Source organism: Lissotriton helveticus, chromosome 5_1 (assembly GCF_964261635.1).
Source record: "Lissotriton helveticus chromosome 5_1, aLisHel1.1, whole genome shotgun sequence".
NCBI classification, from domain to species: Eukaryota; Metazoa; Chordata; class Amphibia; order Caudata; family Salamandridae; genus Lissotriton; species Lissotriton helveticus.
In genome coordinates this window covers 1,716,407,641-1,716,479,729 of record NC_136065.1, presented here as the reverse complement: position 1 = coordinate 1,716,479,729, position 72,089 = coordinate 1,716,407,641, and the positions used below count along the sequence as shown (strand labels likewise).

Below are 72,089 nucleotides of genomic sequence, written 5' to 3'. Positions count from 1 at the left end.
TGTACCTGCTCGCCAATAATCGACAAGTTATTATCATTACCTACGATGCTGGGCAACCTTTTGGATGAAATAAAACTAAACACCACAAAACACCCTCAAGCGGAAGCCAGGCTGGAGAAGCCCGACCTGAACCCAAACGCGACGAAGCCATCTCCAACAAAGGCAGGGCATCTAGGAAAGATTGTCGATATGCAAAAACGCAACTCGCCGGGGGGTCAAACCCAAATTGTCACCCCCACAGCAGAAAAGACCATTCAGAACACTTTCACAACAGGACAAACTAATGAACCAGGGAGCCCGCAGAACGCACGGGCTTGTCGTAAGCAAAAAAGGAAGGGGCGCAACAGAAAGGTCAACGAGGACTGTCAAGGAGAAAACCGGAATCCCACAGCACCGGAAGGCACGGGGCCACCAGTAACCGGCAAGCTTCAAAGGAAAGACAACCCCCTTTCACCGAAATCAGAAACCTCACTGCCCTCAATGGGAACGTCAACAGAAGGATTAGGAACCCACATCTCCAGCGTGGGTCCAATAAACCAACCAGTGAGAAAACAGACTGAAAGCAGAAACGAGTTAACACGCCGACACCAAATAGAGCCGGCATTAGGGCAACCGGATGGCCACTCAAGGGCAAAGAATATAAACTCGGAGGAAGAAAAAAAGGATCGGGATGAGCCAAATTCCACCAAAGACGATGTGACACTGAACAATTCTATAACATCGTGTACTTGCAAGAAGACGAAGACGACACCTAGCAAAGGAAACTTTCAGACTCCATGTATCGTAAACCCCGAAGATAAGCATTTTAGTGACCAATCTCAGCGGGATATTTCAAACTGCAAACCAAACGAACAGAACATCAAACTCTTAGAGGGATCACGTGCAACCGAGGAACAGCCCCAACAGAAAATGTTGCCCCCAAGGGAAATAGACACAGAAACAATCTTTTTCATTCCCGAATATAAATCTAAGGGAAGAGTAGACATTCTAAATAGGGGCAATATATTAAAGTTAATCAACTCAATAGACAAACTAAAACCTATAAAATCCTCTGACCTGCTCTTAATCGAATTCCACCCAGCAACACACCCACAAGGGAACGAGAAAACAAGGGCCACGTGGAAAACCAGGGAGGTAGCAAAAACAATCATGGAGGAAGCACCCACCTTCTCCCAGTGGGGAATCCAGCTTGAACCAGAAATAAAACCAGCTTATCCTACCCCGCTTCTCGAAGAAAGGAAGGAAGAACGACCTCGACTGGTCAAGTCAATACTTAAAGGAGCACGAAGCCACTCCCCAGGACGGGAAAAATACCCGGCGAAATCGCAAAATCTAATGTTTCAACAAACAGCTCCTTGTAAAGAAACAATAACTCGCACAATAACAGGAAGCGACACCAACTGACAAATAAAGTCAGTTTTAGCCACCAAAACTGTGGCTTCCCTCAAAAACAAAAACAAACTCAAAATTTGCAGTTGGAATATTAACGGACTAACCGACAAACTGGAGGACCCCGAAATATTGAACTACTTGCAATCCTTTGACTTGATTCTCCTCCAGGAAACACGGGAGCCTAACGACATAGCCTTACAAGGATATACAGCCTGGACACATCCGGCCCGCAAAGAATCACAGTACGGCCGCTGCTCTGGCGGCCTGGCAATTTTCGCGTCAATACCAGCTATAGGAGAAATCAAACCAACAAGCATAAATATTACCCCACCGAACGCAATACAGGCAATATCACTTACAATTGATAATAGCCAAGGAAGCCATCAGTTACACGTCGTAAACACATATATCTACCCTAAGAATAAGCTGTCTGGGTCAAACGAACTAGTTCAAGAGTTAACAAGACTCATGGAGGATGGGGAAACGGATAACATACTACTGGCTGGCGACTTCAATCTCCATCTATTTGGTGAACCGGCAACCGACGACATGACACAGGAAATGGACACAGTATGGAAAATCCCAACTCAAACAATCCCCTCCAGACACAAACATAGCAACAGTGCTTCACAGCTAGTAAAAGCTTTAGAGCAATTGAACCTGCGCGTTCTCAACGGACGATTCAAAGAGGACATTCCCCCAGTACCAACATACTACTCGTCAATCACCTCATCCTACCTAGATTTCATGCTAGTAACACTCCCGTTGTATGACAAACTACAATCATTTAAGATAGGAGACAGAGCGCAGAGCGACCACTTGCCGCTAGAAGCTCAGTTAGCGCTGACCTGTACGAACAAAGCAGCAGAAACAAGAAGCATGTGTACAGAATATACCGCTAACTACAAGCGATTACGATGTAAGATCACGGATATGGAAGCACTAGCAACCAGTGCAAAAACAATAATACAGGAAATATCCAATACAACCGACAATCCCCTCGTCCTTTGGGAAGACTTCACAGCGGTATTAGGAGAAAAACATGCCACAGGGAAGAAAACTCAAAAAGGGAATACCACAAGGTTCACGCTTGGCAAAGTAACAACTGCAGAAACAAAAAACATCAAGCTAGAAATAAAAAAGACCCTCAGGCAACTTCGCCAAGATCCAAATAACACGGAAATTCAACTGCAGCTTCACAGGTCAAAAGCATTGTTACAAAAGAAAACTTGGGAAAGGAAAAGGCAATTGAACGAAGAATTTTGGGTTAAAATTCTACATAATTCAAAGCAGAAGAACAGCTCTAGTTTTTGGAAGACCATCCACAGGCTCCAACAGCCAGACCACAACGGCATCAACTCTGAAATACCGGAATCCGACTGGGCTAACTATTTAACAATTCATTTTAACACAAGCGACCCTGCAATGAAGAAAGCCAAAGGGGTTGACTCGGAAGAGGGAGCTCTCCATCAAATGGACAAAACTGTCATACTCACCAAAAATGCAACCCAGGCGCTCAAAAAGGAAACAACTGGGTCCCACACCCCAACAGAGGACGAAGTCAGTCCAACGACAGCTAAGCCTAGAATAATCGAGAATGAACCATCAGATCAGGAAACAGCAGACACTATTCTTAAACAAATCACCAAGGGAAAACTTGAGGGGACTCCAGGACCAAACGGGATCCCTCCGATACTATATAAACAGGACCCAGCTTTTTGGAGCATCACCTTGACACCAGTATTCAACGAAGTAAGGGAAACAGGAAAAATACCAACATCTTGGAGCGGCTCGATAATAAGCCCGATATACAAAAAAGGCGCTAGGATCGACCCAAGCAGCTACCGTCTGATTGCCCTGATAGACGTAGAGGCAAAGTACTACGCAGGCTTCATCCTGAAGGATCTAATAACATGGGCAACAGAAAAGAACATCATCCCAGCTACACAGACGGGCTTCCGGAGGGGCCAGGGTACCCTAACAAACATCATGGCGTTAACCCTATTGTTCGACGCAGCAAAAACGGCAAAAAGCTCTCTGTTCGTGTGCTTCATTGATTACAGCGCCGCATTCGACCATGTAGATCAGCATAAACTATGGCGGAAGCTGAGCTCATGGGGAATCCCTGGACCCCTCCTACAGCAGTTGGTAATGTTACATACCGACACTTGGGTCCAAATAAAACTGGGATCAGGCACACATCTATCGAGAAAAATAAAGACCAGCAAAGGGCTAAAACAGGGCTGCGTCCTAGCCCCAACGTTGTTCAATCTCTTCCTCGCGGATCTTCCCGAAGAGCTAAAGACAGTTACATCACACGCACCTCGGTTAGGAAATATTACGCTCTCGAACCTGCTTTACGCAGACAACCTGGTCCTCATCAGCCGGTCTCCTATTGGCCTCCAAAACCTTCTGGACAGAACCAACGCATTTTCAAAAGCAAATTCGCTAACAATCAATTTGAACAAAACCAAAGTCATGCCAATGAACCATAACAAAAACCGGAAACCCGCATGGTTCCTGGACAATCAAAGATTAGAACTGGTGACCTCATATAAATACCTAGGAGTCATAATAGATGGCAATGGCTCCTTTAAACAACAACTAGAGGCCATTCGCCGGAAGGGCATGACTTTTCAACTATCAACAAGGCCCCTGCAGAAAGCTCTCCCTGACAGGACATTAGCGCCACTCTTACAGGTAATAAAAGCTCGCCTACAGCCCATGCTCTCCTACAGCAGCAAATACATGCGAGGTAAAGATGCAAGTACTCTAGATAATACAATCAGCCGTACATATAGGGCAATCTTCCATCTTCCTAAAAACTCTTCGCCCGCACAAATTCGTCTCGAATTTGGACTGCAGAAACAATCTGTGGAGAGGAAAGGCCAATATATAAAAAGCTGGCGCAAAATTAAATACGCGGAGCAAGGATCCTTAAACGCCAACCTATGGATTGAACTAACCGCCAAAGAAACTTCACCAGCAAGGGCCTACCTAACTAACACACTGGAGAGTCTAGGCCTAAAAACGCTCTGGGAAACAAGAACGGATTTTGGGACCTTTAAAAAAGCAGTGTCGAAAGTCATCAAATTGGTCTCCTCACTTGAGGATAGAGCCACCCTATCCAAGAGAGCGCATGGATGGGTTGTGCTCGAAGGGTACAGAACCACAAAGCCACAAGAGTACCTATCAACGGGTCTCACACAAAAAAGCAAACAATAAGTTCCTAAACATGCGCTTAGGCAACATACCCATAGCACGTCATTTGGCACCATGGAAAAGGCCTAATCCATCAAACGCATGCCGCCTTTGCCATTCTGCGAAGGAGGATCTTATACATATCATTTGTATCTGCGAAGCTCTTGTGGACGCAAGGCGGTCCATGCTTCGGCCCATATGGAACCAGAAGGGCGTAAAAACCTGCAGGCAAGCAGTGATGCTCTGTTTCAACCCTGAAGAGACCCAGTTAAACTGTAGAACAGTCAAATATTTGGACACAGTGGCCAAAAAATGAAAACAACACTTGGGTGGAATAACCCAATCGCATCAGGAGAATAGCAGACTTCCCTAATGGCCTTAAAAACTATAAGGCCTACAAGTACCAAAGCCACGGCAATCATAATAAAACATGAAATCACTCACAAGACTAAATGAAAAGACAGTTGGGAGCAACAATTAATTATAGCAGGAGAATAGCGACTTCTCCAACGGCCTTACAACCATAAGAACAACAAGTAAGCCCATGGCCAATAGGAAAAAGACTCACTAATTTACTATAGACTCTTTGTGATTTTACTAATGTGCAACACTCTTTTTAAAGACTTTTTATCTATTGCTTAATATTGTGAGTTTTTATTAACTGTACAATAAAAATAAATTCAAAAATTCAAATACTTCTTTTTAGGAGTAGTGAGAGTGTTTTTATTAAAGACCTTTTCAGGATTTTCTGTTAGTTGAGGTTTAACTGATTTCCTACCCAAACTATCTCTAGCTAGTTCTTCATAGGATTTTTCTATTATTCTGGCCAGTTCATAGGGTTTACATCAAGTTCTTTTAATTTTTGGTGGATCTCAATGGATGCTGCTTCGCCTTTAATATTAGCTAATATTCTAACTGAGACCTGTTTGAAATCTTTAAGTAATTTTATATCCAGATTTAAAGCAGGCTCTGCCCCGTATTCATTCTGAATCTGTTTCAGGACGAATGATATTACCGCCATAGACGGAACACCATTTGTTTTTGTGTAGAATGCAGCAAAGACTGTACCCCAAGTGTCGCAGTCCTCCAGGTGTGGTGTGATCCCCATTGGTAAACAGATTGTTAAAATTCTGTGTTTCTCATGAGGTGTACTATCAGGAAATACTGCCTATATTTGAGTATTTTTCTGAGCTATCCAGAATGGAATTTGTTCCCGTTTTGCGGGCAATATACCAATGACTGATTGTATAGTCTGTGGTGTAATTTTATTTATGTTGCCCTCTTAAGGGGTTTGTTGTGGAATCCTTATAGGAGTCCGCATGACATTTTGAACCAATTGTATTTTTATTACTTGTTTTAGTTGAACAAATAGTTCTGGACCAGACATTTCTTCAATGGCAGGATGTGGTGTATAGCTGGCTAGTACCGGCTATGTTGCTCCTGGTCTAACTAGTGGACCGAGCCTGGTAATTATGATTTTGATGTTGTAGGGCGCCTTTAAACCAGAGCTGATGCTCTTGGTAAGTTAGTGGAATTTCAATGTTCTCGAAAGAAACGTATTCCGTTAGATTATCCTCTACTTTGTAGAAGTGAAACACATGGAATACTGCATTTGCTTCAGAGAAGATTATCTATGAATAGAATACCTCTGTCTGCCGATATTCATGTGCCTCTATAACAAAAATTACCCTACCACCTCTTAATGATATGCCATGTTGTATAAGCTTCATAGCGATGGTTTTCCTTAGGTTTTCCGGGATGATTATAGCATCCGGGTCGGTTTCTTGGAAACCAGTAACATTAAAAAAACACGGTTGGGTAGTATTGCCTGTGGGTCCACCGTTCTTGTCGTGACTCATTTTGTTGACTGAAAGTTTGCAGAGCGAGATTCAAGAAACAAAGATAAGGTGCACAATATTTTGGAACACTGTATCCTTCAACGTTGAACAAACCAAAAATTATATTTATACATAAGATTTTTCGTCTTACTCAGTTATGGCAGATATTTTATCCTTTAACCCACTCCAGACATCTATTGGAGTATTTTACGGGAAAAAAGGGGTCTCTGTGAAAAGCACGACTGAGTTACTCTAGTATCTAGCGTTAAATTAGTGCCTTACCAAACATTGGGTGCCATGTAGTGTAGTTCCTATATTCCCAATCGGCTCTGCACATTGGAATAATATATCCCTTAGATTTGACATTGGACTTAGGTCGATTAGGTCTCTATCGAATATATTAGACTTAATTGTGAGTGTCAGCTAGCTCAGAGGTCACTAGAAACTTTCTCGAATACACAAGAAGGGATTAGTTTCTGACAACCGCATAAACATGACAACTTTGTTTCCCCCAAGATAAAACCTCTCTTCACAGTCGTGGAAACAATAGATAGATATTTCACTTATTCAATTGTGCATGCTTCATTTCACCAGAGGTGCAGAGAAATAGGTAGACGGGCATTTTCAATAAAATTATTTATTGAACAGTCTTCTTTCCAATGCAGAAGAAATGAACTGCTACAATCGTAATACTGGCAGTAAAATATAATACGTACAGAAAGAAGAGTATCATAAAATGATACTGTAAAAGCATGGTATGGTTTCGACGCTATAAGATCTATACATATATAACAAAGACTAAAAGTACTCAACTTGGAGTTTCTAAAATATGCCTACCCAGATGTACCTAACCTAAGTCTAGTACGAGGGAAGAGGTAAGTGCATAGGTTTAGTTTCTTTACCAAGAATCTATCCAAGATTTCTTTTAGGGTCTAATCCGCTCTGTACCTTGGTTTAGAATGAAGGAGGTCTGGTATCTCTGTCTCCGAACTCGATTTGCCAACACACCGCAAGGGGAGCTTGGAAACACTGGAGCTGGATTCTCAGCGAGAGAAAGGCAACCTCTATGTCAGTGCATCAGCTGGAGGGTCAGCTTCTTTCGGCACTTGATGTAGCGAGCTGCGTCAGGCAAGTAGATAGTCAAACTGCTCCAAACCACTGTGTGTTTGCTAGGGCAAGTGTGGGCATATTTATACCTTGAAGGTGCCTGGTTTGACGTAAAGTCGGACATAATAACGTCACCAAAGAACGGTAGTTCTTTGAAAACGCCATGATTTCTAGGACAAATCAATATTCAAGAAAGGGGATGTCCTTGACTGCTGAAGCCGAGTTTTCCAAGAAATCGTTGTGGCTTTTTGGAACTAGTGGAAGTAGCCATGCCTGTGTTAGGACGCATGGGCTATGTCTAAATATGGGTATGATTTCTATACCTATATAAGGGTAATGTGAATTATACCTATATAAGGGCATGAATTGGGAGAATTAGACTAGAGTCCTAAAACGCTATACAACAACTGCTGCAAAGCCTATCTCTACTACAGGTTGACATTGGGATTGCCTTATTACATTTTTGTAAATATTTTTCAATTGGGAAAATATAGATATTTCGATATTGGTGACTATCGACCTACAATTTAGAATCACAACTTATGATAATTTAGGAGTTTAATTTTCAAGTCTGGAAATGCCACTTTTAGAAATTTTTTGTATTGGGGGGTTGGGCCCTATTGCTACCAGCCAGAATAGACCCCTTCAAAATGATTATCTAACATAGAAATCTGGCTGTGACCGTTAGAAATAACGTATTTTGAAAGACCAAAGTCAAATAATTTTATTACCTTGGTCTGTATATATAATTTAATTAAGGTACCGTTCTATCGCTGGGCCTGTTCTCAAACATATGTGGGCTCGTACCGTGGGTTTCAAGAGCTCTTTAGCATCTCCTTCTAATTGCATTGTACACAAGAAATGTTTTTTAACCCACGACAGGTCCTTCTTCACCAGCTTGTTGCGGGAATAAATAAGGGGGCCGCCCTAATGTTTCTGTTAAGCTCTTGATGTACCTAACCAGGAAATGCTACTTGCTCTAGCTCGGGATAAGCAATACAGAGCTATCTTATGATTCAGCTCCAATTCAGGTTTGGTCCAGATCGTAATCCACTGCAAAAGCGGAGCCATACCAATTAAATGTGATACATTGCCAACAGCCAATTCCTGATGAATGATATAAGAAGGAGTTGATTACGGGATGGAAAGCAGATTTCTAAAACATTTATTCTCCACTATTTGGAGTTCTTTAGCCTTCCTTATATCCCCAAATTTCAGATCCATATTTAGCTCTGGCAATACATTTAGCCCTATTTATATTTACCATGGCTTGAATAATTATTGTGTGAGATTTGGAGAAATTAACACTTGGATCCAGCGAGCTCATAAAATTAGCAGAGGACAACAACCCAATACAAATATTTGGTACATAATCTCATTGATGAACACGAGATGACAATACTAGTCTAACTCATTTAGAAAGCCGGAGGAGTGGGTCACTTATGTAGAAATGTGGGTGACTCTCTTGGAACTGGCTTAGGGATCCTTGTAGTACTGATCAGGAGTGGAGTGGATGCTCTAATTGTGTATTCCACTTGCTTCCATGAAAGATCTTCGCTGCTGCCCTAGCCTTTGTCATCGATGCATTTGTACCCATGAGATTTGTGGGTTCTCTATAGGACCTAGATTGGACAGTGACTTAACTGATATCCGCTCACATTCGTGTTTAATCCAAAATTTGATTTAGCTCCAATTGTTCTTTCTTTGAAAAGCATGGAGATTTTTGTATCCCTTTGTTTTAGAGGGAACTATTAATTTCCAACCGACGTGAAAGCTTAATGTAATATAGTCACCATGTTAGACCTAGTGAATTCATATGAATTTTAACTGAAGCTGCCTTACAGTGGTAATTCACACCTCTATTCCATGTGTTATTGGAGATCGTTAAACTCCAATTCTTCTCACCCCTTCACCAGCAGTGATGAGAGAATGTCCTTGCTTTGAATTATCTGTAATATGCAAATAATATTGTTTGTAACTGACACGCAGGGACTAGTTTGCATAAAAGTTGAACATTGTAAATTACATTTGTCTTTGCTCAAAGATCTTTTGACGAATATTTGTGCAATTGAGTATGCACTATGCTCACTGGTGATTAGGTACAGGCGTTGTTGTGAATGTTTCTAAACAATGTTGCTACTACTTGTGTTGCAGATGAAAAAGTGACCGGGTAACATAATTATGTTTGTACCCAGGTCGGCATTGTAGTACTAATTAAAACAATCCAAAGTGTCACTTACTTTGAAGTTTCTGTGAGTGAAAAAACAGTTATCTTGACCAACCACTCCATCTTGAGTCAGGCAGTAATCTGTTCGTGCTCAGCTTTACTTGAAATGAGCTATTCAAGGCATGATGAATCACTCAAGATCTAATTGTGGAAATCACAGTGGAGCCTCATGGTACTTGTAGTTCTCAATGATGTAAAAGTGAAGCTTCTCGCAATACATGTGTTTTTCTGGCTATTGTAATCTATTAGTTTCAGACATCATATTAAGTCCTTAATTGACAGTATTGAGTTTTAAAATTAAATACGCTTCTTTTTGTGTTAATCTTGTTTCATCATCCCTCATCTAGGATTGAGCTGGATGGCAGATAGAACTGTCCATTTGAAACATTTTTCTGTCTTGTTCTCTTTAATGAAGAGGCTTACAAGTAGTGCTGCAAATATCTTTGTTTTAGTCCGGGATTCATGCTGGACAATCTGTTCTTCAATTCCTTGTTTTTTTTTCCAATATACATTTTCCCTCACGGGCAAATTATTGTGTATACCACATTTTTTGATCTGCCATTGGAAAATTCTCTATGTTTCCTCTGGATTTTATCTTTGATGAGCCTTCAATTGTTTGTGCGCAAGTAATGCAACTTTTAGAAAGTTGGCCTTTTCTTACTTAATCATTCTGTGACTCTCCCGTATTTCTAAATGCACGATTGGGGTGGGAGACAGTTGAGCATTTAACATCCTGATGGGTCATCTTGGGAAGTATGGGAGTAAGGAGCTGACACCTGAATGGGCAGAGCCTGTCCCCACACAAAGAGCTGCATAGCCTGCTGTAGTGAATCTGGACCCAGGGAAGGGACGTTGTCCATTTGAAAGGCCTCAAAGTCTCCACCACTTCAAAGCCACAACTGGGTATAAGTACTGGACCCCTGACACCACCAACTCAGTACACTTCTGGCCCTGAGGACGTTCTGCCTACAAGAAGAACCGCTTTGCTACCGAAAGGACTGCCACTCTGATGGACTTTGCTGGACTCCTGCTTTGCAGTGCCTACCCTGCTGCCTGATTTCCTCCTTGCCTGGAGTGAGAAGGACTGGACCTGCATCTTTATGTCCCCAGAACCATGATGACTCCAAGGGCTTGCTGACTTGCCTCCTGTCCTGACGTCTCAGTTTCATCAAAGACTTCCAGCTACCCTGCTACAACCACTAGACTCTTCAAACTGTGAGTCCTGCCCTGCCAAGCGATGCCACTCTACTCCTGGGCCTTTGTAGTAGCTTTACAGATTTTTTTTACTAAAATCCATGCAATTCCATTGTTGCCTCTGTAGGAACTGACACATCTCCCTTCAACGTCGACTCATACCCAAAGACATCTCATCACCGCTGCTCGGCTCGATTAAGATGCATTATAGCCAGCACTGTTCACCAACGACGCATCTCTGACTAGGCAGATCAAAAACGATGCACCGCCTGCATTCTAAGGGATCAACACAGATGGGTTCACTGACAAAATATCGACCTACAAAAATATTGAGACAAAAATATTGACTACCTATACGTAAAAAGGTCCAAACAAAAAGATCGAAAAAAATATTGTTCACAATAATATAGTTGTATTAAATATCAATTGGTAAATATATACAAATTAAATTATTTAAAAAAAAAATATTAACAACTAACATATATTTAATAGAAATATAATATATCTAATATATATTTTACACAATATTACAAATAAACTTACTTTCAGAAAAGTTAAACACATACATATATATTAACATACAACTATTTAAAAAAACAAGTTAACGAAATTGTTTACATTAAATATTCATTTTTTTAAAAGTAACATTAAAATATTATAACAAATAATGCACCAATATGCATTCATTCCCAGAAATGTAGATTCAAACTGAAATTAGGGTATCGTTACCGGGAGTTCATTACTCAAGATTGGTTGGTAATGAAGTAATTGAAGCACAGAATGTATAGCTGTACTACATAGAGGAAGCATATTGTATGCAGTGACAAGTTTTAGATCACAATTTGCTTATCCCGAACCGCCCTGACTCCCAGTCTTTCCCTGCTGGTGCATGCTATTACCATAAATCACACCCAAGTAGCGTATTTGGAACAGGGGTAACTCCGCAAGTTCCGTGTTGACCTGTGAATGTCAGGAGGCAAGCTTCGGAAGTATGAGTGAATGGGAGAATGAAAGAAAAGCTGCAGCATTATCATTATTTAATGAGGAGTTAGGCGCAGGACTGATTTCAACGACCAGCCACTCTGGAATAACTGGCACTGAACTCAAACAAAAGCTAATATTATTGGAAAGTTATCCAAAAGAGAGTTAAACGAATGGTGGGAAGTCACATCGTTGACCAACTACGTGGAAGTAGGAAGAGTACCAAGGGCCCTCAGAATTGCAATGGTACCAACGTATGAAAATCTGAATCAGAACTTACTGGCAGAATGGGCCAGCATATATGGCAAAAACATGTAAAGGGATGTTGGAAATGCTGATAAAATATGCACAAATTGATCTGGACACAAACAGAAAAGAACTAACTGCTCTTAGAATTGAATTGGAAAAAGTAAAAACAGAGAAAGTAGTCATTGATTTCATCAAGACATTACCCAACAAATTAAAAGAATACAAAGAAGCAATCAAAGCAAAAAAAACAACAGAAATTGCTGAGGGACAAGAAAGACTACACTGAAGGACGTATCCTAACGTATGCCAAATGTTTTGATTGGGCACAACAAGATCTTCAATCTTCCCTCATTCAGAGGCAGGAAGAGGTTCTTTCGACAGGATCAAGTTCCGATCTGAGCTCTGATTCCGAGGCCTGCTATGCAAGTGTACCTTTGGAGTGCGCCCTTTGGCATTCCTGCATGAGTTATAGTTGTTGAAACAGAAAAAGGAACAGGGATCATCGGACAAACCCCCAACAAGGGGCAGAGGTCCAAGAAGAGGAAAAGCCAAAGCAACAAAAAAAGACTCCGACTAACAAAAAGAAGGGGAGAAACACCAAATATAAAATACCCATAACAGACATCGACGCAAACGACAAATCCATTGTCAACTTGTTTTCCAGAGTATTAAAGCCCGAAGAAATATCACTGTTGCGCATGGGTCTCTCATTGATGTGAGGATTGATCTTTTTCTATATGTTAGGAAATTGAATTTTATGAAACTGTACAAGATGATGGTTGGACAAAAAAAACAACACCTACTTTTCGAATTGGGATGACAAGCTTCTCAGATCTCCAGGTGAGAGATATGGAACTAATACTGGATTTGCATGATTTAGAAACCAACAATGAACAAAGATAGCAAAGTGATATATAAATCCAATTCTGGAACATTTGGGCCTTTTATCCAATCAAACAATTCATAGTGGCCTCAAATTAAAATTGAGTAATATTCCCAATGTACCACACAACAATATAAAAGCCTACAGCTCTGCTATGGTCCATGAGTTGGGAAAAATGAGACATGAGAGTACCATGCCTATCTTGGATAATTTATCCAAAGAACAACGTGTGGCATTGAAGGATTTGGAAAATGATCCTAAAATTATAATCAAGCCCTCAGACAAGGGGGGCAACATTGTAGTTATGGATACTGAGCAAAATAGATCAGTAGCTTTGCGACAACTAGTGGAGTATACCTGTTATGAAGAAATTGGATGGGACTCATACAAAAGGGTAATCAGAAGTTACCATGCTCACCTGAGAGATTGAAATCAAACAGGATTGTTGGACAATGATGAATTCGAATTTTTGAAAATGGAGTGTCATGTTTGTATTTATTGCCAAAAATCCATAAAAATCCCACAAATCTACCAGGGCGGCCAATAGTCTCCTCTAATGGTGGCCTATTCGAAAATACATCCGTTTTCCTTGATTTGTTTCTTTCACCTTATATCCGAAATGTAAGATCCTATTGTAAGGACAACCCTGACTTTTTGAGATGCATCCATGATGTCCAGTGGGAAGAAAGCTATATAATGATAGCTCTTAATGTATGTTTGCTAAATACATGTATTGAACAGAAAAAAGGAGTAGAAGCTTGCATGTATTTTTTACGCAGTAGACACATCACACTCTGGGGTCACAACAAGATGTTGGAGGAAATGATGTTGTTTTGCCTGGAATAAAATGTGTTCCTCTTTGAAAAAACACTATATTGCCACTATACAGCACTAGGGATGTGTTTTGCCCCCAGCCTGGCCAATTTATTTCTAGGCTGGTGGGAGGAACAGACTGTGGGGACGGAAGCGATTGAAGTATACACAGATCATATTGAAATCTGGATCAGGTATATTGACAACCTTTTTTCTGATCTGTGATGGGCCAGAGCAGTTAGCAATGGAATGTATCCAAAGCTTAGGGGTCAATGATTTGAACCTGAGTTTTACCCACAAGATGAGCATTGATTATTGTGAATGTTTGGATGCAGAGGTGAGAATTGAAAATAAGCAAATAGGAACTAGCTTATTTGGAAAGGCTACGGCAGGGAATACTGTCCTACATGCCTCAACTAATCATCCTGTACCATTAGTCCAAAGTGAACCTTATGGGTCACTTTTGCGAGCACGTCGCAGTTGTAGCACCAATGATGGCTTCATTCAAGAACAGGCTAGAATGGAACAAAGGTTTAAACAAAGAGGATATAGCAGTAAAATACTGCTTGAGGTAAAGAATAAGGTGAAAGCTAAGAGTCAAAATGATATGCTCTTTAATCAAGTGTCCAGATCGAATTCCCAAAAAAATGAGGCCCCTAAAATGATCACAATTTACAGTAAAGGCGCATGGGCTTTACAAAAAGCAATGAAAGCCCATTGGAGTTTGTTAAAAACTGATTTGGTGATAGGCAAACATATAGGTAACTCACCTAACATCACATATAGACGTCCAAAATACTTGAAGGAATCCAACAAAAGGATTTACGGTATGTGGTGCTGGCAAAGCTTGTAAAAAGAACAGTCGCAAAACCTATGTAACATACTTAGGAACCACAAACTCTATATTGAAATCGATTACTTGTATCAGTGACTTTGTTGTCTATATATTGGAGTGTCCATGTGGGCTCAACTATGTTGGCAGCACCAAGTTACTGTTGAAATTGAGAATTTTTCAGCACTTAATCACTAATCTTGAGAAACTCATAATGGCTACGATTGGAAAACAATGACATATTACGGCATAGCTAGTGTACCTAAGCAAGAAAGAGGCAGAGACAGAACACTGAAATTGAGTCGTTTGGAATCTTGTCTAATAATACGATTCAGAACAAAACATCCTAAGGGTCTGAATGGGGATGAAGAGATACATGTATATCTATAATTGGGACAAGAACATAAATGGTCATGATAAATTAAACAGTCGAGAAGAAAACAATAAAGAAACTTAGATTGCTCACTCTGATAATGTTAATTACAATGAGTAACTCAAATTATGCGCGAACAATCACAAGTTATGACATTGCACTTAGCCAAATGTCTGAATAATGGGAAAAGCCATATGTTTAAGAGGAGGTCATGAAAGGCACTAAGCCTGATGAGCTTGTGATACAACTATAGATCAATGCAACACAGAACGATTATGTGTAATAAACTGTAGAAAGAGTAAAATATCTTAAGGTGAACATGTTTGTGATTACGGAACTAAGATCCAGCAATATCAGTGTCAATGAACTATGATATCACTTAGGGCCTGATTCTGATACGGTTAGGAAAGCATTCCCACCTAGTGCCCGATTATGATGCCGTTAGGAAGGCCTCCTAATGGCATTTGCTCCTTCCAAATCCCTTCGGGAATGTGTCTTCCCGACCGAGGGCCCAATTACCGTATGGTTAGGAATGAAGGCTTCCATTGAAGTCAATGGGAGTCCAACAAATCGTATCTGGAAGCATCCGGATGCAAGGTACTCGGTTGGTCGGACTCTCCCGTTCCGAGTGGGTCATAAACCATTTGCAAACCAATTCGGTCAGGAAGCTGCATCAGAATCGGGCCCTATGTGTTAACACAATTCCCATTAAAAATTATGAAATATTATTCTACTAAATACACAAAAACACAAATATAGAAATTAGAAAAATATAAAATAAATCATTAAAAACAACAATAAAAATGTGTATACTATTAATATATAAAATGTACTACTCCCATCTTTTACATCACACCAAAATAAAATGTACTACTCCAGTCAGTGCCAAAGTAGGGAAGGTGTTGGATTGTGGAGGGGTAAAATTTACTATTCCCGTCCCAATAAGTGCAACAGTAAGGAAACTGTTTGATTGCAGAGGGGTAAAATTTACTATTCCCATTCTAGTCAGTCAAACTGTAGGGAAAGGGATGGATTGCGGATGGGTATAATGTGGTATTCCCATTCAAGGAAGTGCAATTTACTACTACAACTACGTCACACAACACAACAGTAAAAAATGTGTTAAAATGCAATATTGCCGCTCAAGTCAGTGAAACAGTAGGGAAAGTGTTGGATTGTGAAAAGATAGACACTAATATTCCCATTGCAGTTTGGTCTACATTAAAAACAAACAAATATTCTATAAAGCAATAAAAAAACTTAAAAAACTAAATAACAAATTTAAATTTAAATATAAAAAAACGAATATATTTCATACAAACATTTTTTTAAATACATATATATTATATTTTAAATACTCTCCATAAAAAATTAAATCCCCAAATAATTGGCATATAAAAAAATATTTTTATTTGAAAGTTATTTCTTTACAAAAAATAAGGTATAACTTAACTTTTATTTTAGTTACTTCCTACTATATACACCTACAAAACGTAAAACCAACACATTAAACACTCAACTAATAAATCACTATTAACATAATTATTTATCAACAAATTATCAATAATTAAAGCTTAACTATAATTTAAATATATTTTTTCGTTTCCATAATATACCCTCACAAAATATACAACACTCTTCTAAAATGTAATAAAAAACTAATCACACCATTAACATAATTAGTTATAAATCAACTAATCCTTATTAAAAAATATATAAATGTTAATTATTTAAAATTAATTTATTTCCCACCCTGTACCACTAAAACCCCCACAACCCACACCTAAAATTTAAAAAATGTACTTACACAATTAACATAATTATCAATCAAATAATTGATATTAAATAACAATTAATTATTAATTAAGTAACATTACATTATTTCCCAACCTGACCTCATAAACTCCACAACCCAGATATAAAAAGTAAAAAAAAAAAACTTTATTAAAATAAGTATTCATCAATTCAATAATTAATATTAATTAAAAACTAATTATTAATTAATTAACTTCAGATTATTTCCCACCCTAAACCCCTTAGACTTCACAACCCACGCGTTAAATGTAAATAAATAAATATTAACTACACTATTAACATAATGAATTATTAATTAAATAAATAATATGAATGAAAATAATTTATTATAATTAGATTACTTCCCACCCTTTATCCACATAATCACACAACCCACTACTAAAAAATAACAAAAAGTACTTAAATTAAATTAACTAACTAGTAAAATTGTTACAAATACATTAAAAAACATAAACAATAAATGTACATATACATTTAAAATATATACCAAAATACATAACAGTAATTATAAATCGATGTTATAAGCATCTTTATGATTGTAATCAATATTACTAACCTCAATATTTTAAAAATTATTACTTACCTAAAAAATCGATATTCTTGACTATGATATTCTCGCAGATGATATTACAATGTCATGACATTTTTGATTTGATATTTGTGCAAGTCGATATTTACAACTCAATATTTTGGGGCCGATTATGATGTGGCCTGGAAAGGGTTCAACTGTTAGTTGGAGCTTTTCCGGACCGCGTGTCAGTTTAAATTCGGACTCCTGCATGACAATGCTGGCAGTTAGAAATTAAACTGGCCGGTCATTCCAAATGGCTTCTAACGAGCTCGAGGAGCCTGTTGGCCAGTTGAGGCCAGACCATACTCCCAAAGGGGGGCCTTTCTGCCTTTGGGATTGGCCTTTCTACCTTTGAGATTACGATACTCGGTCTCTGGCAGGCTTTCCATGTCAGGCTTTTCGACATGGAAAGTCTAGAGGAGAGAAAATATGGGGTCTAGCAGGGACCCCTTGCCTCTACGGTCTCCGGTTAGGGGCTGAAAGGGGCACCTAAGGTGCCCTTTCTGTTCATCCCGGCAACTAAGGGTGTCTGCCACATAATGCAGGGATGAACACAGACTCCCATTCCTCTATGGGAGCTGGTATTACGATCGGTTTACAGCCATAACACGAGCTCCCATAGACGAATGGGAGTATGCTACCGAACATTGTGGGTCATTACGATGGTGGACAGACCTAAGTCCGTCTGTCATCGTCACAGGGTTTGGGAACAGCCGCCTATATAGTGGTGGTTCTGCAAGTGTAATTACAATGCGACCTCTACTGTGGCAGTCACATTGTGCATGTTTATCATTGTGGCGGGTGCTGCTGAGTGCAGCATCCGCCACAATGGTAAAAATGCAAGTTTTGCATTTCCTTGCACTACATGGCAGGCACCACGCGGTGCCTGCCACATGGTTTAGGGAAATGTGCCCCCCAAGTGCAAAAGAAAAGTGCCCCTGGTTAAGGGGGGCCTGCAACGGGCACCCAAAGTACATCCCTGCCAGCCTGTGAATGGCGGTTAAACCGCCATACATAGGCTGGCGGGGATGCAGCATCCTAATCTGGTGGTCGGTGCCTGCTAGGCACCTCCACCATTTTGTGGATGCGGCATGGGTCCGACAGGCAACCGTAATGATTGCCTGTGTCAGACCCATGGCAGACAGACTTCACATCTGCCAGCAGTCTGTCCACAATCCTTATCTGGCAGGCGGAGAATGGCTGCATCATGGCCGTAGATCCACCACTGGCAGGCTGCCAGGGGCGGATTCACCACTATTGTAATGACCCTCATTGTTTGGTCACATCATGATGAGGTGGTCGAGACCGGCGACTAGAGGTCGGTCCGTCCCATTCCCGAGATGATGTCGCTGCCCGACATCGAAAAGGACCCTTTGTCTCATCACAACACCAACGCATTGCCTCTTATGCTCCCTGCATCGCCCCTTCTACATAGACGCATCCTCCATCCAAAGGTACATTGCCAGTGGGACAAGGATGGTAACTGCATCGGACCTGCGCTCCATCATGGTCAGCCTCATCATTTGGATTTACCTCAGTCAAGCGCATCCAGGTAGCCCTGGTTGGTGCTTTATGTTTCTAAGTACTATATTTCAAGATATTCTTTAAAAATTCATAACTGTAGGTTCTCCTTATGTTTGGTGCATGGCATGCATTGGTGCATGGCATTAAATTGTGCACCAGAGCCGAAGAGAGCTCAGGGATACATCATATTGTTGTAAATATGATGCATCAATTTGCTTAAGAAGTTATGTAGCACAGCGCAGTCAAATGGCTTGCTGCACCACGCTGCATTACTTCTTTGTAAATCTGGTCCCCAATTTCCAACATGTACCTTTCTGCAGTTGCCCTAGTTCACATGATTTTATGGCTCTGCTGTTGGGGTTTGTGTACTGCTTCCAGACAGTGAGACAAAGGGGTTTAAGAAGTGGACAGGAAGTAAGGATATCCTGGAACACACACAAAGGAACCAGATACAAGCTCAGTCATGATTTTGTCATGCAAGGCAGTTTGGAGCCAGGAGCAGGGAAAGAAGAAGACATTAACAGAACCAGTTGTGGGGGTAGGTCAGGGAATTCTACACAAAGGCTGACACCAGGTATAAGAAAAGTAACTTTAGAACCACTCATCAGAACACTCCTGGACCTGTGGAAGATGCAGAAGAAAGACTGCTCCGCTGCCAGAATGGACTGTTCTGCTGCTTGAAGGACTGCCTTGCTGTCTGAAGAAAGAAGTGAGCTACAGAGACATAAGCTGATTCCAAAGGCCTCCATTCAACTGCCCAGCTGCAAATGTACCTGCTTGCACCAATCCTGAGCCCTGCTGCTGGCCTCTGCTAGAGTGAGTCCTTACCCCTAAGAGGTGCTCCCAGCTTCAGTTCCTCCAAGAGAATGCCCAGAAGACTGTGTTTCTAGCAATAGTCATGTCCAGGCTTGTATATTGCAGCATCCTGTATCTGGGGGCACCCCAGGTCAACTTAAATGGACTTCAATGGGTTCTGCAGCACATGTTTTACTGAAGCTTCCAAGGTGGGTCTATTTTAGATCTGTGCTGCAGAAACTACATTGGCTTACAATAAGGCATGGGGGTCTTTTTTCAAACACTCTGTAACTCCTTTAAGTCCCTCTTCCTCCAGGGTTTCCAGTACCTAGAGAGGATGGTGAAACTTTATATGCCCATGAGAAATCCAGCGTGCAGAGATTTAAATGAGTTAGAAAAGGAGGCTGTATATTTGGCTTGTTAGCTCCCATTGCATAGAACAACCTTCCCATGGAATTTTGGTTAATTACATCTGAAGTCAATTCAATTTCATGAGTCTTTATTTCGATATGAGAATCATAAAAGACGTTGCGACAATCAGACATATACAAATTAAAAGATTAACCCCAATTGGCTGGAAATAAGATTTTCTCATTACCACATGTTATTAGATATCACATCATTTGAAGACCATCCATAGATTAGTTAAAACAATAAATACGTACATACGAGCGAATATTGGCCGAAGCTGTTTTAGACATAAATGGCAAATTCAATTCATAGTACAAGATACATTAAAAAACAATCTTAATAGCAAACAGATAAAAACGCTAAAATCATCAAATTTGCAAATTATTTAATACCAATTATGAAAACCAATCCTTAAAGTTTCACTGAAGGCTCATTTTACGAGATCGAATAATCCACATCCAGTGGAGAAACTTAGCCACAGCTATGACCACGGCCTGAGAATTGTCAGTTTGAAGAACCCTAACGGACTCACAAGCTGTTTTCAAGCCTAACTGCATACAAATAGGTCTTAGCCATGTTAACCTAGGAACGTTATATTCAGAACAGGCAAAGAGTATATGCCCAACACCTTCCTGTTGGATAGGACAAAAGGGGCAGGTAGAACTTTGTCCCCCGCGCCATTTCGCAGTAAAGGTATTGAGAGGTAATGTCCCCACCCTAAACTGATGATATCTCTTCCTGTCGCCTGGGGTGGTAATCCAATCCCAATATCCCTCAAGGACTGGAAAGTGTTTAAGACCAAGGAATTCCACCGTTAATGTTGTCCCGATACTACGTCCAAATCTTTTTAGGGCAAGCATGTTCCTGTACAGATCTCTAAATGCTTTTCTAGGGGGAAAGGAGTTTCCTACTGGGTCATCCCACAAAGGGGATAGGCCATGGCCATATAAATGGCTCTGACCTCCCTCAACCATGATATTTTATGTGCCCTATCGGCAATTTTAATCTCGAGAAAGGCTCGAGCGTACTGGGAGAGTTCTGGGGTAACCCATAATCTCCTCCAGTACGCAGCTGATCTATAACGAGCCATCTGAAGTCATTTTCAGGAAGAAGTTAAAAACCTGGCTTTTTCGCAAAAGTAATACCTTTAGCAGCAAAGGTTCTCCTTTTCTTTCTGTATGTGGGTACCTTAGAGCTGGGACACTTCAGTGGAGTAGCCTTGCGCTTCATAACTTTTACATTAAATTATCCTGAACCCTAGGCTGGCATCAGTAGAAACTGCTTCAGGAAGGAAAATGTGGGAAGCCTAAAAGATAGGCTCCTCGCCGGTTGTATGGCATTACAACGCGGGCTTTTACCCCGCATGCCATTACAACGCGGGGATTACAATGAAAGTCGTTACAATGACTTTCGCTGGAGGGCGCTGGATAGTGGAATAGTTTAATTTTCTATTCCAACTCCAGCCCACGTTGACAGTAGGGAAGGTGTTGGATAGAAAATTCAACTATTCCCTATCCAACTGCGCCCTCCAGTGAAAGTCGCTGTAACGACTTTCCTTGTAATCCCTGCGTTGTAATGGCGGTGTGGGGTAATCCCCGCATTGTCAAGGCTGTTCCCCCTCCTCGCCACCACTAATGGGCCCATTAGTGCCAAAACTCTATTACCCACGATGACCACCAGTGTGAAGTGTGGGTGAGACCTGTTATTTGCACTGCAGTGATTGCCAGTAAAGCTAGGCAACAAGTGACCTGCACTTTGCGCTACAACATCAGCAGCCCGGGACAGCTACCAACACAAAGCTCCAGTGAGAACTGGATCATAGTGCTACAGCAATGACCGTCTGCAAAGCTCAACCTGCTCTTCATGACAAAAGCCTCAACTTCGAAGACTCCTCCAAGAGGGATGGAACTCTTTGCACTGGATTAGTGAAGGTACATCTTCAGAAGGCCTAACCTGGTGACTGTAATTAACCTGTTCTCCATCGTAGTTAGCCTGAACTTATACATTTCTCTCAGCCAGCGTGACCACCTGACTGCAAGTGGCACTTTGTGCTTTTAGGTGCTAATTTCCAAAGATCATTTATAATTTAATATCTCTACTTCCACTGATTTGATTTTTATCATTCTGGTATCATCTTATTAATTACATTTTACTCTGCAAAAACCCTTTGAGCCTTTGAGGAGGTTCGCCTACTTAAAGCTGCCACCCCCTTTTGTACCGCTTTTGGCCGCCATAAGTGTGGCAGGGTATGCTCAGACGTGAGTCCCTTGCTCACTTTGCCACTGGATTCAAGCAAGCCGGGCTGAAGACGGCTGGAATGCCAGAAGCCGGTCCTCGGAAGCTTGTTTTCGGTCCAGGGAAGACATGGCTTGGCAGTTCGGGCTGGACTGTTCCCATGAGGCACAGGGTCAGACTGATTTGCATATAGCCATGTCAGAACAGGGGTGGCAGAGTGGGCTAAAGAACGGTGATGGATTAAACCCAGATATTTTGACTGGGTGTGAGTGTGTGATTGATTCAGATACTCCGTCCATCACCACCCCCTTTTGTACCGCTTTTGGACGCCATAAGTGTGGCAGGGTATGCTCAGACGTGAGTCCCTTGCTCACTTTGCCACTGGATTCAAGCAAGCCGGGCTGAAGACGGCTGGAATGCCAGAAACCGGTCCTCAGAAACTTGTTTCCGGTCCAGGGAAGACACGGCTTGGCAGTTCGGGCTGGACTGTTCCCATGAGGCACAGGGTCAGACTGATTTGCATATAGACATGTCAGAACTGGGGTGGCAGAGTGGGCTAAAGAACGGTGATGGATTAAACCCAGATCTTTTGACTGGGTGTGAGTGTTTGATTGATTCAGATGCTCCGTCCATCGCCACCCCCTTTTGTACCGCTTTTGGCCGCCATAAGTGTGGCAGGGTATGCTTAGACGTGAGTCCCTTGCTCACTTTGCCACTGGATTCAAGCAAGCCGGGCTGAAGTCGGCTGGAAGCCAGAAACCGGTCCTCGGAAGTGTGTTTCCGGTCCAGGGAAGACATGGCTTGGCAGTTCGGGCTGGACTGTTCCCATGAGGCTCAGAGTCAGACTGATTTGCATATAGCCATGTCAGAACTGGGGTGGCAGAGTGGGCTAAAGAACGGTGATGGATTAAACCCAGATCTTTTGACTGGGTGTGAGTGTTTGATTGATTCAGATGCTCCATCCATCACCACCCCCTTTTGTATTGCTTTTGGCCGCCATAAGTGTGGCAGGGTATGCTCAGACGTGAGTCCCTTGCTCACTTTGCCACTGGATTCAAGCAAGCCGGGCTGAAGACGGCTGGAATGCCAGAAACCGGTCCTCGGAAGCTTGTTTCCGGTCCAGGGAAGAAATGGCTTGGCAGTTCGGGCTTGACTGTTCCCATGAGGCACAGGGTCAGACTGATTTGCATATAGCCATGTCAGAACTGGGGTGGCAGAGTAGGCTAAAGAACGGTGTTGGATTAAACCCAGATCTTTTGACTGGGTGTGAGTGTTTGATTGATTCAGATGATCCGTCCATCACCACCCCCTTTTGTACTACTTAAAGCTGCAGCACAGGAGCAGGATGATGATGATGAAGAGGATTTGAATTAAATGAATGAGGATGGAGGAGGATGTAATGGAGGCTGAGGAAAATAACCTGGAAGCAGCCCCAGAGCAGAAAGGAGAAATCATTATCCTGACCCACATACCAGAGGAATAACACCAGGAACAACGTTCCCTGCTGAACCCAGAGCAAAGGCAGAGTGTCTTCCCACAACTTGTCCCCTGTGGAACTGGACTACTGGGGGATAGAGGGAGTCCAGATTAGGCCTGAGGCAAAGAGAGTCCTAGCCCTGGAAGAGAGAAAAATGGGTCTGACGAGAGAAAGACCAAGGCTGAAAGAGCATCAAGGGAAAATTGACCTTTGTTGACTCATGAAGTGAATCTAAAGGAAGACAGAAGCTCATGAAAAGTCTTGTTGCCTAACTTTGAGGTGGGTGATGCCATAGACAGGTGGTTTGAGGCATATGAAGTAGTTCTAGAGATACATAGGGTCTCTGCGGAGGATTGGAAAGAGATTCTCTGGATGCACATATCCACTGAGAGGAGGGATTATTTTCTGTTCTAGGGGTTGCAACAGGAAGAAGTATCCACTCATGAAAGAAACCCTTGTCAGGAAGTATGGTCTTACCTCTAAAATATTAGGCTGACGTTCAGGGAGTGTTAGACTCTGTCTCAGCAGTTCTGGGTAGATTTCACAGATTACTCTAAGGGGACACTGGGTGGTTGGGTGAAGGGCGGTAATCAAGAGAAGTACAATCTATTTCTAAGAGGTTACATGCTCAGCATCTGTTTTCCTTAGCTGCACCAATACCTGATAGATGGCAAGGTCCCTGACCCTATTGAGCCTGGGAAAGAAGTAGATATTTGGCTCAGAACCATGGTCCAAAAGAAGGTATCCTGGAGGGAAACCAAGGAGTGTGGTTCATATTCCCCAGCAAAGTGAGGGAGAGGTCCAAAGTGACACATACAGGTCCCATAATAAGGTGAGGGGAGGGGTTTCCATGTCCCTTCTGAGAATCGGGGTGGAGGTTCTGGTGGGCTGAGACCCAGGACACTCCATTTTCAACTTTGCTGCTATAGTTTCTCCCAATTGGGGTACAAGCAGGGGTGCCCAGTCTGTTCCGAGAGACCATCCACTGTTGGATGTTTCACATGGGTGAATGGCATCTGTAGGAGGAGGTAGTCCCCAGGAGCAGACTGTAGAACATGCCTCGGTGTCACTTGGCAGAGAGGTGGAATCCAGAGGTAAACTTGTGATCCCTGAGGGTGGAAGTCATCACTTCAATTAGGTTACAGTTAATGGGATACCTGACACTGCCCTAAGGGAAACCTTTGCCAGTCAAACCATGGTGGTAGAAAACATTATTTCCCAAGAGCCTTATGCTGGACAGGTGCATAGCTTAACTTGGGCTCATGGGCAGGACTTCTCCCACCCTTTGGCTCTGGTGTCCCTGGAATTGAGTGGAGAAGTGGAGGGCCATAATCAGTCTCCAGATACCTATTGACTACATTCTGGGAAATAAGGGGGTTATTAAGATGGCAGACTGACTCAAGTCTGTCTGCCATGTTATTGTATCTGGGACTGCCCCCCTACAAGGTGGCAGTCGCACAGGGCACATTATGATGCGACTGCCACCGTGGCGATAGCATTGCCCATGTTTTGTATTACATCAGTTTGGCTGTGGGTTGACCACCGCAGAGCAACCGGCGGAAAGGTATCTTGTAATCCCTACGGCGGTGCCTGTCAGGCACCGCCGCAATTCTGGGCTCACTGGGAGGAGCTACAGGAGGTCGCATACAGACTGAGTGTCGGGACAGTGGCGGTCGGTGTTTCCGACCGCCACCCACCAAAATGCCATTGTTGATGGCGGACGGATATCCCTGGTAAGATGGCTGAAAGACCGCCACTGACAGCCTGTCTGTGGCGGTCCATTGGCCATCGTAATGAGGCCCTACGTTACCATCAGTATTAGAAGAGCTGGGAGCAGTGGCCATCCAGGGCACCCTAAAAGTACGGAGGGATAGATGGAAAGACAGGAGCTGGAAACGTTCCATAGTGGGAGGACTAATGGATCAGGTGTTACAAGCTCTGAAAGCACAGCACCCCAAGACTGACCCTGGTGAGGTCACTTCTGACCTGGAGGTGCTTCCAGTGCTGTCATTGAGATAGAGGACAGGAGGCCTGTGCCATACAGACCCCTGTAGGATACAGATAGAGTGTGTAAACCCTGATGGAGGTTGTGGTTCCCATCTGGAAGTCCTGGCTTGCCAGGCACCTGTTCAGCCTCAGGGTACTGACCCTTGGTGGAGAGGCCAGTCTTAAGGTACCACACCTGAACTGATGGGAAGGAGATTGAAATGAGGGTGTCTATCACCAAGGGCTTTGCCCCTTACTCTGTGAAACCTGAAAGGTCAGGAAAACCTCAATAGCAAGTAGGGAACTCCTTACCATGTATACGGTTGAAAGTAAGGTCCGGCCCAAGGCCCCCAAGTGGAGCCTCCACCTGGCTCTTGACATTGACAGGGTCCACAGATGAGGCGAATGGTTCCCCATGTAGTGACTTCAGAGGATAATTCCAGAGGGATAATGTTAGGCTTGGATAGGCATAGTACCGACAAGCGTCACTGCAAAAGAGGGTCATTGTCCATGTTTTAATTGCCTAAGCGGGTTAGACCATCAAAATATTGATTAGTATACCATAGCTTTTTGGTGGAGGGGTTTCTTGTTGGGCCTGGCCATTTTTGCTTGGTCAAACCCCAGATTTTTGCCTTAATTTCCTGATTTTCGATTAACTAGTTTTTGTTGGCATTAGGACTAACTAGTCCTAAAGTGCTTATGTTCTCTCCTTAGAACCTGGTAAAATTGGGCTAAATCTAATTGGCGCATTAGATTTACTTTCAAGTCCCAAGTAAATAATACTACCTGTACCTAGGGCCTACTATTGGGCAGCAGAAGTCATTGTGCTTCAAACAAAAGTAGCCCTGTAAACATATCTCAGGCTTGCCACTGAGGCCTGTGTGCACTGTTTTTAACTGCCATTTTGGCTTGTAGAAGTTAACTTTTTGCCAGGCCTAAACCTTCCTTTTTGATACTCATATGTCATCCCTAATGTAGACCTTAAAGGGTCATTAGGGCAGAGTGGATTGTATCGAAAAAATAGGACATTTATACTCAAGCTTTACCTGTCCTGGCAATGAACCACTCCTAAAGTCTTTTTTATTACCGTTATAAGGCAGATTTTTTCCCATTGACAAAAATTGGGTTACCTTTTTACGAATGCTGCTCCCATTTTTCATATAGAGGCCAAATAATGAATAAACATGGGGGGCATTGGCATCAATTATTCTCTGCGCACCTAAAACAAAATAATTAACCTGATGTTGTCTAATGTAACTGGCCCTATTGTAAAGCCCTTTAATACCTTTTGGTCAGTCAAGTTTGTGCTCTTTGAAAATAACCCCCAAAAATTAACCTGACACTGTGTAATGTAAATAGCGCTCATGTAAAGGGCTCTAACAGTTTCGAGTCAGTCAAGTTCATATTAAATCAACGAACTTCTGCGAAAATTCGACAGGAGTATTGACCTTAACTGTGCTCCCAAGTATTTGCCCGTAAAGTGCTGCAAGTTTGGGCTGCTGAAAGTCCAGTGTCTGAGGTTCGCCTAAGCAACAAGCAGTGAAGAGGGAGGGGTTTGAGGGAAATCCTCGTACTCTGAAGTTAGAGAAAGTTAGAGAGGTGATTTTGAAGTTGAAGTTGAAGTTGAAAGGATTTATAGAGCGCACATTCACCATGCGGTTTCTTGGCGCTGCTTCTTGAAAACAACATCTGACATTTCATCTCGGTATTTGAACGGGACAGTAGGATTTTATGACAGGCGCCGAAGGTGAACCACCAAAGGCCAGTAATCAGTGACACAAGCAGGAATCAAAGAAAAAAATACTCCATCGAATGAACACATAAACACAAATGCAGAATGTTAACAGTATCGGGGTGGCGCTCTGTGGGAGGAAACCAAACACAAAAAGGGGGTACCAAGAGAAAGGATTAACTACTACAGAGCAAGTATTTTTGAACAACATTCGAAGGGACAAATAAAAAGGCAATGGGTTGGCTGTAAGCTCACAGAGTGAGTGGAGCATGTCTGAAAGAGACAGTGGTCCCTAGACAGTGTAGAATAAGCATGAAAATAAATGTAGACTAAATAGTTTCTATATTCTTTGTCCAGCCGGACAGAACTTTAATATATGATATAAGGATTAGTAGTCAGTATCTATACAGATTCAAGTGGGACGCAACCTGAGTCCTACTACCACATTAAAACAACTTGACATAAAATAGGGGAGTTCAGGCAAGTGAAGAGAGTCTGCGTACAATACAATATTGCAGACTGATAGACCAAAATTACACTATTGCGACATATTATACAATACGGTCATAGGCATATAGTGTATACAGTGTCGACGGCGTTTCGATCCCTGTATGGGGATAAAGGAATCATCCTCAGGACATTTGATTCATGCCTGCTCAATCAATCAATCAATCAAAGCATTTGTATAGCGTGCTACTCACCCGGAGGGTCTCAAGGCGCTTGGGGAGGGGGTCCGCTATTGCTCGAACAGCCAGGTCTTGAGCTGCTTCCTGAAGGTGAGGTGGTGCTGAATCAGGCATTATTAAATTAGTCGATACGGCACAGTTATCCTGAGCACCTCCTCAACTGTCCACAAGGAACCCATTTACAGCTCCTAAACTCCTTAGTACAAGGTTGGTTTTAGCTGCCGTTCTACCCTATAGCAGCACTTTCTTCATAATTCCTAGCTGCAGAGATAACTCCAGCGCGTAATCAACGCGGAAGGTAGTCACTGTTTTTAAAGACCACACCTCACTACCCGACCTCGGCTTTGTGCAATTCCTTTTAGCCGTAGAGACTAATTTAATAATGCAATGTTAACAGGCATGAATGAAATGTCCTGAGGATTATCCCTTTATCCCCACACAGGAATCGAAATGCCGTCGACACTGTATACACTATATGCCTATGACCATATTGTATAATATGTTGCAATAGTGTACTTTTGGTCTATCAGTCTGCAATGTTGTATTGTACGCAGACCCTCTTCCCTTGCCTGAACTCCCTTTTTGAGTGTCAGGTTGTTTTAATGTGGTAGTAGGACGCAGGTTGTGTCCCACTTGAATCTGTATAGATACTGACTACTAATTTAAATATCATATTTTAAAATTCAGTCCGGCTGGACAACGAATATAGAAACTATTTAGTTTATATTTGCTTTCATGCTTATTCTACACTGTCTAGGGGCCACTGTCTATAGAAATAATATAAGTACCCAAGGTCCCTGACCAATTGCTAAATTGGGTTTCCCTTGTTTTTTGGAACAAAAATGTCTCGAAGAGACAGCACATGCATTGCCTAGGTTCAACCTTAAAAGACATTTTTTACTGCGTTAAAAGCTTACTGTAAGCAAGCAAGTTTGTGTGTCATATATAAAGAGGGGGAACCAAAATTCTACCGAAGCTATGTGAAGTTACAGGAAAAATTTAACCAGTTGCGACTGAGGAATGAAAACAAAAAAAATGTGAGTAAGGAGGAAGTCAACCAATAGTTTGTAATGGATGGGTACAAAGCTCTTTTCTTAACATGTCACAATGCATGTGCTCTCAGGTGAGGCTTAAAAATTGCCTTTCACCGAGAACTATTTTTATAAATAGTAACACAATATCAAGAGGGAGGGACGGGGAGCAATTGTAGAGAAAGAGAAAAGGTCCGGCATCAATGCTTCCAAGAGTAAATGTCAACACAGTGGGTGGTAGTTGTTCCTAAGAAAAGAGTGAACTCTACAACCTATTCTAGTTGAAATTAATAAATCGGTGGGCTCAAAATAAAGGTAGGGAAATTCCTCCTTTTAGAATTAGTGCGAAATCCCTCCTTTCAGAATTAGTGCCCTCACAGACCCTTGCGGGTGTTGTGCTTCATCTTAGGGCGTTGCTCCTCGTGGGGGTGGCGCTGCAGTCCCCCACAGGCCCAGCAAGAGGGCTCTTTATCGTAGATCTGGCACAGTTGTGCATGCGGGTGTGTTGGCCTTGGGAAAAGGTGTATGTGTGAGGATAAAATTACCTAACAGGAGCCCCAACACAGTTTTATTCAAGGGTCCGGAAGGATTAATTAAAATAATAGGGACTGGAGCTATCCTAAACAGCAAATATGTAGAAGGGATAGGTATTCTACCGCTGCTCTCAGTCCGTGAAAGTCGTATGAAGGTGCAGTGGGGGCAACAGGTTTCACGCATATAGCTGGTCCCTACTGGATCCTCAGTGCGCTTCGTCAGGCCCGTGAACAAGGTGACATAAAAACGTAGGCATCAGGGAAAGACACCCTGTACTTCCACCATACTTATAATAAGTTCAACATGTGTCATAGCGCTAGAAGATACGTGTTATCCGTATTCCCATAATGCTAACCACTCTTAAAGTAAAGGTGGGCCACGCTGGTGAGTACTTCGGAAGATAGGAGACCAAAGTGTGTCCCCCTCTCGTAACAGCCTATAAACCTGCCCTTCCGATCAGGATCGCAGGTCAATATCAACAGAGTGGATGGTAGCTGCCCCTAAGAAAAGAGCGAACTCTACAACCTATTCTAGTTGAGATGTCATCTGTCCAAAAAAAGTATAAACCAGTGGGATCAAAATAAAGGTGGGGGAATTCCTACTTTAAGAATTAGTACCTTCACACATGCTTGCGGGTCTCGCGCTTCATCATCGGGCATTGCTCCTCGTGGAGGTGGCGGTGCAGTCCCCCAAGGGCCCCGTGAGATGGCTCTTTATCAGAGATCTTTTATAGGAGGTGCCACAGTTCACAGTTGTGCATGAGGGTGTGTGGGCCTTGTGAAAAGGTGTATGTGTGAGGATAAAATTAACTAACCGGAGCCCCAACACAATTTTATTCAAGGATCCGGAAGGTAAATTTAAATAATGGGGACTGGAGCTATCCTAAACAACAATTAGGTAGGGGGATAGATATTCTCCTGCTGCTCTCAGTCTGTGAAAGTAGTGTGAAGGTACGATGGGGTCAACATGTTTCACGCATACAGCAGGTCCCTAGTGTATCCTCAGTGAGCTTCGTCAGGACCGTGAACAAGGTGATATAAAAACAAGAGAGCCAGGGAAAGGCACCCTGTACTTCCACCACACCTATAATAAGGTCAACATGCGTCTTAGTGCTAGGAGATATGTGTTATCCGGAGTCTCTTAATCCCAACCCCTCTGAAATTAAAGGTCAAATGTTAAAAGTATTGGAGAGCATCTGTGAAATGTATGGGCATGGCCAACGTGACAGGCAGCCCTTAACGCCAGTGCCTTGAAATTGGTAGTCTAATCAAGCTAAAATGTGAACAAGGCTGACCAAATCCCATTTCTATGTATGCATGTGTATCTTTATATTGTGTATCAAGTGTGGGGTGTAAGGTGTTAAAATAACTTTGTTTCTTAGGATTACATAATGTAGTTAAGACGGTATTATCACAATTACATTTGTATATCAGTATTGTATTTAATCAGAGGAATGAAACAGTTGCCGAGACTCATATTCAATACAAGGCAAAGAACTAAGCTATTCTTTGACCACATCTTCTTGCTAGGGTACCATAAGGAAAGATATGCTTTAGCAAATAATAAATGATGCATTAAATTGCATGTTACTCCGCTACAATGTTTTTTTATTCATTTTATTTGTTGCAGGTGGTGAAAAATAATGAACCAGACATCAGTGAAGGAATTTATTTTTGGGGGGATTTCCAGTGACCCTGATGTACAGGTGCTGCTTTTTACAGCCTTTTTATTCATTTATTTGGGGACCATATTGGGGAACATCATTATCATCCTAGTGATAACAGTGGACCCTGTCCTTCACTCTCCAATGTATCTCTTCCTGAGGAACCTGTCGCTGTTAGAGGTCTGCTACATCTCCGTCACCATACCAAAAATGCTGATCACCCTCTTATCGCGAAGTAAAAGTATTAGTTTTACCAGTTGTGGTGTCCAGATGTATATGTTTGTTTTCATTGGGACAGCAGATTGCTTCCTTCTTGCTGCAATGGCTTATGATCGCTATGCCGCCATATGCCATCCTCTGCATTATACCACCATAATAACCAAGAGAGTCTGCACATGGCTGACAGCTGGGGCGTGGGTGATTGGTGGGACTTATTCTTTGGGTCAGACCAGTGCTACATTCAGTTTATCCTACTGTGGGCCAAACGTAATTAACCATTTCTTTTGTGATGTTCTCCCACTATTGAAACTTTCTTGCTCGGACACTCGAAGAAACAAGGTTGCCACTTACATAGCAGCAGTGTTCATTTTCTTTCTGCCCTTTGGGTTGATTGTCACTTCATACATATACATCATTTCTGCCATCCTGAAGATCCGCTCATCAATGGGTAGACATAAGGCCTTCTCCACCTGCTCTTCCCACCTTCTCGCGGTCACTTTGTTCTATGGTACTGCAACCTGTGCGTATCTCCTGCCTAAATCAGATAACTGGCAGAACAGTGATAAGTTACTAGCTCTCTTTTACGCTGGTGTGATGCCCATGTTAAACCCTCTGATCTACAGTTTAAGAAATCAAGAAGTGAAAGGTGCTGTGAGGAAAGTAATAAGAGGAACAAAGTTTTCAGGTCAATAAAATGCCTCAGGCATATTTTGTGATGTGGTTCTGGTTCTTTTTATTGTCGTTGAACTATGGGGATATATTGCACGATGGATAAAAAGATTGTCATACAAGCCAGAGTGCTCCTGCCACACTTGTAATCCTAATAAGAGCATTAACTTCAGTTATTGGCTGCATCGGGAGTAAGAGGCCATCTGTAATGATAGCCCTAGTTTCTTTACAGGAGCCCTACATTTGTGAGCTTGGATCTGGAAGACTCTACTAGCCACCCAGACACAGAATACCTGGAACTGGAGGATTCATTGCCAACCTGCGCTCAAACTGAACATGGGATTTAAGAGTGGTAGCTATGTTTGATATGGTCTTATGCCCCAACCCCACTGGTATAACAAGCATTTGTCACAGGTTTGGTCTGGGTTCTTTTGCATACTTTCATTCATCATTTCTATTTTTGCGACAATTCTGAAAGGATCCATTCCATTTGGGCAATACCACTATAAAGGCAGCTCGGAATTACTGTGGATGTTTTTAAAAGTTGGAAACACTGCAAAGTATTTGTGTCAACTGGGCCATTTGCCTAACCAATTCCGTTGGTAATTAGTGATCTGAAATTCAGCCAACAACTAATGCAGCTGCACTGTATAAACATTCAGATATTGTTTTATTAACAGCAGATAAACGTGAAGAACAGCTGGAAAATCTTAGACTGATAGACTATAGGTCATACACCCAAATGCGACATTCTGATGCGGACAAACCGGGAACCCTCCTAGTGAAACTTATACGGAACGACCCTCCCACCACAGTTATTAGCTCTATTGCTCTACCCGGGGGATGCACCGCAGAAACACAATATGACATTAACGCAGCATTCAGCACATATTACAAAAACGTATACAGGGCACCATTACACGCGTAATAATCCCACACGATTTCCTTATGGGTCTACCCTACCCACAGCCACCAGGGGGGGGGGATGAAGGAGGCCCTGGCTGGACCCATCACTAGGATGGAGATTAAGGCAGCAATAGGTGGACTAGCGTGTAATAAGGCACCGGGCCTGGATGGATTTCCCGTAGACTTCTTGCTACAAATTGCTTGAATTAGGACATCTCCCTTGTACTACTGCGCAGGCACTGGTAATATCACTGCCCAAGCTGCCCCTTTTCGCTCCTCTGCCCTGAATATAAAATCCGAAGCAAGATCTTAGCCAACAGAATTCAGCCCTACCTTACTCAACTAATACATATAGATCAGTGCAGATTTATCCCTGCTAGGGCACAAAGGTACACCGGATGTATGACGTTACAACGCATGCATTTACATCGCATGCCTTTACAACGTAAGTATTACAACGCAGTCCATTACAACGCATAGTGCTTTTGGGCGCTGGATAGTGAATAGTTTAATTTACTATTCCAACTCCAGTCCCCGTGGACACTAGGGAAGGTTATTGGATAGTAAATTAACCTATTCCCTATCCTAGAGCGCCCCCCAGAGCAATGTGTTGTAATAGTTTGCGTTGTAATGGTTGCGTTGTAAAGGCTCTGCGATGTAAAAGTTGCGTTGTAAGTGTTGTTCACCCGGTACACCTGGTGTCTGCATATGCCTATGACTTACTCATGTATGGCACGGACATACTGGAGGGACAGGGTCCAATTCCTCGTATTTTCGTTGATTTTGAACAGTACTCGGGCCTCTCTATTAATGACTCCAAATCTAGTGCCTTTTTCTTTCATGAACAAACACTCCTGGATAGTATTGCTTTTGGGGAGCTCACAATACCAACTGCTCTGCACACTTTTAAATATTTGTGCATTAACTTTTATCTGTCACAGGCGGATATGCTGGAAGGGAATCTAGTGAAAGCCATCCGCGGTATACGATCTCAGAGAACTTTCTGGACCACGCTTCCTCTGTCAACTGGTCGGGTGGCCTTGTCCAAGATGGTGGTGCTTCCCCGCCTTTTATATTACTTCACGAACCCGCCCTTGCTGGTACCTGCCAGCATTTTTGACTTACTAGACACATTATTGATTGTCCTCATTTGGGGGGCGGGCCGCCGCAGATTAAACCTTAAGTAATAACAACTAACAACGCAACGGGGAGGCCTGGGAGCACCTGATTTCAGAGATTATTTTTATGCATGCCAACGACAGTCGTTATCTTATTGGACGGCAGTCCGTAACTTGCAGGAGATCGGATACACCGACAGACAGGTAGGGCAGGGAAAACTCAACGAACTCCTCTTACCATGGGCAAAGCCCCCTCCAGCATTGCCTGCTATACTACACAGAGCACTGCAGTGTTGGAAGAAGGTCTTGAAATATACGGCTAGGGGAGGTCTCTATGCTGATGACATCCCACTAGTGGGTTATGTAGTGAATCAGCCACTTTAGTGGTCCGATGCTCTGTGATGACCCTCGATCACCACCATTGTGTACTGACTTTAGTGTACTATGTTACCTTAGCCTTAATGTAGGATGGTCTTGAATATGCCTATTTCTCTTCTGTTCTATACTCTTGCTTTTTTTCAGTAGAATAATCTTGCCAAAGAATAGAAGGTATGGGATGTCGAGGTACAGTGTTGTTGGTGATGGTGCACACATGTGCTTCAATTGTGGATACTGAGGGATTAAGTGCATAGTGTTATTTGAGTTAGGTGAATTATGACTTTAGCCTATTGGCTTTGACGTGGTTTAATATCATTCTGTTTTCCAAGTAGTAGAGGCCTATGCTTGAGCAACTCCATATGCTAAACTGTAGCCATCTTCTGAGCCTCTTTGGGTGAGAAGTTATATTTTTAGTTTCCATGTGTTGTTCACCAGCAGTGAACCAGAGCGGACATGTTCTTAGCGGAAGAATGTGCTCTCTCGAGGCCGGAGTCATAGCAAAACGGTTGGCCAGCTTCTTGTTGTGCTCTTGGTACAAGGTGGTACAGGAATCCAGTGAGAACTGTAGGCGGAGTTAGCTAAAAACTTCGATGTAGAGCTGCATTCTATATTAGAGAATGGGGGTCCGAGAGAGGGTGAGATGCTGGTCTGGTGGTTTGGCGGTCTGATGATACATCACGGTGCAGACGTGCAGTCGTGTTTGTGGAACAGAGAGTCGTGACCCAACCAGAGAGGGAAAGAGAGACGGACCCTTCTTCAGATGGCAAGATGGTTAGGTGTTCCATGAATTCTTACTGTATCTAACTATGTCTTTTATTTTCAGGCTCTATGTATATGTATGTGTTGATGATTGCTACTAATGTTTACTGTGATGTTTAGTTATTTCTTTCTTTTGTCATCCTATTATCATGTAATAAAGAACCCTTGGAGTATATAATTTGTCTTTATTCATTGTGAAGGAAGGTCAGGCCCCTTTTTTACCAAGTACTTACAGAGGGATGGGCGATTCCCCTCTAATGGGTAATTGTTGATACAGAAGGGAAATTGGCTCCTAGCAGGGATGTCTAAATTCTAAGTATTCTATCCAATACATTGCTAGGAGGATCATGCGCTGTGTACCCTCTCAGATGGGGAGGTGTTTTAATTTGCTGCGTACCCTCTCGGATGGGGAGGTGTTGTGATTTTTTTGTTATTTGCGAGTTCCTGAGCAATGGTCTTATATGTTATCAGTGTTTATCCCGTTCTTGGGTAAGTATTGTGATATGTGGTGTCTTTCTGGATCCTGAGAAAGGATGTGGTAAGTAATGGCCTGGTGACTGACAGAAGCACCAAAACATACAGAAAGGTAGGTCATTACAATTTGGCGTAGTCGGTTGCAGGATATGAACGTTGATTTAAAAGGGGAAAAATGTTTTGTTTTTTTTTAAATTGAAAGCAGACTCTCAGATATTTGATTTATTTGCATGGGGGTAGTCCATATGGTTTTCTGGCTCATGAGTAAGCTAATTGTGTTGGGTTGAACGAGAATTACTGTGTGTTTAAATGTGTTTTGTATAAAGGGCTTGTAAATAGCTTTTTTATGTTAGGCAGAAAGGGCTGGATCCCTTTAAAGTGTTCAGTAAAAGATGCATTTAAAATGTGCTCATCTGCAACGTGAATGTAACATCTCAGAATATAACCCTGAAAGGTGGGATGATGTTACTGACAGATATAGTGGGGTTATTTTTAATGTGTTGTTTAATATGCATCCACAGTTGTGTGAGGATATACCTTTGCAAACAGGATTAAATGTGTATGATACAGAGGTCAAAAAAGTTACAGAAAATCTAGTCAGGTTGCCAATTGCACAGGCTGTTTTAATTAATTCTTCCGAAGAGAGTTTTCAGTCAGAAAGGAATGTGCAAGAAGATAAGCAGACCAGTGTTTTAGAATTAACGATCACCGGTTGAGGGAGATAAATCAGACCTAACAGTGCATGATAAACTTTGCTTTAAAAGAAAAATGCAACCATATGATTTTGAGAGGGAACAACAGCAAACTGTGTACAATAATTATGACTTATTTACTCAAAGATTTAAAAACATATTTTGTGATTTTACCCAAAAGCAATGTGCCCCTTTTAGCAGGGAAGAAAGAAGTCAAATGCCCTTGACTCTGTACTTTTGCACACTAAAAAATACTGGACAGAACAGCATGAGAGAAAATGTGATTTGCTTATGGGAGATTGCATTGGTTATTAAATGGCATATATAGACAGAAAAGCAGTTTGGTAGGATTTCACAGAAGCAGGGTTGGTTACCCCAATAGCTAATGTTTAAAATGATTTTATGTAGCTGGTGCACAAATGTGATAATTCTTTGCCCATGAAAGTTGACTGTTACAAATTAAACAAACATATACCTTCTTTGACTGATGCTGTCCCAGATATTGTTACAGAAGTACAGTGAGACTTTGTATGTGACTTTTAGAGGTTGCCAATGTTTTACAAATGATAGTTTAAATTTGCCTGAATTAGCTAGACAGAAGTGCAGAGCATTTAGACATAGAAGGCAGGGTTTTGATGGAGGTCAAAAGAGGTTGAGTCTGTTTTTTGTCAAAGACTACAGAAAGGATTTTTAGAATATGAAGCCGCGCAAAGCTCTTTGGAAGGGCTGGGCCATCCCAGCCCCCCGCCACAGCAGAATGAGCCAGCTTCCTTTAAAAGGATGTATGGGAGGCTTGCAAATGAGCAGGCTTCCTCCCCACCTCAGACAGGAGCGGAGGAAAGTTGCCAGGTGTGCATGACGCTTCGGCCTTGGAAGAGATAAAATGCAGCCAGCAGCAGAGAGCAGAACTGTCTCTGCTTGTTATGATTGGCAATGGACCAATTCTTGTTCAAGAAGCCTTTTGTAAGGGAGGGGTCAGCTGGCTAGGAGTGAGTGAAGAGTGAAGCCAGCTGCCCCAGCCCTTCTGACTGTGTAAGAAAAAGTTAGATTTTGTCCAAATAAACTTAGAGGATATAGTGCAGGTAGTATTCTTAAACTATTCCCCAGATCTAGAGGAGTGTTTTGTAAACAGAAATGACTTTTAGAAATATGAAAAAAAATGTGTGTGCTTTTGAATTGGAGCTTTTTGCAAGACAAGTGATACTTGTTTATTGTTTCAGATTGCGGCGCCGGGGTGCGAGTGATGTCATTCCTGTATGCATGGGCCCCTTACCCTCCCCCTTGTGTGTGAGGGCCCCCCAACCACCCCTGCCAAGCCTGGAGCCAGACCGGACGGTGGAAGGTGATGTCCTGTGGCTGATGGTGGACGGGGGCTGATGATCTATGGAGAACCAGATCGGATGGGGTTCTTCCTAACCCTGGGCGAAGCACTACGCTACGCTCGCGGAGTTTGCGAAGTTTTCGCAACTTCGCACTACGCGAGCTGCACGTAGCACAGTGCGAACATGCGTAGTGCAGCGTAGCGTAGTGCAGCGGTCATTTTTTGCTTGTTCGCGGTCCTGAACGTCATGTTCGCGACCGCGAGCAAGCAAAATGACATCCCGGCGAGATTCTCAACGCGAGGAGGTCAGGTTTCTCATTGTGAGTGGTTGCGCATGCTCGCGACCGCTCTCAATGAGAAACTACCTGTTCGCGTTGAGAAAGCTGCCGCTCGAGTAGTAATCTACTCGAGCAGCAGAAAACTACAGCCCGCACTGTGCAAGATGCCGTTTTCAATGCTTGCACAGTGCCGGATGCTTGTCCGCACTGTGCAATCATTGAAAACGCATCTTGCACAGTGCGAACATGCTACTACGCAGCTCGCGTAGTGCTACGTGAAGTTCGCGTAGTGCGAAGTGCACTTCGCGTAGCTTTGCGTAGCGCTACTTCGCGAACTTCGCCCACCCTTAGTTCTTCCTTGTCGAGGGGATACTGATGGAGATGGCTGCCAGAGGGCTGTCCTCTACACAGATGGACTGCTTCTTTCTAAACGAAGAAGGGATCAGCAGAGTGTGCTACAATTGGAACTGTCCCCTTCAAGTGAGACTGACTTTGAAACCATGAGAGCTGTGTGTCTTTCGCACAGGAGAACTGCTTGTGTAAAAGGTGAAGATGCAGGGAACTGTGAACTGTTTTTTCAACATGGAGTTTCACCCTGACAAGTGACAGCTGTGTTTCTGTTTTCCTTTTTTCACAGAAAAGAACACGTTCTTCCTATAGAGACACTTTGTTGCAATTAGAGTAGATATTTTCTGAGCTACAGTTGGCTGCCTTGGCAGTGGAATTCCCAGTTTAATCATTAGAGGTTCAAATGGATCAAGCATCCAGATATTTATGAATTATTTTTAGATATTTCACCTGAGTTATTGTTTTAGATAATGCAGTCTTTGCCTGCTTCACAGTGATCAAATGTGATGAAGATTATAAAAAAAAGAGAAAACCAGTTAGTTATGATCTGCTTTGAATTCAATGTTTTTGAGTAGTGACCTCAGCACGAGAGAGAGTTGCTGATTCAAAATATGCTTTTTAACAGTTGTGTTTTTGATTTCGAAATGTAGTTTTTCACATGTAGGTACTCTTTCAAATATGGCCTACAGTCTTGTATCTTTTACTCTGAAAATGTAGTCTTAATTGGTTTTGCCTTTAAATGAGACATGCAATGTTTCAATGACAATCAGATATTCAGTTAGATTTTATTTAGTTGCTGGTTATTCTGCATTGATACAGTTAACAGATATAGTGCCCCAAAGATAGTTTTGTTTTTCAGTCATAATATTCATTTGCTGGTTACTTTGCAATAATGCCAATTTTGCAGTTAAAAGATGCAGTCATAGATGTGCCTTTAGTTCAGTGATTTTATTTTTGATATATGTGAATGGTGATGTTCAAGGGTCATGGGGTGCAATGTAGTGAATCAGCCACTTTAGTGGTCTGATGCTCTGTGATGACCCTCGATCACCACCTTTGTGTACTGACTTAAGTGTGCTATGTTACCTTAGCCTTAATGTAGGATGGTCTTGCGTATGCCTATTTCTCTTCTGTTCTATACTCTTGCTGTTTTTCAGTAGAATAATCTTGCCGAAGAATAGACGGTATGGGATGGCGAGGTACAGTGTTGTTGGTGATGGTGCACAAATGTGCTCCATAGTGGATACTGAGGGATTAAGTGCATAGCGTTATTTGAGTTAGGTGAACTATGACTTTAGCCTATTGGCTTTGACATGGTTTACTATCATTCTGTTTTCCAAGTAGTAGAGGCCTATGCTTGAGCAACTCCATATTCTAAACTGCAGCCATCTTCTGAGCCTCTTTAGGTGAGAGGTTATATTTTTAGTTTCCATGTGTTGTTCACCAGCAGTGAACCAGAGCGGACCGGTTCTTAGCGGAAGAATGTGCTCTCTCGAGGCCGGAGTCATAGCAAAACGCTTGGCCAGCTGCTTGTTGTGCTCTTGGTACGAGGTAGTACAGGAATCCAGTGAGAACTGTAGGCGGAGTAAGCTAGAAACTTCAAAGGAGAGCTTCATTCTATATTAGAGAAAGGGAATCTGAGAGAGGGTGAGATGCTGGTCTGGTGGTTTGGCGGTCTGATGATACATCACGGTGCAGACGTGCAGTTGTGTTTGTGGAACAGAGAGTCTTGACCCAACCAGAGAGGGAAAGAGAGACGGACCCTTCTTCAGATGGCAAGATGGTTAGGTGTTCCATGAATACTTATTGTATCTAACTATGTATTTTATTTTCAGGCTCTATGTATATGTATGTGTTGATGATTGCTACTAATGTTTACTGTGATGTTTAGTTATTTCTTTCTTTTGTCATCCTATTATCATGTAATAAAGAACCCTTGGAGTATATAATTTGTCTTTATTCCTTGTGAAGGAACGTCAGGCCCCATTTTTACCAAGTACTTACAGAGGGATGGGCGATTCCCCTCTAAAGGTTAATTGTTGATACGGAAGGGAAATTGGCTCCTAGCAGGGATGTCTAAATTCTAAGTATTCTATCCCATACATTGCTAGGAGGAGCATGCGCTGTTTACCCTCTCAGATAGAGAGGTGTTGTGATTTGCTGCGTACCCTCTCGGATGGGGAGGTGTTGTGACTTGTTTTTATTTGCGAGCTCCTCAGGAATGGTCTTATACGTTGTGAGTGTTTATTCCTTTCTTGGGTAAGTATTGTGAAGGTTGGTGTCTTTCTGGATCCTGAGAAAGGATGTGGTAAGTAATGGCCTGGTGACTGACAGAAGCACCAAAACATACAGAAAGGTAGGTCGTTACAGTATACCCCTAGCGAATGGCAGGCTGACGTCACAAGCACTCGAGCCTTGGCTAGAGTCGGGGGTAGAGACTGTTGGAGCACTGTTTAGCGAAGGATCCCTTATGGATCATGACACGTTCATGCAAATCATGGGAGCACCAAATATTCTATATGTCACATACGCTGCCATGCTACATTATGTGAAGCGTCAGTGGGCCCCGCAGAGGGAGTAACCCCAGGTAAATCAGTTGATTAAAGCCCTTTATTATATGGGACGAGGCAGCCATCTCATAAAATGGCTGTATAGTAGTATCCAAATGCATGCTGAAATTCCTTTGGACACTACCCGGGCACAGTGGGCGGGGGAGGTGGGGCGGGACGTGACAGAAATGGAGTGGTTAGCCATATTGGAATACCCACATAAGATACCGTGTAACACTAAATTTGAGTTTATACAATGTATGATTGTCCACCAGGCTCACCTGACACCATGCAGGCTCCAGAAAATGTATCCGGCCGGTGCACATCAGTGCCCTCGCTGTAAAAAGCCTGAGGTAGGTCTCCTTCATATGTTATTGGATTGCCCGCACCTTGGGGAGTTCTGGGACGGGGTCCAGAAATCGATTACAGACATCACTCATCTATCAATAGAGGGGGTGGTGATGGAAAGCTTACTGTATGTCCGGAGATGTAAGAAGTCCATAAAGGTTCAGTTACGCTTTCTGGATCTGGCGCTTATTGTGGCAAAAAGAGCCATCACTATGTGTTGGAAGTCAGCCAGAGCTCCAACATTATACTTGTGGCAAAGCCAATTGATCAGATGGGCAGGGGCAGAAAGCACTGCGCTGTGTAGGGAGGAGGCAAGAGGAATCAGGAAAACCGTGATCTCTCTAGACGGGGATACAATGGTTGAAGCATGTAAGAACAACGCACCGGATACTCCCTCTAACGCTCCAGGCACTCAATAGGCAATGGGGGGGCCACAATGAGGAAGGACTATGTGCAGCTCAAAGCTCCTGTTTTTTTAAAGTAGCGGCGTACCCATTGCTGAAAATATAGAAATTAAGTGATGCGGGACAAACAACAACAATAAGACTCTGTATAACATAGTTGGAGCCCGGGTGGTGGGGTGGGATCCGTGGGGGATGGGGGGTAGCGGAATGGGTGTTAGTTTAATTCTGCAATTGGAAAATAGTTTACCACCTGTTATGTGGAAAAGATACCATGTATAACATTTTCTCTCTCGTTATTATCACTGCTTCACGTTGCTTGCTCTTTTGTGGGTGGCAAAGGGGACACCAAGGCATCTATAGCTCCTTATATGCAACTATGTCGGATTGTCGACGTGAAAGCTTTCACAAGAATGTATACCAATGACTGTATTAAACGTGAGACATTATGACAACAGAAACGAAGAGAAAATAAAAAATAAAAAACCTAATAACGTTTGTTTAACTAAATACCAACAGATGAAACAACCTGTGAGTTGTTTTGACATTTTTCCCTCTGAGCATGCTCAGATGTTTTTAAATGCCATCCATCACCGCTCACGAACTGAAATTCGCTATTTCAAATACACTCTTAAAATGTTTACACAATTGGGTACAGATCTGTCCAAATCTTCAATTTATAACATGCTTTTTGTACCCATACTCCTTGTTACTATCAGTGAAACCAACTATAGTTTAATTTCCTGGCAAGTAAGTGTTGCTCTGTAAAGCCGCCCCTTCTGTCTTACACATGCCTGTTGATAACCATTCACCCACATTCACAGCAGCCAGAGCAAAATATGATTAAATTCCTTCCAGATGTGGAACTCTCCTACCTACTGTTGTAGGTGTTGCCTTTGCAGTCTTCGGCTTCAGGGCATTAACATGTTTTCTCTTCTAAATCCCTATCATTCTCTTTCTAGCTACGTTCTCCCTTATCTAACTCCAGCTCCATCCTTCTCTGGTGGAACTGCCTAGAGAATAAGGGATGTCTCATGTCTGCAGGACCAGGATCATGTATGTGGTTGGCTTGCTAAACTGGAGACAGGGGGTTGCACTTAAAGAGGTACGTCTCTGAAAAGGCTGCTCTCGGGACAGGGTCATAGGATTGCCGTTTGTAATGTCTACAGGTCAGCCACTACCTCTCTCATATGGAATTCTGCATACTTGACACATTTGACTACACTCACTGCTCTTAACTGAAATTTTGTTACAGCTGCCACTCAGTTTCCCCAAAGTGCTGGCTAGCCGCTAGTGTACTATGTCCGTAAGCACAAATTTGCTAAGGTTCTTTGTTTTTTCATGGTGGTTTGTGAAATATAAGTCCTTGACGTTTCACAATGGGTTACTGATATCAGTCTCAGACCAAATCAGCAACTACTGAGCAATATTTGTAAAAAGTATTCCATATTGTACCAGTAGCCACAGGCACTAGATACTGCTGCAAGCACGCTGAATCGACGAGTGCCTATTTTTAAGGCATTCATTTTAGGGTGGCAGCAAGAATGAGCAGTCAAAGCTTACTTTAGAAGGGTAGAAGAAAACAGAATGTGAACTTTAGGATTAAGCAGAATAAATTGAGTGTTCACATAGGGTCTGATTATAATCTTGGTGGACAGGGTTACTCCATCACAAACGTGAGGGCTATCCCGTCCGCCAAAATACAATTCCACTATATCATATGGAACTGGTAATACCTCGGACGGGATATCCGTCACGTTTGTGACAGAGTTTCCCATGGCCAAGACCGTAAAAGGCTCTTAGTGTTACCTTGTGCTAAAGAAATAAGGCTTTTATTTCGGTTTAGTTCTAACAGTTAGTGCAAATGGTTTCAATAGCAGTGAAATGGTGGGAGAAACTTTAGCAGCAGAGAAGGTGACTAGGCCTTTTGGTTTTGTTAGCAGTACACTCCGGAGGCTACTTGAATCTTTCCTCTCTGTCCCCTGGTAGAGGATGTCACACTTAAACAAATCCCTCAAAGAGAAGTAGAGAGATAATTGAGAGCTTTGCTGTTAATGGCAGCAATCTTGGGTGAGGTTGAGTAATGGCAATAAGTCTCTTACCTTAGCAGCACTTTGTAAAGGACCTCGTGGCAGCAGGCGGAACAACAGGTCTAGTAGATCAATGCTCGAACAAGGCTGGTACTGAAAGCACCAGGAAGTTTGACAGCAGGGGTGTTCTCACTTCAGGAGTGTGGTCCCTGCTCCTTCGGGTGAGATTCTGATTAACCCTGGGCGAAGCACTATGCTACGCTCACGGAGTTTGCAAAGTTTTCGCAACTTCGCACTACGCGAGCTGCACGTAGCACAGTGCGAACATGCGTAGTGCAGCGTAGCGTAGCGTAGTGCAGCGGTCATTTTTTGCTTGTTCGTGGTCCTGAACGTCATGTTCGCGACCGAGAGCAAGCAAAATGACATCGCGGCGAGATTCTCAACGCGAGGAGGTCAGGTTTCTCATTGTGAGTGGTTGCGCATGCTCGCGACCGCTCTCAATGAGAAACTACCTGTTCGCGTTGAGAAAGCTGCCGCTCGAGTAATAATCTACTCGAGCAGCAGAAAACTACAGCTCGCACTGTGCAAGATGCCGTTTTCAATGCTTGCACAGTGCCGGATGCTTGTCCGCACTGTGCAATCATTGAAAACGCATCTTGCACAGTGCGAACATGCTACTACGCAGCTCGCGTAGTGCTACGTGAAGTTCGCGTAGTGCGAAGTGCACTTCGCGTAGCTTCACGTAGTGCTACTTCGCGAACTACGCCCACCCCTAATTCTGATCTGAAAAGAAAACTTTACTTTTCAAGTGAATCATTCTTCAGCCAATCCGAGTCTTTTGCTGAGCATCTTCTTCCTTTGAAGATTCGACAAAGGATGCACGGTTATGCAAGTACCCCATCTCCTTTGTGAAGTGTGTTTCAGCAGCCATGCATCTGGCCAGAGACTTAAAGTGCCACATCGCCACTGACAGGCAAAATAGGTCAATTTACTACAATGTGACACAATGAAGAACAGCAAATAAACAGTACTGTGTTGCATCAAAGGGAAGGGGAAAAACTGCACCATATCGGCTGTAGACTTCCATGATCCACTGTGCATTTCCTTACCCTATAGTGGAAGTGTCTGTGCATTTTGTCAAGCATAGGTTTTGTAATGAAAGATGAGCCTTCAAGTACAAAGAATAGGTTTTAACATGTTTCCCACATTGTATGTGCTGTAAAATGCAGGACACATGCAAGGTTTGAAAAGTATGGAAATATTTTTTTTTAATCTCCTGCCTCGAGAAGGCTTAAGATGTTGAACAAAATCCCTGGCTACAATGGTCAGTTTATAGGCATTTGTATTAAAACACATGGTTGGTTGCATGGAAATGTCTATGTTGCACCCATGGACTGACCCCTTCAGTCAAAGTAGCACATAGTGCGCTACCCTGGCCAACTTTTCATTGCAAATCCTGATTTACTTTGAAAATGAAATACTGCCACAACATAGGCGGTCCATTAGGATGGTGGGCGGACTTTGTCCGCCCGCCACCCTAACGGAGATTGGGACCGCCCGCCATAAGGGCAAGGGTCCCGTTGGGGGTATTAGGATGTGCCCGCCACAGTGGCGGGCACATCCTACATGTTTTACATTGTGGCGGGTGGTGCTCTCTGCACCGCCCGCCACAATGCAAAACATAAGTTGACGCATTTGCATTTGCAAAGCGGCAGGCACCGCGCGGTGCCTGCCGCTTTGCATATGTAAATGTGGGGTGGTACCATAGGTACCCCCATGTGCCCCCCCGACAGTGGCGGCAACTTGGGGGCCCTGCAGGGGGCCCCTGCAGCAATCTCCGCCTGCCTTTCCGTGGCGGCATTGCCGCCGCGGAAAGGCCCCTACATTGTGCCATCGTAATATGGCTGGCGGTGTCCATTGGACACCGCCACCATATTAATCTATTACCGCCGCGGTCGCAAGGCGACCGCGGCGGTAAAGCGGCGGTCGGTCTTTCCGTCCGCTGCTGTCCCCTCCGCCATCCTAATCTGGCGGAGGGGAAAACGAGAGTGGTTGTCGGGCGGATTGCCTCCGCCATGGTGGCGGTGGCCACCGCCACCCTGGCGGAGGCAATCCGCTTGACATCCTAATGGACCCCATAGTCTTCTTAGTCAATGTTCCTTCTGAGTCACTGAAGATCTTTGACCTTTAGCCCTTCTCCTTTGCACAATCTAAATAAGCATTCATTGCGTAGATTTCGTTACATTTTCCACTCATTCTCACTCACACCCACTCGCCATCTTGACTTCATTTGGGCTTGCCGAATCCAAATGAAAACTGCACAATTCTTTCCCGATTTAATACAGCAGCAGCGGATCCCATGAGCCAAGCTTGATGGATCAAACCATTTTCAGTGCTGCACCGTTCCCTAAATTCCAAATACGCTTTCCAAAACTGGAATCCTTCAGCTGGTACGTTGGCAGATGAATTGAAGCCAAATGTTCCAACTTGTATTGCCTCTGGGACAAGGGTAGGATCTTCATCAATATCTTCCGATGAAAAGAACTGATCAATGATTTCATACGCCAATTTGTAGCAATCTTCATTTTCATGATTTTGCAGCTGCTCTATCTTTTCAAGTCCTCCACACTCTTCTATGAGATTGGCTATTGTTTCAGCTTCATCATCAACCATTTTTAATATGTTACTTAGTTCATCCAACACTACTTGTATGACCTGAGCATCTTTTACAGTTAGTAAGTTGCAGAAGGGAGGAATTACATTTTGTTGGATAAGATAAGCAACTTGATCTTTTCTTCCACTGATCGTTAAGTTGCTTATAGCCCATGCAGCTTCTTTATGCGTGCCAAAATCCCCCATATCTAACAGGTGTATGATCATTGGTACCAGGTTGGCATCAATCACAGCTTGAACCTGTTGCTGATTGCCTGCTGTTATATTGGAGAGGAACCATACTGGCTCCTTATTGGTTTTCTTCTTTGGGTGTGTCAAAAAAGGGCAGGAAAATGCAAAAGGGTGTCACAGTTCAGAACAACTTGGGTCTGTTCATCTGTGCCAGTCACAATATTCCCTACAGCTCTTAGAGCAGCAGTTTGCACTTTAACTTCTAGGTTGCTGAGAAGAGGCACCAAATTGGTTACAATTCCAGAGTCTATTACAATTTGAATCTGTTTGTTGCCGGCATCAGTTAGGTAGGATAGGGCCCAGACAGTATCCATCAGTATATTTACATCTGTGTGGTGGATTAGAACACATAAAGCAGGAAGAATCTCCCGAATGGTTTCCATCGGTGGTGGTGGGTCCTTGTGGCGACATAGGTTAACCATTACCCAAGTAACATTTCTTAAGAAAGGTATTGGAATAGATGGGTTAATAAAAGAAAGCAGGGGCTTCACCACTCCAAGACTGATTGTGGGGAAAAATGCAGTTCTATCATCATCAAGCCTTCTAAGCATAAGAGAATAGGATACCCATAGAAGTCAAAGGAGATTGAGCCCAGGGCTTGCTACGAAGCACTGTGTGAATGCAAGACATTGAATGAATGTGTAGGCTCGAAGGCGTAGAGCCAGGCTCATCTTTCAAATGTGGGCTTTTCAGCCACGAAGCTGACACCCAGATCTGAAGTGGCATGTGTACGAGAGACGAGAGTATGGGTGTGGCGCTGTATGTGAACGCATGCAAGTTTGAATCGCCTTCAGGGGGCCGATACTAAACCTAGAAAATCATGAAAATGAGTATATAAATGTTAACTTACACTGGACATAAAACGAAGACCGGTTTAGCAGCAGATTTTGAATTACTCTGCTACCTGTGTGCTTTTTTTTCCCCCTTTCTCTTCCTTCAGTTACTTTTTTAAATTTCTTATTTACATGTATGACTTATATTTTTATTTGCTTGTAAGTTGAAGATAAATTCTGTAAGGCTTCCCTGTGCATTTGCACCAGATGAACGTTTGATGTTAGGAAATTTGTTCCGTATCATCAAAACTAATTGGCAAGAGCTTTGCATGAAAAAAATGTTCCTAAAGACTAACTGAAAAAGCTGATTCCATATGGAATAAACAAATTCAAGATGCTGTTTAAGAAATTCTTTTCATTTTCAAAGATACCCTAAAGATTTCCGCATGTGGTAATCTGCAACATAGTTAATTTTTAGATGAATTTTGAGTCTGTACAAATGTTTCAGTTGTGGTAGAATCCTGTGCTGTGTTTCAATGTTTCTTGTTTTCAAACTTTGTTTTCTATGAAAATGATATGGAAGCTTATCAATAGAAATTTGGTGCATATGTAATGCTAAATAAAGACAAGTAAAAAGATGTGAATAGATGTACAAATCGAACTGGGCTGAACACCTTTACTATGGCTAATCTGTTCAATTTTTTTAGAATCTTTTTATCTTACAGTAGACGTAGGCAGCCACAAACTATCTATTTTGAACGACTTTATAGATAACTTTGTATTTTTAAAACTTGCATTTCGAGCATGCAAGTGTTTTTTAATTGGAAGATTGCCTCGGTTTTGAGGCGTTGCACGCTAAATTAAAGGCAACCTTGATAAACTAAAACTCCTAATAAGGTGGCTCATTGTAGGAACTGCTGTGCCTTCCCCTTTGAGCACAATTGTTGCATGAACAACAGTTTGCTGTTACAAAACTTACAATGTTAGCTACCATTAGCATCTAGACCTACTTTGTGTTTTACAAGTTAAATTGTCCTGAAACACTGTAGAATGGATACAATTATTTTGTGATCATAACTTTGTTGAGCTAGAGTATTTTTGCAGCATTCCTTGTCACCTAAAACATGGTACAATTAAACACAGCGGAAAACTAGCTTGTAAATTGGCTAGCTACAACAAAGGCTAGTCTTTCTTGGGGGGAATAAAGATTAAAACACTTTTTGCCTTTGTTTGATTTTTATGCATACGAAAAGACTATTAAATGCGAACGTTTTAAAAACCTGGTCTGATATGGGTAATCTTATCATGTTTTTCAGTATTCCCCTTTTACAGTGCTACTGTTAAATAAAGTTTTAGAAATAGAACAACATAAATAAATCTGTTCTCTGTCTCGCCTTTGGGCACAATGGAAAACAAAACCCCAAAAAACCAACAAAAAAACAACATCGTTTTCTAGATTGGTGTTACAAAAGCAATGTAACCCTAGTACAAATTGTTAGTATATCTGAGCCAAAGAAACTTTACTGTTGCATTAACAAGGATATGAACCACAAACCAGACCTATAGCACCAGGCTTACAGTGGTATTGCAAGGACAGGGAAGAGTAAAGAGCAGTAATGAGCACTATACAAAGAACGAGGAAACCTTCTTCTCAATACCAGTCGGATGGATCTCCAGACTGGAATATTTCACATCTTATATATCAAAGCACTATTTTACATGTTTACATTCTGGTGGGGGTTAGTCATGACATATTACGCGAGTCTCCCTACTTTGAGATGCAGGTATAAGGGCCTGTATCTAATCACTATGGAATGACTGCTTGGATAATGGGCTGTTAGCCACCCAAGTCACACCTAAAAAAAACACTTTGGGTGACTCCCTTGTGTCCAACAGAATGTAGAACAGAATCTAGAGCTATGCGGGAGAGCAATATTCAAATTATGTGGATTAGTTGTAAAATAACTTTGTACATGGATCTTCTGCACAGAGAAAAATACCTGGTCGACTAGAACCATTTAATTTGAAGCAGGAGAGTACATGGTGTCCAGAAAGGGACTTTCAAGCATACAAGATGAAACATTTTATAATGATGAGCGCAGAAATCACTCCAGCGTTTCTCAGTACTTTTATTTACAACTGGGTAAGATGGTCAATACAATTTCGACTTGTAATCCGCCAAGCCACTGCATTGGTAAATGGCCCATTTTCTGCCAGTCCAGAGGTGGTCTGTCACTCTATATGTTCCCTGCTGACATGTGGGTTATTCTGGTCAAAAGGAGGAAGACTGTTGGCAAAAATGTGAATGTGAGCTGGGCTGCCATGGCATGGTATCAGCAAAGACTCCTTGGTTTGTTGGTTCACTGCAAATGTGTGTGTCTGCATGTGCTGTGTCTTTCAAGATGGTAATGAACAGCATCAGAAGGCCCGACCCAAATAATCCAGGCCTTCCGACACTGTGGGTCAGAAGACCTTGGGGCAGATGGGTCGGATGGGAAAACCACAGATTTTCAGCAATTACTGCCCACCTGTGAAGGATGCCATAACTGTTTTTCACGCAGGTTCTCGTGTGGTGTGCCTCTTACAGAAGGAACCAATGAAAGGCTGCTCAATAGTATTGTTAGTTTTGGTGTTCACATAGCGCTACTATAGTAGATCAGTACTTCCAAAACCTTAAGAGTGGTTTCATTACCAGGTTCATTGCTTTCTTCATCTCACTGTTCCTTAAACTGTAGATGAGTGGATTGAAGAAAGGTACGACCACTGAGAAGACTATTGGCGCGACTTTATCAAATGAAAACGAGGATTTACTAGCAGGCCTAATGTACACAAACATCAGAGTTCCATAGAAGACTGTGACAACCAGAAGGTGGGAGCCACATGTGGAGAAGGCTTTCTTCCGCCCTGTTGTGGTTGGCATTTGTACGATTGTTAACATGATGAAGGTGTAAGAGATCATAATCATGACAAAACAGAAGAAAATTATAATACATTCAATGATCATAAAAGTCAGCGCGATAAGGGAGGCATCAGTGCATGACAGACTTAGAAGAGGAGCAAAATCACAGATGAAATGGTCAATGCTGTTGGGGCAACAAAAGGTCAACGTGGAGATCCAGATAACAGGCACCAAGACAACAAGGAAACTAACGATATATGATAGGAGAGTCAGCTGCCTGCACGCATTACGGTTCATCAGAGAATTGTAATGCAATGGTCTGCATATGGCGAGGTATCGATCCAGAGCCATGACAGTGAGAAGAAAATCCTCTGTCACCCCAAAAGACATAAAGAAGTAAAACTGTGCAAGACACCCCATGGCAGAGATGCTTTTGTGGTCTTTCAGCAAATCAAAGAGTATTTTGGGGACTGTGGTTGAGATGTAGCAGGTATCCAGAAATGAAAAGTGACCGAGGAAGTAATACATGGGGCTGTGCAGCTTGGGATCCGACTTTACTGACAATATGATCAGGATATTCGATGCAATCGTCATTATATAAACGTGTAAAAGTACAACGAATAAGAAAAACTGCACCTTTTGGGATCTCGGATATCCTTGCAAAATGAATTCTGTCACAATAGTTTGATTTCTGCCCAGCATACCGTTGCCTGTAAAAACACAAGATCAGTAAATACGCTGCATCAGATTTTACATTTAGCTGGAATATATGACGTATTATACCTGAAGAGGATCTTAAATTAGTTTGTACTTAACACTTACGGGCGCTGCTATTGCGCAGGCTAATGGTACCCATGTTAGCAAGCTAAAAAAATAAGAGCATTTCTTCAATCCTAGGATTTAAGCTTAATGTGATCTGTAGCTATCACATAGCGTTCAATAGAGATCACTGATTTCTGGGAGCTAGTTTTGCAGTAATACCTGCATTGAAAATAATGTAACACAGGGTGAACAGATTCCTATTGTCAACATCAAAAAAGCTGTTAAAAGCAACAAACACTAATGAATTTTGTATTTACATGAATTAGAATGTTTTTATTTTCTAGTAGGTTCCTCTTACAAAGTATTATTTTGGGAAAGATGAGACATGGAGAATATTGCCTTGACAACATTGCAAATTCGTCACTTCATTTTGTGCTTTGGAGTATTTTGGTGGCCCTGCTGATTCGAAATGTGTGAGCTCTATTTTGTTACAGGTACCCAGTACCGCATTCATTCATCAGGTACATAGTCCCGCATTCATTCATCGCTTGGTGACAGTGACGAGTTTGTTAAAAGCTTATTTGCACACATGCTCTTATGGACTTTAAAAGCTAGTCTGATGCCCAAGAGAATCTCCCAACTTGAGGCACAGGCAAGAATGGGATCACGAGAGCTTTGAGAGTGAAGAATTACCACAGCTTGAAACCTCAGTGGAGGAGAACCACCATCAGCATTGTGGTCTGAATACCACCCCCTGTCTACTGCGGATTGAGGAAGTCAGCTGGCACTATGCAGCGAGAAGGGACAAATGTGGTAGAGGGAGAGTGCTTTGCAACCTGGTGAAAGCAGAGATTGGAGAAGGGATGTTGTTTGCTTCCCCAATATCACGTAACTGTGGCTGGGGAGCACTCTTCATTTCTGCAGACAAGTACATCATGCAGTCTTTTGGTAAACCCTTTAGTGGTGCTGGTGATATAACTTGAGATAAAGGCAACATGGAAATCACACTGGGTTCCTGAGCACAGTTGAAGGCTGGACAACACGGCTGGTTCCACTCTGATCTGTTCATGGCTTCAGACCCCAACACAGTGGCATTGAGGATCGTTCCTGTAATACGTAATGTGCTGTTTTAAGGAGCATCAGAATTTCAGAAGTGCCACGGACATGAATTGAAATATTGGTTTTAACCATTAGAGGTGAGATGAGCACAGGGTACAGCTAATAGATATAGATAGTGCTCAAAAAGGCAAGCTGCTGTTAAGGTCTACATGTAATTGGTGTATTTTATGCGGTGAAATCAAACCAGCGAGCAGAGATATTGATCCCATAATTTGCCAATGATTCAGAACACCCACAAGGCATCTTATCCTACATTCCAAAAAGACCACATGGTTGTAGTTTGTAGCAGGGTCCAGACACTGATTTTGAGTTTCAGTTGAGGAGGGGATAGTACATTTAATACAGGGCTTGGAAGAATGACTCAAAGTAAAAGAGCCCACCCAACACAAAACAAACAAGAATACTTACTTGTCAGGACTCAAACAAAATATGAAATCCCGGCGGTAAGGTTTTGTAAAGACTGTGCTTTTTCAGATTATTAAACATAAATGGCAAATTTCAGTGACTCATAATTGTAGATGGGTATGCATGTGGTAGTTACGTAGTGTAAACCGAGCCAAATACAGCAGATAAATGCACAGTGCCAAAGGCAAAGATACAGTCATGAGTTCTGAGAGTGCTATCTGACACTGGATGTGGATCGCTACTTTGTAATGAAATAATGTTCTTTAAATAGGAATGTCTACATCTCTTTTCTAAATTGGAAATTGTTTGGAGCACTTTTATTAGACATTAAGGTGTCATTCCTTACCCTGGGTACACAAATGGAGAAGGTATATTGCCTTGTTTACTTCCTTTTTTGCACTCTTCTGTATCCAGTCCGGTGGTGTCCTGGATGTGGGTGTGCCACGTGAAAGCAGATTGACTGGGCCTGTCAGCCAGGCGATGCCAGAGGAGTTTCCAGACTTTATGCTTTTGTAGAAGATGAAACTGGTTTTAAAGATGGTGAAGGCAGGCACAGAAACCTGTGGAGTTCCAACAAGGTGAGGATGATATGGTTATATTTCTTAAGGCCCATGATACATGCTGAGGCATGAAGGGTGCACTTAAGGTGGGCCAGTGGGAAGCCTCGGAGGTCATGGAGCAGGGCAATACTAACATCCAGATGCACGGGGTTGAACAGCAGCTCTGCAGGCACTGTCCGAGAGACAATCATCCACTTTATTTAGTAGATAGAGCTGGTAGCAGGCCATCTTTATTTTCTTAGCAATTTGTTTCTTCAGTACGAGTTCTGTGTCTAGTATGAAAACAAGTGAATTTGCATTTATCAAATGTTGGGGTTCTACTCAGTCAAGGTTCATGCCATTGAGAAAGGGTTGGACGTGTTGTTGAGTGTGGCAGTGAAAAGTAAAGACTCTCACGATGGGGTTGAGATACATTTGGGTATTGGACATCAAGTTCCAGATGAGGAGCATGCAGTCTTTAAGATTTAAGATCCATTCAAGTAAGATTGTGTGTTGTCAACATATTGGTGAATTCTAAAGCTGTTATTAGTGGGTGGGGTCCTAAGTACCTACATCTAGATGCTGGCATTATTTGGGCAGCAAGATGGAACTCAGTGTGACTCGGCAGGTGATAGGGATCACCTGGGACCTTCTGATGCCAATGTGAAGGACGTGGTATTCGTTTGAAAAATAGGAGGAGAAACAGTGAAAGATATTGCAAGTAAATCTGATTCAAGACTTCAGAGTGTGGATAAGGTCTGGATGCTCAACTACCTTGAAGGTCACTGAGAGGCCCAGCATATGAAGAGCAATGACTAACTTTATATGTGGTCAAGAGAACATTGTCTATGATTTGTGAGACAGCTGTCACACTACTGCAGTGTTATCTGATACTGTATTGGAAGTTGTGCGGAGGATGGTTGGCACTGCTGTGCTCTGGGAATTGTATATAGACTTCTTTCTCATGAGCGTGCCAATAAAGGGCTGGCGAGGGATGGGCCAGTTGCTGGGAAGGTGATGAGGATTTGTTGTGAGTTTGTGCATGTTTGAGAAAGTTCTAGAGTTGACAATGGTGTAAGTAGCAGTGAACGCTTTAATGAATGACAAAGATAAGTTGCTATTTTCATAGGAAGTAACTTTGAAAGAGTTAAGCATGTTAAAGGAGAAACAACCTTTACACTGTGGTCATTGGACCGCAATGCATTTACAACGCGGTCGTTACAACGACAACGCTGTTACAACGTGAAGCCATTACTACGCAAGTCATTAAATTAACTTGCAGTAGATGGCGCTTTAACATAAGGAATAGTATAATTTACTATTCCAACACCTTCCCTGCTGTTGCGTAGGCTGGAGTTGGAATAGTAAATTAAACATTCCGATGTTACAGCGCCATCTATTGCAAGTCAATGACTTGTGTAGTAATGGCATCGTGTTGTAACAAAGCAGTGGTTGTAACGACCGCGTTGTTACGGAATGCAATGTGTTTGCATGTGTTGTAGAATGCTACATTCGAAACAGTGTTGGTGTTGTCGATTTGCAGCTGAAAAATCTCATATTTTTCATGAAAGAAGAGGTAGCTGGTTTATGTTGTCAGCTTCATTCATAGTGCTGGTAAAGTACTTCATTTTGGTTGATGTGAAGAGTTGCCTGTGTGCTATGGGGAGGTACTTTAGTTCTATGAAGTTACACAGAGTTCTGCTTTTGATCAATTTATTTCCTGTATGCAGCTGGAGCTTTGTTGTTGGCAAAGTCTTCAGTGGTGCTGAAGAGTTTGGGTTGCACTTCTGTGTTTTCGTTGGAGAGTGTGCCATTACATGCTTTCCAACTAATGCGTTGATGAAATTGAGATGTGTGCTGTTAACTTTGGGTGTGGAGATGGCAAGATGAGAGATGAGTTTGAGCCATGAGGGGTCAAAGGAGAAGTCTTTGAAGGACCTTACGTTTTGGAGTTTTCTCTTGGGTTAACTTTGTATATTGGTTGGTCAATGATATGGGTATTGGGAATGGCCTGATGGTTGGTCCAGTCTATGAGTATGGGAAGTTTGCATTCAATGGTTTGTGATGTTAAGAAAAAGAAGAGGGCACTTTTATGTGCTGCTGAGTTTCAGGAAGACATTTTTTGTTTCCAAGTTGTCTGCATGGTCAAATACAGTGGTGTGGTCATGCCATATCAATGGGGTGATGAGAACTTCTGAGAATTTGTCAAAAAATCCTTTTTCTGTCTGAGAAGATGCTGAATGAGGTGCATTGAAGTTCAAGTTAAAACATTTATAAAGCGCTCATATACCAAGCGGTTTCTTGGCGCTGAGGAGGAACAAACTGGAAAAAGCAGCGAGGGAGGCCACTTATTGGGAGAAAGCGTGTGAAAAGAGCTGGGTCTTGAGAGCCCTGCGGAAGATCAGGTAGGAAGCGGCTGTTCTAATACTCAGGGGGAGAGTGTTCCAGAAGACCGGGGCCAGGGTAGAAAACCTCATGCCGCCATGTTTCTTCTTCCTAAATCTTGGGACACATAAGAGAAGCTTGGAGACGGACCGGAGGTCCCTGTTAGGAACATTGGCAGTGATTTTTTAGGCTAAAAATGCTGGCCCACTGCCTGCTAGAACCTGAAAGATCAACCAGCCCATTTTGAAAAGAGAGCGTTCAGATAGAGGTAACCAGTGTAGGGATTTCAGGAGAGGAGTGACATGATGATGTTCGGGCAGTTTAAAAATTAGACGAGCGGCTTGATTCTGAATCAGTTGGAGACGACGCAGCTCATATGCAGGAACCCCGGCATATAGCGCATTGCCGTAGTCCAAGCATGAAACAATCATGCAAGTAAAATGATTTTCAGAGCTGCAGTGGAGAAAAAGCGAGAGATCTTGCGTATGACGCGAAGCTTGAGGAAACAGGATGATACCACAGCGCTTATTTGAGAATGCACAGAGAGGTCAGCGCTGACTCTTATCCCAAGGGTTTTAACGGAGGTAGAAGGGGGGAGGGGCCCAAAGAGGAGGGCCAGAATGTGGAGGACCAAGGACTGGGGATGCCACCCATGAGTACTAGCTCGGTCTTATCGGGGTTCAATTTAAGATGATTGGTTGGAATTCATCCAGTCCCTGATAAAGAGCATTATAGATTGGAAGTTAAGAGCAGAGGCAGGAGAAGGGGAAAGGTTAAAGATGAGTTGGAGGTCATCGACATAATTAAAAACCATGACGTCCAATGTCTGAAGGGCAGAAATGAGAGGAAAAATTTAGAGGAGAGAATCCTTGGGGGACACCACAGGAGACATTTTGATAGCTGCTGTAAAGACAGACTTCAAGGAGTGAGGATAGCTTGTCATCTTTCTTCTTAAAACCAGTAAAATCACAACCTATAGTCCTGGATCCTGAGAACATCATTGATGTCACTTCCTGTAGAAATGGATGCAAGGAAGTAATTTTTGCTTTCCTAAATTCTTCTTTTAAAAATGGTTTTGTAAGTTTTTGGTGGATACTATTTTATCAGCTGTCAGCAATCACAAGGATTGTGGCTAAATAAATGCTGGTGGGAGAAAAGAAAAATTGTTGAGAACCCTATGTTGGACCTGACATCCTTGACGCTGTTCTCACCCAACATTTTGTCTTCCATTCTTCTGTTTTTGCTGACTTCATTTTTGCTGGCTTTAGGACTCTGCACACTTTACAACTGCCGTACGGTGCTCAAATGCTTGTGCTCTCTCCCTAAAGCATGGTGGTAACATTGTCTAACATCCAATTGGCACGTCTAATTTATTTATAAATCCATAGTAAAGTGGTACTAACTGTGCCCAGGGCCTGTAAATTAAATGCTCCTAGTTGGCCTGCAGCAGTTCTTTCGGCACCCACCTTTGTAGCCTTTAAAACATGTCTCAGGCCTGCTATTGCAGCCTGTGTGTGCATTTTTAATTTGCCAATTGAACTGGCAAAATAAGCCTTTTGTTGATTGCTATTGACTGAGTGGCCAACCAAATCCAAAGCACACAATCTTCAAACCTCTGGCTTCCAAAATGTAGATAAAATCAACACTGTTAAAACAACTAATCAAAACAAAACAATGCTGTGCAATGCTATGGTGAGGCCAGTTTTCAACGTTCATACAAGAAACTACTACAAACTTGGGTCAGCAACATCTGGCAGTTCAAGGTTCATCCTAAGAAACAGTTGTATTTATTTTATTTTATTTATTTATTTCAAAGGTTTTATATAGCGCTGCTGGACCCGAGAGTATCAGAGCGCTTTACAACGAAGGTAGACATAAAACGAAGAAGTTAACATTGTGCAGAACATGCAAGGGATATAGTAGTGCAATCAGAGCACTATACATGTGAGAAAGCAATAAGAAGATATAATTGACAGAATGAAGGACATTCATAGGGGATAAAAATGTGTATTGGGAGGAGCTAGGAGGTAGAAAAACAGGGATGTACATTCATGGGAAGATGTATGCTGAGAGTTGAGGGAGAGAAAGGAGTGTAGAGGGTGAGTGAGAATATGAGAGGAAGTAGGATGGGGTGAGGAGAGGTGTGGAACAGAGAAGAGAAAAGAGTGAACATGATCAGGGACAGTATCATAGACCCAATGTATTTCAGGAAAAACCCTTCATCAAGGGTACGTGTAATGTGGTAAATTACAAGGTCTTATCAGAACAAGCCATGGGAAACTAATATAAATAAATGCTGTGCCACATATAACATGCGTAATTATGTGAATATACAACAAGACTTTTAAAAAAAGAACTGATTGAATTGAATTGGTGCCCAAATAAACTAATATCTGTGCCTCATGCAACACATGACTCCTCCAAAGTGACAGTGTCTGTGCCAGGAAACTGAGGTTAAACTGTGTACCCCGACAATCTGAAATAAACCATAAAAAACAGTGCATCAAGAATAACCCAATTGTCTATAAACCAGTGATTGCTAGAGAAACCACACCTGTGACAAAAATGGCAACATGCCTCATACATAATGCTGTACTTATTTATGATAATGCAGTACTCATTCATGGTAGAACAGTAAGTACAACTTCACTCAGGTATACAAAGACAGATAATAAACTGTTGGTACATCAATTATACAACCAAAATATGTATACAAAAGCAGTACTAAGTGAATTACAAGACATGAGAGCTGATTAAATGGATACAAAAATGTTTTACTGCCTGGTGATTAGAGTAGACCAATGCACTGATTATGTATGTGGGTAAAAGCACGTGGGTACCGATTCCCAGGTGTTTAGAGATGCTAAGCATTCACAATGACGGTAGTATGCTGAAAGTAAAGAGTGCTGTAATGAGACTACTGATCAAAAGGCGTGTAAAAAAGTGGTAGAGCAATAGCCTGGAATATATTGTTTATCATGCCAAGATAATGAGAAAAAAGGCCCCTCCAGCACGAAGCACAGTGAACGTGGTCTGTGTGTTGACCCTGTGTGTTGAATACCATTTAAATAAAATACACATATGGTCAATGACACATAACTCAGAAGAAGATGGTAAAATGGTAAAAATAAACAAAATACTCTTAGAGTCCAGTTTAACCCTTTCGCTGCTAGGCCTGCCCCCTTCCACATAACCCCATGCTAAGCCTTCTTTTTTACTATTTCGGTTAGTTCGCTTTTAGGCCCCTGTAACTTTTTGTCCACATAAGGTATCCATGTCAAATTTGCGTCCTTTTCTTCCAACATCATGAGTACTTTAAAGGTACCCAGGGTTCGTGGATTCCCCTGGAGGGGACCCAGAAATTAGCCAAATACAGCTAAATTGTTTTTTTTGGGGTGGGAATGGGGAAAAAGTGCTGCAAAAGAAAGCACCTGTTTTTTTCCCTGCAAATGGTATCAACAAAGGGTTTGAGGTGCTGAAACCACCATCTCTGAAGCTTTCAGGGACAGGCAGTCTTTAGTCAGAAAACCAACATTTTCTACACAGTTTTGGCATTTTACTGGGACATAGCCTATTTTTGCTCCTTTTTGTGCTTTCAACCTCCTTCCAGATAGTGGTAGAAAGGGGTGTGAAAGCAATAATAGATCCCGGAAAGTTATGGATTTCTAAAAAGTAGACACAATTCTGAATTTAGCAAAGGGTCATTTGTATAGAACGTTGAAAGTGTTCTTTTCTATAGAAATTAACAGTTGAAAATAAGAAATATTGAAACGGAGTTGAAAAAAAGCAGTTTGTGCCAACATTTTCACCTGTAACTTCTTCTAAGTTTGACAGATGGTTGAAAGAAATATATATTACATCCGCTGGACCCTTTTGTTGTGAGGATATATAGGACTTGCAGGTTCATCAAGAATCTGAGGAATCCAGAGCCAATAACTTAGCTGCATCTTGCTATGGGTTTTCATTGTGTACCAGGTACACAGCAATTTATTTGGGTGAAAAAAAAGTATCAAGGACACCTATGTATTTCTGAAATGGGAACAAAATATAGAGTTGGGAAGCAGTAGTTATTTGCACATCTCCGAAATTGTGAGTGCCCATACTGGCATGTTATTTTGTTGTAGGGCGTTTTAGGATCCGAGCGAAATTTCCCGATTCATGCCGTTATATAGGTACAATTCACATTGCCCTAATATAGGCATAGACATCATAAATAGGCATAGCCCATGCAGTCCAAATACAGGCATGGCTACTTCCACTCATACCAAAACATCACAACGATTTCTTGGAAGATCGGCTTAAGCTGTCAGGGACCTCCCCTTGCTTGAATATTGATTTGTCCAAGAACTCATGGAGCTTACAAAGAACTATTCCCTTGGGGGTTCTTTACTGACGTTATTATGCCTGACTTTACGTCAATCTAGGCACCTTCAAGGTATAAATATGCCTTCACTTGCTCTAGCAAGACACAGTCGTTCGGAGCAGTTCCACTATCTACTTACCCGACGCAGCTCGCTACAGCAAGTGCGGAAGGAAGCCAACCCTCCAGCTGATGTACTGATCGAGAAGCTGTCCTTTCTCCTGTTGAGAATCCAGCTCCAGTGTTTCCAAGCTCCTCGCTTGCCTGCCTCGCTCGTTGGGAAATCGAGTTCTGAGACAGAGATACCAGACCTCCTTCATTCTAAACTAAGGTATGGAGCTGATTAGACCCTAAGACAAATCTTGGATAAGATTCTTGGCAAAGAAACTAAACCTATGCTACACCACACTTACTTCTTCCCTAGTACTAAGACTTAGGTTAGGTACATTGGGGTAGAAGCACCAGTTGAGTACTTTTAGCCTTCGTTATTTATGTATGTACTTTTATATGGTTTAGAAACCATACAATGCTTTTACAGTATTATTTTATAATTCTATTCTCGCTGTACTCATTATACTTTGCAGCCTGCATTACGATTGTAGCAGTTCACTTAACTTGCATGAGAAAGAAGACTGTTCAATAAATCCTTTTATTGAAAACACCCGTATCTCTATTTTCTCTGCACCGCTGATGAAACAAAGCATGCAGGATTGACTGAGTAAAATATCTCTCTAAAGTTGTCATGTTTATGTGGTTGTCAGAAACTAATCCCTTCTTGTGTATTCGATAAAGTTTCAAGTGACCTCTGAGCTTGCTGGCACTCACTATTAAGTTTAGTATATTCGTTAGAGACATAGTCGACGGTATACAACCTTTACCACGCAACTTTTACCACGACCTACCTTTACCACGCAACTTTTACAACGCAGGATCCTTTACCACGCATACCATTACAACGCTGGTATTTACAACGCAGGTACCTTTACAACGCATACCATTACAACGTAAGTATTGGTAAGTATATAATTTTATTTAAAATATTTTAGGTTTGGGTTTTGGGTAAATGGGTATTTTCAGGGTTTAGGGTCAGTTTTCAGTTTTTGGGTAAAGGGGTATTTTTAGGGTTCAGGGTCAGTTTTCAGTTTTTGGGTAAATGGGTATTTTTAGGGTTTAGGGTCAGTTTTCAGTTTTTTGGTAAAGGGGTATTTTTAGGGTTCAGGGTCAGTTTTCAGTTTTTGGGTGCAGGGGTATTTTTAGGGTTCAGGGTCAGTTTTCAGTTTTTGGGGTACAGGGGTATTTTTAGGGTTCAGGGTCAGTTTTCAGTTTTTGGGGTGCAGGGGTATTTTTAGGGTTCAGGGTCAGTTTTCAGTTTTTGGGGTACAGGGGTATTTTTAGGGTTCAGGGTCAGTTTTCAGTTTTTGGGGTGCAGGGGTATTTTTAGGGTTCAGGGTCAGTTTTCAGTTTTTGGGGTGCAGGGGTATTTTTAGGGTTCAGGGCTGAGTTTGGGTTTTGGGGTTCAGGGGTATTTTTAGGTTTTAGGGCTGGGTTTGGGTTTTGGGGTACAGGGGTATTTTTAACATATATATTTAAAAATTAATAAATAAATATTAATATAAATAATTAAAATATTAAATATTAAAATAATAATTTATTAATTAAAAAAAATATTATTAATAATTAAATTATTTTACCATATTATTTACTTACTAGGTAGACCAGGAGCAACATGGCCGGTATTAGCCAGGTACACACCACATCCTGACATAGAAGAAATGTCAGACGCGGAACTATTAGTTCAACTAAAACAACTAATCAATATATAGATAATTGGTTCAATATGTCATACAGACTATAACAGTCCAACCTCCTGTAAGGATTCCACAACAAACTCCTTACCAGGGATACACAAATAAAATCACACCACAGACTATACAATCAGTTGTTGATAAATTGCCCGCAAAAAGGGAATAAATTCCATTCTGGATAGCTCAAAAAATTCCTCAAATAGCGGCAGTATTTCCTGATACTACCCCTCATGAGAAACACAGGATTCTAACAATCTGTTTACCAATGGGGATCGCACCACACCTGGAGGACTGCGACACTTGGGGTACAGTCTTTGCTGCAATCTACACAAAACACATGGTGTTCCGTCTATGGTGGTAATACCAGATGTCCTGAAACAGATTCAAAATGAATACGGGGCAGAGCCTGCTGTAAATCTGGATATGAAACTACTGGGAGATTTCAAACAGGTATCAGCTATAATATTAGCTAATATTAAAGGTGAGGCAGCATCTGTGGCGATCCACCAAAAACTAAGAGAATTTGATGTAACTGAGCAACCATATGAACTGGCTAGAATAATTGAAAAATCCCATGAAGAACTAGGTAGAGATAGTATGGGTGTGAAACCAGTTAAACCTCAACTAACTGAAAGTCCTGAAAAGGTCTTTATTAAAAACACTCTCGCTGTTTCTAAAAAGAAGTGGGAAAACACTAAACAAACTTCTAAATAGAAGCGTTCTCAGTCCCGAGGAAGGTCTCCTCAAAAGGAGCCCTCTGAAAAGAGGTATTACCTCAGGAACAGGGATAATTTGAAAAAACCTATAGATATCAAGATACTGATACTCGTACCTTTCAGACCTCCTCACAGAAATCGGAAAGAAGAGGACGCTCAGAAAACAAAGAAGAACGCGTGAAGTCCAAAGACGATCAACAAGTTCCAAAAAATAAGAAAAGCCAATTCGCCAAAAAGAAGGTAGCAGGTCTAAAAATCAGACATGCCGAGGATCTTGAGTACACAACTCAAGAACAGGGAGTGGGCCCAGACAATGCTAGACAGCGCAGCAGAAGTCACCATAGCTCGTAAGATCTTGAAGGATCATCTGGAGACAGTCGACTTGAATGATTACATCCAAGTTGAAACTGCCGATACCAGGGTTTGTGTACCCCATAAGTTATATGAAATAACGCTCTGGATGGAGGGGGACATAACTAGGAAAAAAAATTGTCAGGGAGTGCTCACATGGTGAAGAAATCATTATGCCAGCCTTTTCTAATCACATTCCAATTCGTTTAAAATACACCTATGCCAGAAAATGGGCTGTAGCCCAGGCTCCAGCATTATATAAAAATCATGATGGATGGGATGAGGATTCTCCTCATCATAAAATCCAGTTAAAAACTCAACCAACTGCACAGAGGCAGTATCCAGTTAAGCAAGAAGCTAAAAAACAGGTCAGGGAGATATTAGATCAACTTGAATACGAAGGGGTGATTGAAACATGCACCTCATCAATGAACAATCCTTTGTTTCCTGTCTCCAAACCAGACAATACATATCGTCTGGTTTTGGACTACAGACATTTAAACTCTTGTTGCAAAACCCTTGCAGTACAAAATGCACACAGTGCAGCACTAATGAATAACATTGTGCGTAGAAAATATAAAACCACTTTAGATATTTCTAACGGTTTCTTCTGTCAAAACATTGCACCTGAAAGCAGTTACTTGACCACTTTCTCAATTATGGGGACACAGCGTCAATTTTGATGTCTCCCCCAGGGATTCAAGAATAGTCCAGGGTTATTTTCAGCTAGAGTAACAGAGTTACTACAAACGTATGATGAAGAGGCATAATCTTATGTCGATGGCATCTATCTAACAGACGATGACTTGGACAGGCACTTGAACAGAGTGAATACCATTATACTTGGATTTGCCTCTGAAGGGTATAAATTCAACTTCAAGAAATCAAGAATTGCCCACCTCAACGTCCTTTTTCTAGGATACGAGTTATCAAGTGAAGGCAAAAGCCTGGCAGCCAACTTTTTAGAAAAGTGTGCGCTGCCCCAACCTCCAAAAACGCTGAAAAACTTATAGTCAATTCTAGGTTTCCTAAATTTCGGAAGAACATACATTCTAAATTATGCAGAAAAGGTAACACCTCTCTACTAATTAATCAACCCTGATTTCAAAACGACTAATTGGACTCAAAAACGTACAGACATTTTGCGTTCAGTGCAAACAGACATGTTAGCAACAACACATTTACAGACACGCGTAAACGTCCGCAATCTTGTAATCCGAATCATCCCAGGAAGATGCGGATTCACGTACTTAACCTTCAATGAAGGGAAAAAAGTACCAATTGCTTATAAATCACACTTGTACACACAAGCTGAAATTAAATTCACTTCTACAAAAAAAAATCTGACAGCGGTTCAAACTGCAGTAGCAAAACAGAGAGCCCTCGCACAGGGAAAACGCAATATGGTGGTTACTCCTGTACCTGCCTTAGAGGCAGTGACAAAAGCAAGCATTCTGAATGCAAAGGTTTTACATCCAAGATGGATACAATGGGTTAATTCTCTTGCTGCAACAAACGTTGAATACGTTTTTGAACCTTATTTGAAAACTCAAGAATTTCTACAATACGAACAAGAATGTCCTCTGCCCACTGAGATTCTGCCTCTAGAACAGTACAAATGTATAATTTATACAGACGGATCAGCACAGCCCGCAATTGGGGTTAAACAAGCTTATAGTGCTGTGTGCGCGATCGTTAAAGGTCGCTGGCGATGATAAATTCCGACCTATGGTGACAAAAACGCAATCTCTCTGAGATTGTACAGCTCAGCGAGCTGAACTACAAGCATTCAAGATGGCGCTTGAAAATACTGATTGCGAATTCCCCACACTCATAGTGTGCGATTCCTATTACTGCGTTCAATCTTACAATGAATACTTGCAGAACTGGATTCAAAACGGTTTCAAAGATGCAAAAGGTGGCACAATCAAGCATAAGTTTCTTTGGGAACAAGTAGTTCAATTACAGAAAGAACTACAAAAGACTCACGTGATTCATACACTGAGTCATCAACGTGATGGCGTTCACGTTGCAGGGAATCCATTGGCTGATGAAGCCACAAAGGCAGCTGTGCAAACGGCTTCCGTAGCTGCAATCACTCGTTCGAAAACGAAAATAGTCAGCGAAATAATGCAAGCTGTCACCGCTTCCAACAAAGACAGCGGTATAACATTACCAAAAGGCTTTCCGCTCAAATACTCGTATATAACTGATGCAAATAATGTTCCTTTTGCTCAAATCCCTGGAGTGGGGGATAGAGTAATTCCAAACATGGAACATAGATTAGGACTAATTTTAGCAGCACATGGAGGGCTTGCCTCTGCACATGCAGGTGTTTCCGCCACAGTGTCATTATTAAAACAAAGATACTGGTGGCCGCGCATGAGGAAACAGACCAGAAATTATGTTTCGGAATGTGAAATCTGCCAAAAAATGAAAATCTCATCAGTGAAACGCCCGGCGCAGTTGCCCCTGTTAATTTCAGATGAACCATAAGCTTGCGTTTACCTGGGTCACTGAGGTCCCTTACATAGGGATGGTAACTATAAATATATCATGGTCACAGTGGATTAACGCTCAAGATTCATTTGGATGTGGCCTCAGCGCTCAGCTGACACCAGAACTGTTTTAATAGATTTGCGAGTCTTCATCGGCACGTACCCAGTCGGCAGGCTACATTCTGACCAGGGTCCTGCGTTTAGCTCAAAAGCTTACAAGGAGGCCATGGCAAATCTGAGCGTTGTATTGCGGTATTCTAGTCCATTCCATCCTGAAGATAATTCTGTAGTGGAGAGAATAAACCGGGACATAAAGCAATCTAGAACAGCTACGGTATTAGGCTCGGGTGACGGGTGGGTCAAACATCTACTAAGTGTCCAACGTAGTCTAAATAATCTGCCAAGGAAGTTCTCTGGGTGGAATCACTCCATATGAAATACTTTTTGGTACTAGGATGATTGTCCAGGACCTTGATAGTCACACTTCAGTGGTGGAACAAAAACCTTTTGATATTAAAGACTAAGCATGAGCGCAAAATCCGTTACGCTCGCGGATTTTGCGAATTTTCGGTAAATTCGCGATCCGCGAACTCCCGCGAATTTACCGCGAATTCGCAAATCCGCGAGCGGCGGATTCCGGGGGCAAAAGTTCAAGCCTTGCTGGCCTGTTGTAACTATTTTACAAAGGCGCCGGCAAGCTGCCAGCGCCATCCTAAAATAGTTACTAAGTTAGCTTCAACAGGAAGCTCTAATAGATAAAATAAAGCAGGTGCTCGAGCACCTGCTTTATTTTATCTATTAGAGCTTCCTGTTGAAGCTAATTTAGTAACTATTTTAGGATGGCGCTGGCAGCTTGCCGGCGCCATCGTAAAATAGTTACAACAGGCACAAAACGGTGGCGTCTTCTTGAATAAATATGAAGGGCAGGGTTCATTCTGGCACGATGGTCCTGGCACAAAAATTAAATCTCAACCGGAAGCACTTACAGATATCAATTAAGCATGTGCCCTAGTTGAAGCTTAATTCAGTGACTCATTCATCGGCCCAAAAAACAATCGTGAGCGTTGTCAAGGCTGGGCAGATGTGCCTTCTTCCCAAATATACCATCGAAAATCAGCTGTGATGCTGGACAGAGGCCTTTGCATCCTTGACTTTCACGAGCGCAATCCTCGTGCTGTTCCTGTGGCCAGGAGCTTCTGTATCTTCATCTGCTGCTCTGATCGGTCTCTGACCTTTTATACACACAAGAGGCATGTGCACTCGCATGGAAGCCCCGTCCGTTTGGCCCCGCCCACACACTCGTGGTGTGCACCGTCTTCCCGCCATTTACCCACTATGATCGCTCACTCAAGGGACCCCTGCGCCCTTCGGCACGATTGCATAGTAACACACACCTGGTCGCTGTAGACAACTCTCTGGCACTTTAGGCAGCTGTAGTGCAGTAAAAGCACTATACATTTACCCAACGAGGTAGCACTTACTGATTATCCAGTAGAAAGTACTCCAGTTGAGTAGAGGTATGGCACAAAACGGTGGCGTCTTCTTGAATAAATATGAAGGGCAGGGTTCATTCTGGCACTGATCGGTCTCTGACCTTTTATACACACAAGAGGCATGTGCACTCGCATGGAAGCCCCGCCCCAAATCTGCCGATCCGCAAATCCGCAAAATCCGCGGATTTTGCGGCTCCACGATCCGTGAATACGCAAATCCGCGAATCGTGGATCCGCAAAATCCGCCCATGCTTATTAAAGACCATTTGGCTGTTTTGCAGAATTTAAATGAAACAAGGAGAAGTCAAAGCAACACATTGCAGAAGCCAACGACCACTGAAGGGGAACCACCTGTCCCAGCAAGTCCTGCCTGGATTCCAAAGATTGGGGATCTAGTCAGAGAAAAGATCGTAGATAAGAAAGAATTTAGGCCTTCTTACAGACAACCAGTACCTGTGCTAGCAATTTACAGATCAAGAACAGTGTTACTGCCGCCCCTTGCTGGAAGAAAGGATAACAGGCTCATATCCATCGACCTGGTAAAACCACATCATGTGGCCAATCATAAGTAGTAGGCCAAGTGGACTCCAAAGATGTAGCAGACAACCAAATCTGGCTACTATCCAAGAGGTTCAAACTGAGAGACTCATCACCTTTGAAGAATCTGCAGTGCGAAAAGAAGGACTAAGCAATAAAGCCATGGAATTATGCCTCTTGAGACCCAAATAACAGTTTGTCAAGAAACACCTGTCTAGAATGATATAGCATCTGACTATACTAATATGACAAGGGATCCAGTAGCTCCAGCGATTTCAAGTAATCCGGATGTAATACCTACCATTGACAGAACGGCCTCTGGCTATTTCATTAACTTTGATACATTTTCCGAAGATCCCAGTGAGCCTGAAACGATGTCAGCAAATAAAACTTTCCAAAAATGAGCAACAGAAATTTTTCATCAACTTGAAATAACATATCTTATTTCACCATGGGTTGAATTTAGATTGTGCTAGGCGTAAGTTTTCTCCTACTTTGGCTAATTCCCATATTAAGTTTGGGAATGCTGATTAAGCATGGGCGCAAAATTTGTTCCGCTCACGGAATTTGCGAATTATTGGCAATTTCGCGGTCCGCGAATTGCACAAAATTGCCAAACAATTCGCAATTCACGAGCTGCTGAATTTTTTTTGCTTGGTCGAGCTTCAAAAATACAATCTCGCGCTTGCGGTTTGCGTGCGCCATTTTGAATCTGGCTGCGTGGTCGCGCAAGACTTTTCGACCGCGAGTACGTCATGGAGTCCCGCCATCTTGCACTGTGAGACTTTGAGAACGCGAATACGTCATAAGGGCCCGCGATCACGCATCCAGAGAGTAGATAATAGCGAATACGTAGATGCGACGCGCAGCTGACATCCGGCGGGAGATTTGAACAGCTCGCTTTCCCGAAGACGCAAAAATTGCAATTCTGCACAAGAAATCTATCGCTGGCACCATAAATCTTCTGAAAATGATGATATGGATCAGAATAACTCCTCAGATTGACATTTGGCTGCACTTTTTTGTGCAAGGAGTCCATTTTTGGGCGGTTGAGAGGAAGGAAGTGCCCCAGAGTCCCCAATTTCCTGTTCCTGTCCAGCAGGCTCCTCCCAGTGCCTTGTCCATGTCCTGGTCACTTTTCATTTGGATCTGGAGCTGGAAGGAGTACTCTTTGTGGCAACTGCTGGATATTTGTATTTGAGGACTTTTTGTTTGGATCACTTTTGGATTTGAGATTTTACAAGTAAGTAGGTGTTGTTTGTTTGGGGCATTGCAGTTGCTGCAACTACAATTTATAAACTTTTTCACAACTTTAAAAAAAAAAAATTGTGGGTAGCCACAGTATCCAGTAGGCCCAGGGTTAGTCATGGGTGCATGATAAAACTGTTTCTGTGAGTTTTGTTGAACTTAAATATAATTTACGGCATGGATGGCATGGAATTGAATAGCTCACTGTTATATGTGGAAGGTTTTTTTAATTTTGGGGTGCGTGTTAAAGCCACACTAGCCAGTAGGCCCAGGGGTAGTCAGTGGTGCATAGACCAAGTATTTCTGTGGGGTCTCTTGAATTTAGACATCATTTAGGGCATGGATGACATTGGATTGAGGTGATTTTTGTGTGTATTTCGATTTTTTCGGTTTTGCTGGGGCCTGGTCCAGGGTCTGGCCATGTGGGTGGGGGCCCTTTTGATGCCTGGTCCAGGGCCTGGCCATGTGGGTGGGGGTCTGGGGGCATTTTGAAGCCAGGCAGTGTGCTTTGTGCCATAGGCCTGCACCCAGTCTGCCTTGCTTTCATCCATTATGCCCAGGGGTACTCAGTGGTGCATGAACAAAGTCTTTCTGTGGGGTCTCTTGAATTTAAACATCATTTAGGGCATGGATGGCATTGGATTGGGGTGATTTTTGTGTGTATTCTGATTTTTGGGGTTTTGTTGGGGCCTGGTCCAGGGTCTGGCCATGTGGGTGGGGGCCATTTTGATGCCTGATCCAGGGCCTGGCCATGTGGGTGGGGGTCTAGGGGCCATTTTGAAGCCAGGCAGTGTGCTTTGTGCCATAGGCCTGCACCCAGTCTACCTTGCTTTCATCCATTATGCCCAGGGGTACCCAGTGGTGCATGGACAAAGTCTTTCTGTGCGGTCTCTTGAATTTAAACATGATTTAGGGCATGGATGGCATTGAATTGGAGTAATATTTGTGTGTATTTTGATTTCTTGGGTGTTGTTGGGGCCTGGTCCAGGGCCTGGCCATGTTGGTGGGGGTCTAGGGGCCATTTTGAAGGCAGGCAGTGTGCTTTGTGCCATAGGCCTGCACCCAGTCTGCCTTGCTTTCATCCATTATGCCCAGGGGTACTCAGTGGTGCACGGACAAAGTCTTTAAGTATGGGTTTCTTGAATTTAAACATGATTTAGGGCATGGATGGCTTTGGATTGGGGTGATTTTTGTGTGTATTTTGATTTTTGGGGTTTTGCTGGGGCCTGTCCATGGTCTGGCCATGTGGGTGGGGGCCATTTTGATGCCTGTTCCAGGGCCTGGCCATGTGGGTGGGGGTCTAGGGGCCATTTTGAAGCCAGGCAGTGTGCTTTGTGCCATAGGCCTTCACCCAGTCTGCCTTGCTTTCATCCATTATGCCCAGGGCTACTCAGTGGTGTCTTTCTGTGGGGTCTCTTGAATTTAAACATCATTTAGGGCATGAATGGCATTGGATTGGGGTGATTTTTGTGTGTATTTCGATTTTTTGGGTGTTGTTGGGGCGTGGTCCAGGGCCTGGCCATGTGGGTGGGCGCCATTTTGATGCCTGGCCATGTGGGTGGGGGTCTAGGGGCCATTTTGAAGCCAGGCAGTGTGCTTTGCGCCATAGACCTGCACCCAGTCTGCCTTGCTTTCATCCATTATGCCCAGGGGTACTCAGTGGTGCATGGACAAAGTCTTTCAGTGGGGGTCTCTTGAATTTAAACATGATTTAGGGCATGGATGGCATTGGATTGGAGTGATTTTTGTGTGTATTTAGATTTTTGGGGTTTTGTTGGGGCCTGGTCCAGGGCCTGGCCATGTGGGTGGGGGCCATTTTGATGCTTGTTCCAGGGCCTGGCCATGTGGGTGGGGGTCTAGGAGCCATTTTGAAGTCAGGCAGTGAGCTTTGTGCCATAGGCCTGCACCCAGTCTGCCTTGGTTTCATCCATTATGCCCAAGGGGTACTCGGTGGTGCATGGACAACGTCTTTCTGTGGGGTCTCTTGAATTTAAAGAACATTTAGGGCATGGATGGCATTGGATTGGGGTGATTTTTGTGTGTATTTTGATTTTTTGGGTTTTGTTGGGGTGTGGTCCAGGGCCTCGCCATGTGGGTGGGGGCCATTTGGAGGCCTGGTCCAGGGTCTGGCCATGTGGGTGGGGGTCTTGGGGACATTTCGAAGCCAGGCATGGAACACTGATAGGCCACACATGAATGACAGAGTTGAAAAAAATATATTAAAATAGGTAGTGAGTGGTCCCCGTAATCGCCGGAGGAAGGCACTTGTGACTTGACTTGATAATGTGAACTATACAATTTAGATACACAATATATGCTGTGCTTGCAAACTACTGTTAGTCAAGGGAGTATTCTGAAAAATTACAACTTCTACTTTCCTCAGCTTTGCTACTCTGGCACGGATGTGGGGTGTTACATGCTCTTCAAACTAACACTCTTCATCCAGTGACCGTCCACTCTGTCTACTCTACATACACCTATGCTATCTATGAGGAAGATACCATCCAGGCATCGATCCATTCAAAGTATTTCCAAATGAGGTTGCACACTGCTCGTCCCATCAGCGTGTGACCCCGGAGCATGAAGGTCGATGTAGTAGGTATCAGCGGGTGAGCTTCTACCCGAGTCTTGAGTCTTGAGGGTGTTCACTGGTGTGCTTGCCATCCCTGGACACGTGTTTCGCGGTTATTACCGCTCGTCAGCAGGGATTAGGCGTGTGCACGGGGTTGCTGCGTGGGCTGCCGAAAAAATTTGTAGGTCCAGATACCACTTATGGCGCGCAGGTGCGGAATCTCGAGGTCGTCACCGCCACCGGCTCAAGGGAGCCTGAATAAATAGTATTTTCAAATGAGGTCGCACACTGCTCGTCCCATCAGCGTGTGACCCCGGAGCATGATGGTCGATGTAGTAGGTATCAGCGGGTGTGCTTCTACCCGAGTCTTGAGTCTTGAGGGTGTTCACTGGTGTGCTTGCCATCCCTGGACACGTGTTTCGTGGTTATTACCGCTCGTCAGCAGGGATTAGGCGTGTGCACGGGGTTGCTGCGTGGGCTGCCGAAAAAATTTGTAGGTCCAGATACCTCTTATGGCGCGCAGGTGCGGAATCTCGAGGTCGTCACCTCCACCGGCTCAAGGGAGCCTAATTAAATAGTATTTCCAAATGAGGTCGCACACTGCTCGTCCCATCAGCGTGTGACTCCGGAGCATGATGGTCGATGTAGTAGGTATCAGCGGGTGCGCTTCTACCCGAGTCTTG

General features: G+C 42.7%; 1 protein-coding gene and 1 pseudogene across 1 annotated transcript; one reads left to right on the top strand and one right to left on the bottom strand.

Moving 5' to 3' along the window:
• Window positions 1–31,529: 31,529 nt before the first annotated feature.
• LOC144752788 (olfactory receptor 10A7-like) lies at window positions 31,530–32,462 on the top strand. Its single transcript, XM_078640640.1, has one exon. It carries the CDS (start codon window positions 31,530–31,532, stop codon window positions 32,460–32,462), a length of 933 nt encoding a protein of 310 aa, XP_078496766.1.
• A 13,851-nt stretch (window positions 32,463–46,313) lies between these two features.
• LOC144753794 (importin subunit alpha-3 pseudogene) lies at window positions 46,314–47,444 on the bottom strand (annotated as a pseudogene).
• Window positions 47,445–72,089: the final 24,645 nt, after the last annotated feature.

What these genes read in the sequence shown, in the direction of transcription:
- LOC144752788 (XM_078640640.1), top strand. Translation starts at nt 31,530, where the DNA reads ATGAACCAGACATCAGTGAAGGAATTTATTTTTGGGGGGATTTCCAGT.